We start from the raw sequence: 72,089 nt of genomic DNA, 5'->3' as shown, positions 1-72,089 counted from the left end.
TTTGTCAAGCATGTTACATAAAACCACAACCCCCCTTAAATAGTTTAAAACAAGGAGATTGCAAGTTCAACATTGGTTAATAAGTTGTAGTTCCTCCTACCATTTAATTAGCTATCAGCTGCACCGTAGCCACTCCTGTGTCCAATCAAGGATACTCCGCAGCGGATTTTAACTCTTCTCCTGCCCGCGGATCCGCATCCCATAGGGATGCATTGACCACCCGCGGGTAGATAAATACCTGCGGATGGTCAATAAAAGGGATTTTAAAAAAAATGGAGCATGAAAAAATCTGGACCATGCTCCATTTTCGTGCGGGTCTCCCGCGGGGACGGCTCCCGTGGGCTTCTATTGAAGCCAATGGAAGCCGTCCGGATCTGCGGGAGACAAAAATCGGAATTTACTCACCCGCTCCGGTTCTTCTCTTTGCCCCGGCGCCATCTTCTCTCCGTCGCGGCCGGATCTTTTTTCTTCGGGCCGGCGCATGCGCGGGGCACGTCACCGACGTCACTGACGTGCCCTGCGCATCCGCCGGGCCAAAGAAAGAAGGTCCGGCTGCGACGCAGAGAAGATGACGCCGCGGTGAAGAGAAGATCCGGAGCGGGCAAAAGGTGAGTTCATTCTTATTTATTCTTATTTTCAGCGCTCATGTCCGCGGGGCAGGAGGGACCCGCTACGGATTCTCCATGGAGAATCCGGAGCGGGCCTGATTTTCCCCGTGGACATGAGGCCTAAGAGAAGTCAGGGTGCCCCAAGGTAAACTTTTGCACCCGGGTCCATGAGCCTCTAGCTATGTCCCTGTATCTAAGGTATATGCCACCTTTATCCTTTATTGTAATTCGGCCTATGATCATAATAAAATAACTATTAAAACGTATTTTATACAAAACATAAATTGCTTGTCTATTGCAAGAAGTGTGAAAACTGCGAAACTTCAAAACTTATTTTTAAATATAGATAGTGACATAAGGAAAAAAAACTACAATTAAAGAAAAGCTCCAGAAAGGTATAATATTCTACACCTGGAAACCATAATAGAAAATTTGAAAATCTAAGCAGTTACAACTATTGAATAATTTGCGTACTTTACTTAAAAATAATACATATTGCTTAGTGTAGATTACAGTACTCCCATAATGCACACTGTTGTCCATTACTGTTGAATGCTGCTTTCTCAAAGAAGTGAGACTGCTAAACTGTTTTAAAATCATATGTTAAAAAGGGCACTTGAGAAATGCATTTTTGAAAATTATAATTTGTGTGAGAAAACTCTTAAGCAGATTCAGTATAAACCGATTATTAATACGTATAAAAGCCTCTCTACTTTCCCTCACACTTAATCTTTACAAATATTAATATGTTACAGGTGACATCTAGTGAAGAAATTTTGTCTTTGCAATAAGCATATTTTCAATAACTGTAAGACACATAATTGTAATCTTATTTGTTTTACTGTTTATGATTGCATTATTACCATTATTGCTGAATACTGTAGGCATATTATGCTTGCAATTATCATATGTACTCTGTACTAACACAATCTTAGATATTTTAATGGGTTTTAGAATTTAAATCAATGTTATTACTATATACCACACTATTTTAATACTTTTATTCAGAACATTTAACCTATTAGAGATACATTTGGAGGGAAAATATGTGGAACAAAGCAGTAAATATAACTTAGCTTCCATTATCAATACAGAATATTTATTGAAGTCAGGAATGATAATAGAGAAGTCATATTTACAAATAGTGAAACCTTGGAAATACACTGACTGACAATCCCACCTTTGCATTCCACACAAAAAAGTTTTTTTCTTAGATGAATTTGCAACTACATTATAATCTATATACTATATAGTAGTCCTTTCAAATAGACTATTTCTTAGGCTGGCTGTACACGAACGGATTTGAATTGAGGAATTCGCAGACAATCCGCGGTAATATTCATCCAGTGGAAGGCATGAATGTCCACAGCCTTGCTTAGATGTGCGGACGTGAATTTTGATTTCTGCGAGCGCAAACAAATCGCAACATTCAGTATGGATTCTGCACAGACAGGCTCCATTGATCCTTATGGAAGTGTCTGAATCGCAATGCATCCACAATTACAGATGGGTGCTGATTTATAGGCGGAGAATTCGCAGGTTGTTTGGAGACCAGATAAAAAGATGAATAAAAGAAAGAAGGAATGTGGGGAAAGACAGTGCAGGAAAGAATTTTTCAGAGCTGCATACACCATTATTATCCAGTGCAGTAACAATGGTATTCGATATGGGCAGGTTCAATGGTCTCATGTAGGACTTTTCGATGATCTGAGAAACAATTGGAGCGACTACCTGGAAAGAAGCCTGAAGGACAGGGCCTGGGAAAGGCTGACATCCCAGAGCTTTGAAGAGCAGTGGACCTCTGCCTCTATCAACGCTAAAAAGAATCTCTGTAAGCATTGTTTGCTGTTATTTTTTGCAAATGCCGTGTATGATATTTGTGCATAGAAAATTTAATGCTGGGTGTGTTTGGAATACCGTTAATGTGTTGTGTAGTTTTGGAGCATTGAAATACTTATATCTCTTTTTTTTGCTTTTTTGCTCTGTTGCAGTGAATGACATCAAGCAGAAGTGGCCAAGCGCCAGAGACCAGTTGTTAGGTCAGCAGTTCAGACTTGTCCTTCACATGCTGTTTCTGGCAGACGTGGGCATCATCCTGTTTTTCCTGTAACTAGAACTGCTGCATACTTCTTTCCAGCACTTTAATGGTTATCTGCTCCATTGCCTCCAGCTCAGCTGTGGGACATGGTAAATACCTCTCTATTTAGCTAAGCTGGGAGTCCTCCTTCATTGCCTCAGTTTTGTTGTATGTTTGCTTCTGACAACCACCATAGGTCTCATCTTTGCTTGTTCCATTTGTGCTTATCTTGTGCCTTATCGGAGTTCATGTGTTTATGGCTCTCTAGTCTTTGTATGTTCTCTGTCTTGTATTCGACTCAGTCTTGTCCATGTACTCTTGTCCTTTGCCTTCCTGTACCTACACCACTCCTGGTCCTGTTCTGTGCTATTGGTGTATACCATGATGTGTTCGGTGTTCCTTCAGGGTTAGTCAGGTCCTAGAGGAAGATCATGCTTCTAGACAGGATTGCACCTTATCTTCCTGACTAGCATAGGGTAAGGTTTCACTCTCTGTTAAACACTACCAGTCTACTTCTCATTCCCATGCATATTAGGGGGCTTTGACTGCATTGGGGACTTTCTGGAGGGCAAATTAGTGAACCTGCTTTTTATTCCCTTTGATTTTAATGGGAGGCAAAATGGACTATCCAGATTTATGATAATTTACATGAATGCAACACAATACTTACAAGAATCGATTATTCCACTACACACTCATCACTAATCGCAATCACTACTGTGATCTCCAGCCAAGTACTCAGTATTCAGGAAAAAAAAAATCAACCACAGGCAACAAATAGAAAATTTGACAATTATGGTTTAGATTGATTTTTGTAATACAATTGGAGTAATATTGAATATACTCACATTTGGAGGGGGAAGGGGATCAGGTGGCACTCATGATTCCAGAAAAACTACCAAGTTAAATATCAGAGGTATCTCCAGAGGAATTTTTTTAGCATTGATGTTGTTTCAAGGATACAATACTTACAATTCTCTTCCTTATTTATCTATTTAATATAAATACACCCCTGGAATAAACCTCAGTACATAAATACAGCAACAGAACCAGCTTGATTGCATGTCTAGAATTTTCCTATCATGCACTCAGATACTGTCTCTACACAGTGATAGTGATTACAATATGGTTATCTCCAGTGATCAGAGGTGATGTCTTTGTTCGCAGTCAGCTGTATTCAGTTTTCTTCTCTCTGGATTCAGACCACCACTGAGATTTCTTCCAGCCATGACTCATTTTTTACACATTCTCCTCATCCTGCTTCCACAAACCATGAACTTCTCCTTATAGAAACAGTACCTCCTTATAGGAACAGTACCACTGCCGTGGTCCAATTAGGTAAGAGTGCCCCCATTGTTGTCCCAAAAATTAATAGTGCCCTTGCTGTGGTCCCAATAAGTAACAGGACCGCTATGTGACTCTATTCAATAATAAGACCCCTTTTGTGGTGCCTTTTCCAAGTGTTTGCCATGAACCTTTACCCCAAAAAATACAAATACCTTTCAGAAGCAGTAGCCCTGAATAGTCAACACCATTTTTTTCTGATTGTAAAATCATTGCAATCCACCTTTGAAATGTTCCTACCCACTTTATAAATGAACTGTTCAAAGTCAACAGAGCTGTTGTCTTTATTCCAGCAAAAAAATGACAGCTTCAGTCATTGCAAACATACTGCTAATCTTGTTTCAAAACGCATGTAACATCACAATACTAGCTAGTAGAGATAAGCGAGCACCAAAATGCTCGGGTGCTCGTTGCTCGAATCAAACTTTTCGTAATGCTCGAGAGCTCGTTTCGTGTAACAAACCCCATTGAACTCAAAGGGCAACTCGAGCATTTTTGTATGGGACCGATGCTCCGCATAGGCGATGACTTGTCAAACACCAGAAAACATCAGAATGTCATGAAAACACCGCAAAAACGGATAGGGAATGGCAGGGGCAGCATGCATGGCTGCATCTGAGGCTCTCAGGTCCCACTATTAAGCCAAAATGGGGGCAAGAGTCTGGCGTCACCCCCCTAACAATTTACTTCAGACAAACCCTCATTAGCAAGGCACACGTGCTGGCACATCTTAGCTAAGCACCACACTACCTGCAACCAAGGACAATCACTGCCTGCGGGTGATAACTCTGCCTCTTCTCCTGGGTTACATGCTGGCATTGCTGGTAATGACAGCCTTAACCAGGGAATCAGCACATATTTAGATATTCAGCTAAGACCATTTGTAGAAGCTCTACAGGCATACATCAAAGACACTACAGGTGTTCTCAAGCGCCTGGAAGGGATAGTTGTGTCTCCCAATACTAAACTGGCCAGTTTAGACGTGGAGGCACTATACAGTTCCATACCACATACAGGAGGCTTGAAAGCCGTAGACTTTTACCTAAACCAAAGAGGCACACATCTCAAAGAGCATAACAACATGCTACTGAGTCTCCTAACGTTTGTTCTTACAAGAAATTATTTCCTCTTTGAGGGGAAACACTAACACGAGCTCAGGGGTACAGCAATGGGGTAGGGAGCACATGCTCCCCAGTTATGCCAACTTGTACCTGGGCTGGTGGGAGGAGACAACTGTATTCTGTGAGACTAACGAGACTTGGACCACATCAGTGGAGCTCTGGGTCCGATTCATTGATGACGTGCTGATATTGTGGACAGGAGAAACAGAAGACTTCCACAAATTTTTAGATCATCTGAACGACAACAATTTAGGTCTATATTTTACAGCAGAAATCGATTCCCTAAAGATTACGTTTTTGGATCTCCTTATAACCAAATTGGAAGATGGTTCCCTGCAGACCTCCATTTTTCACAAAGCCACTGCCACCAATACCCTCTTGCAGGGCATTCGAAAGGGTCAGTTTATCCCCACAAGACGAAATTGTTCCTCCGATTGTGACTTTTCAGTCAAATCTCAGGAGATGAGTCAGAGATTTTTGAGTAGAGGATACCCTCGGGAGGTGGTAGATAGAGCTAATGATTTTGCTAAAAAAAATGTAAGAGAGAGGAATTCTTGAAAATAAAACAAAGGTCTAATGGAGATGGGAAGATTCGAAAAGTAGGCACGTAAGACGATCAATCGAAAAACATAAGAAACATCCTGAATAAATACTGGGACATTCTTCTGAGAGACAAGGATCTTGTCGAGCATCTTCCTATGAAACCCCTGATTACATATAGATGTGGACGAAACCTGCGTGATCGACTGGTACATAGCCATTTTACATCACAACTAGTACCTGGCTAGGATCTGAACCACTCAAGGGCACATATCAATGTGCTGGATGTAAAGCTTGCAGGTTTATAAAACGTGGAGTGACCTTTACCAGTTCATCTACCGGAAGGACATATCAAATAAGGCACTTCATAAATTGCAGGTCGACCGGAGTCATTTACAAAGCCACGTGTCCCTGACAGCTTGACTATGTAGGCAAGACTATTCGTCCATTTCGGAGACGAGTGCTGGAACATGTCGGTAACGTTAACCAAGGGGACAACACCAGCCTCGCAGTACACATGCGAGAAAAACACAATAATGACCCAGAGCTAATAAAATTTCAGGGCATCGAAATAATCAGGGATATTGGAAGGAAAGGAAATGTGGACAAAAGACTATTACAAAAAGAAACTCGATGGATCCACAGACTGGATTGTTGCGTTCCCAAAGGCCTTAATGAAAGCTTATCATTCACTGCATTTATATAGATAATGGTCGATGGTTCAAGGGACAATTTTTCCGAATATAGGAATTGTGTATTGCATGAGTACCTATTTTGGTTGGTGTCGTTACAACAATTTAAGGCACCACATATATTTGGTTTACTATGAGCATGTGTAGTGTGCAAACGAATATCCTCATGCCCATATAGTCGGTAAAACTTCCTCTAGTGGGCTAATGGGATATAATACATATATGGACATAAACATATAAAATCATAATTGTTGTGTCTTATATTTTCAATAACAATATGATTGATGCACCAGAAAATATCCGGCACAATTATTATGAGCATGTGTAGTGTGCAAACGAATATCCTTATGCTCATATAGTCGGTAAAACTTCCTCTAGTGGGCTAATAGGATACAATAAATATATGGACATAACATATAAAATCATAATTGTTTTGTCCTATATTTTCAATAACAATATGATTGATGCACCAGAAAATATCCGGCATAATTAACTATGAACAAGTGCTGGGTGTAAACGTTAATCACTTGTTATTATAGTGGTCATAATAGTGGACCCAACATATAAAATTAACAATCATTGTGTCCAACATAGTCAATAACAAATATGATTAATGCACAATAGAATATCTGGATATTTACCATAAATAAGTGCAAACCATAAATGATATCCACTTACTTATAGAGCTGCTATAATGTCCTATAGGGGTTAATGTGGTATAATAAACACATGGTGAAAACCATTATTGGTGCCTTTTTGTTTCATCCAACTTTTTGTTTCATCAGATTTAGCTATAGATGTAACCAACTGTACTTACAGCCGTATGAACTCATGTGGCAATACATTAGTTATATTTACAATCTGGGGATGAAAATATGCTCTGCAACGACCATATCTATAATATAATAATATATGTACCATCTGAAAGAATTGTATTTTTAAATGTAGTATTTGCCTATGCGTTAGTCCAAATATGAATCAACACCATGTCAATTTAATTCATCGTCCCATCAGGGGTAAACTATGTCCTGCTCCCGTCTCATGGCTATCAGCCGCGTCCCCGAGCGCCGCGTCGCCATGGCACCCGGGCACCGCCACGTCATCAGGTCTGCGCCCAGCCGCTGGATGGCAATGGTTGGCGTCCCGGACCTTGGATGGCTTTGCGCATGCGCGGGACCGCCGTTCCATCGCGAGAAGTCGGCCAAATAGCGTATCTGACAGGGAGAGCTTATTGGAGCAGCAGTGACGGGCCCCCTGTGTAGGAAGGCGTGGCTTGAGCTATTTAAGCCTTGAGGTAAGGCTACAGTCCATCTCTGCTCATTCATTCACAGCCGCTCGGTCTGTTCACATCAAAAACTTGTCCCATACCATCCTGATGACGCAGCTACATTACTATTAGCTGCAGAAACGCATTGATGGTGCTATAAACTAATAGGAGGGGCTAAAAGTAGTTATGATAGATGGCAAAATCAAAATCTATCTGACTCTAATAAATTTCCCCTGCTGATGGTGCTAGAAATTAAGAGAAGGGGGTATAAGGAGTTCTGATAGATGGCAAAACCTAAATCTATCCGTCTCCAATAAAGAACCCCCTGCTGGAGATGTTGAACATAAGAATAAGAGAAAAGGGGTTAATAATATTCACATAGGAAATTCTGTTGTGGCTCTATATAACCCCAAAATAGCCACCCGGAAATAAAAACATGGGGGCTACTTATGAATGAATGAAAGCAAGATATATATATATATACACTACCGTTCAAAAGTTTGGGGTCACATTGAAATGTCCTTATTTTTGAAGGAAAAGCACTGTACTTTTCAATGAAGATAACTTTAAACTAGTCCTAACTTTAAACAAATGCACTCTATACATTGCTAATGTGGTAAATGACTATTCTAGCTGCAAATGCCTGTTTTTTTGTGCAAAATCTACAAAGGTGAATAGAGGCCCATTTCCAGCAACTATCACTCCAGTGTTCTAATGGTACAATGTGTTTGCTCATTGGCTCAGAAGGCTAATTGATGATTAGAAAACCCTTGTGCAATCATGTTCACACATCTGAAAACTGTCTAGCTCGTTACAGAAGCTACAAAACTGACCTTCCTGTGAGCAGATTGAGTTTCTGGAGCATCACATTTGTGGGGTCAATTAAACGCTCAAAATGGCCAGAAAAAGAGAACTTTCATCTGAAACTCGACAGTCTATTCTTGTTCTTAGAAATGAAGGCTATTCCATGCGAGAAATTGCTAAGAAATTGAAGATTTCCTACAACGGTGTGTACTACTCCCTTCAGAGGACAGCACAAACAGGCTCTAACCAGAGTAGAAAAAGAAGTGGGAGGCCGCGTTGCACAACTAAGCAAGAAGATAAGCACATTAGAGTCTCTAGTTTGAGAAACAGACGCCTCACAGGTACCCAACTGGCATCTTCATTAAATAGTACCCGCAAAACACCAGTGTCAACATCTACAGTGAAGAGGCGGCTGCGGGATTTTGGGCTTCAGGGCAGAGTGGCAAAGAAAAAGCCATATCTGAGACTGGCCAATAAAAGAAAAAGATTAAGATGGGCAAAAGAACACAGACATTGGACAGAGGAAGACTGGAAAAAAGTGTTGTGGACGGATGAATCCAAGTTTGAGGTGTTTGGATCACAAAGAAGAACGTTTGTGAGACGCAGAACAAATGAAAAGATGCTGGAAGAATGCATGACGCCATCTGTTAAGCATGGTGGAGGTAATGTGATGGTCTGGGGTTGCTTTGGTGCTGGTAAGGTGGGAGATTTGTACAGGGTAAAAGGGATTCTGAATAAGGAAGGCTATCACTCCATTTTGCAACGCCATGCCATACCCAGTGGACAGCGCTTGATTGGAACCAATTTCATCCTACAACAGGACAATGACCCTAAACACACCTCCAAATTGTGCAAGAACTATTTACAGCAGAAGCAGGCAGCTGGTATTCTATCGGTAATGGAGTGGCCAGCGCAGTCACCAGATCTGAACCCCATTGAGCTGTTGTGGGAGCAGCTTGACCGTATGGTACGCCAGAAGTGCCCATCCAACCAATCCAACTTGTGGGAGATGCTTCTAGAAGCGTGGGGTGCAATTTCACAAGCTTACCTCAACAAATTAACAGCTAGAATGTCAAAGGTGTGCAATGCTGTAATTGCTGCAAAAGGAGGATTCTTTGACGAAAGCAAAGTTTGATGTAAAAACAATGTTATTTCAAATACAAATCATTATTTCTAACCTTGTCAATGTCTTGACTCTATTTTCTATTCATTTCACAACGCATGGTGGTGAATAAGTGTGACTTTTCATGGAAAACACAAAATTGTTTGGGTGACCCCAAACTTTTGAACGGTAGTGTATATATATATATATATATTCAGCCTTAAACTATAGCTGGATTTTGATATATATGTTCCTTGAAAAATTTCTATGGATCACTGATTCTGATTGCATGACTTTGGACCTTATGATGAAAGGAGGTGTATGAGACTGGTCAATAGCATTATACAGACTCTGTGATTTAATCTGAGTTCAAATTGCGCAATATATATAATAATAGCAACAAGAGAACTCGTTGCTGTTCAATTTGATATTAGCATTCACGATAGATCAAAACACCGGTGAATACAGTCACACACCTCGTGTTCATCTAGAGGATGATACTATAGTAGCGAAATATACCGTGAGACTATAGCATCAGGATATACTGTTGTAGTACTATGACTAAGATTCCATAATCAGAAATAGTCATAGAATAGACAAACAGTTATCCAAAGGAAAAGTATTCCGTTTGTAATACCATGATTAAGAGTCCCTAATCAGTAACAGTGAGAGGACAGAAAAACAGCTATACTAAAGAAATATCAAAAAGCTGGTGCTATTTTTACACAAAGAGGCACGAAACATACATGAGTGATCATGCATTTTTATTTTAATTTCATTTGAATAAAGGTTACATTTTAACAATTAGTGGTTCCCTTTGGTGATAGAATGCTGGCATTGCTGTCCAACCCCCCTGCATGAGCCTGCGTCCACAGCACACCCAAACTTTTCCCTGCACAGCATTCAGCTGGCCTCATGCCACACACTTGCTTCATAGTCACACCACCCTCATGTTTATTTATAGGTGCGTAATGGATGAGGAGGAACAGGAGGCACACGGAGGGTTGGCAGGGCCAGGCAGCGACCCTTTTGAAAGTATGGGCGATAGCCCACAATGCTGTTGAGAATTGATGATAAATTGACGTACGATCATCATTCCCATCCTGTGCCACCTCCGTCACAAAACTGTCAGGAGCCGCAAACGTGGGCCTAAAGGGTACTCAGGTGCCAGCACTTCTACACATCTCCACAATGCAGCAATACTCTGTGTGGGAAGCACATGAGCGGGCCCAGGGTGAGGCTCGGTCCCAGCCTCCACCTTGTGTGACCCATGGTGCTGCGAGTTACATAGCAATGGGAAATCCATGTGTCCCCACACAATTCAGTCTGTGTAGGTGTCAGATAGCTCAACAACGCAATGGGAAGTCTTTGAGTTCCTTGGGCTCGCCTATGCAGTCGGTGCACAAAGATGGTATTACACAGGAAGAAATTAGAGTGCCCAAACATGGCAGAGTTTCACCCTGCCAAGGACCTCGGCCTACATTTCTGCCCTAGTCAGTCAGTGTATTTGTTCAAGGTAGGTAAAATACCGTGATGGGAAGTCTTTGTGCACCCACAGCATAGACAGATCCCTGTAACATTTCTGTAGCAAGAGAACACGCGGACCCCGGTAACATTTCTGTAGCAAGAGTATAGGCGGACCCCTGTAACATTTCTGTAGCAAAAGTATAGGCAGACCCCTGTAACATTTCTGTAGCAAGAGTACAGGCAAACCCCTCAAACCATTCAGTAGAAAAGGTATAGGCAGACCCCAGTAACATTTCTGTAGCCAAAGTATAGGCGGACCCAAGTAACATTTCTGTAGCAAAAGTATAGGCAGACCCCAGTAACATTTCTGTAGCAAAAGTATAGGCGAACCCCCATAACATTTCTGTAGCAAGAGTATAGGTGGACCCCAGTAACATTTCTGTACCAAAAGAATAGGCAAACCCCTGTAACATTTCTGTAGCAATAGTATAGGCGAACCCCAGTAACATTGGTGTACCAGGAGTATAGGCGAACACCAGTAAAAATTTGATTACCAAGAGTATAGGCGAAGCCTGGAAAAATTAGTTTGCTAACAGTAATGGCCTGAAAAATTAATGTACCAAGAGTACAAGTGTACCCCAGAAAAATTGCTCAACCACGAGGGCAGGTGAAAGCCACAAACATTTTTTGAAGATAGAGCTCGTTATTGGTTTATTTGTAACAGAGCCTGGAGGCAGCCCTCCACAAAAATTGGTTTAAGTTTAACTTTTAAAACTTTAAAAACTGATAAAACTTTAAAAAGTTTTAAACAGAGCATTTTGGGCCTTTTAGAAATTGGCAGCTTAGCGTGATGACATGCTGTTTTAGGAGGAGGAGAAGGAGTAATAATATCCAAGAGGGATACACAAAGCTAATTCTCCACTTTTTTGGGGTGATAGAGGATGCATTTTCCTCCTGCTGCAGCGAAAAGATTCTTTAAGACCTGCTGCTTTCCACCGGTGGAGAAGAGAAGTCTGGGGAAATCCAGCCTTTGTTCATCTTTATGAGGGTAAGCATGTCGGCGCTGTCAGTTGACAGGCGGGTGCGTTTATCTGTGATGATTCCCCCAGCTGCAATAAACACCCTCTCTGACAAGACGCTAGCAGCAGGGCAGGCCAGCACCTCCAGGGCGTACAACGCAAGTTCATGCCACATGTTCAGCTTTAACACCCAATAGTTGTATGGAGCAGAGGCATCACGGAAGATGGTGGTACAATCGGCTACGTACTCTCTCACCATCTTTTTACAGTGCTCCCTCTGACTCAGCCTTGACTGGGGAGAGGTGACACAGCCTTGCTGGGGAGCCATAAAGCTGGCAAATGCCTTGGAGAGTGTTCCCCTGCCTGCGCTGGACATGCTGCCTGATCCCCATGCCTCCCCTGCTAGTTGGCCCTCTGAACTGCGTCTTCTGCCACTAGCACTGTCAGATGGGAACTTTAGCATCACTTTTTCCACCAGGGCCCTATGGTATTGCATCACTCTTGTACCCCTTTCCTCTTCAGGAATGAGAGTGGAAAGGTTCTCCTTAAACCCAGTAATCCATGGTGGACAGAATGTGTCTAACGCGAGGGTCACGGGAAAGGCAGCCTAACATAAAGTCAGCCATGTGTGCCAGGGTCCCAGTACGCAACACATTGCTGTCCTCACTAGAAAGATGACTTTCAGGATCCCCTTCCTCCTCTTCCTCCTCCTCCTCCTCTTCAGCCCATACACTCTGAACAGATGAGAGGCAAGCAGCATGGGTACCCTCTGCAGTGTGGCCAGCTGTCCCTTCCCCCTCCTCCTCCTCCAAAATACACTGAGATATAGACATGAAGGTGGTCTGGCTATCAAGCGAAATACTGCCATCCCCTGTTTCCTGTTCCAACCGCAAAGCGTCGGCCTTTATGCTTAGCAGCGAACTTCTCAGCAGACAAAGCAGCAGGATGGTAACGCTAATGATTGCAGCATCACCGCCCACCATCTGGGTAGACTCCTCAAAGTTTCTGAGGACCTGGAAGATATCTGCCATCCATGCCCACTCCTCAGTAAAGAATTGCGGAGGCTAACTACTACTCCACCACCCATGTTGCAGCTGGTATTCCACTATTACTCTACGCTGCTCGTACAACCTGGCCAACATGTGCAGCGTAGAATTCCAGCGTGTGGGCACGTCGCACAGCAGTCGGTGCTCTGGCAGCTGAAACCAACATTGCAGGGTCCTCAGGGTGGCAGCGTCCGTGGTGGAGTTGCGGAAATGTGCGCAGACGTGGCGCACCTTGCCGAGTAGGTCAGACAAATAGGGGTAGTTTTTCAGAAACCGCTAAACCACCAGATTAAAGACATGGGCCAGGCATTAACGACGTGTGTGAGGCTGCAGAGCTGCAGAGCCGCCACCAGGTTACGGCCGTTGTCACACACGACCATGCTCGGATGGAGGTCTCAGCCTCCACCAAGTTCACCCAATGTGCCGTTAGGGAGATATAGTGGACCTGCCTGCCAGTACTTGTCCACCTGTCCGTGGTTAAGTGGACCTTCCCAGTAACCGCGTTGGTGAGGGCACGATTTATGTTGCGAGAGACGTGCTGGTGTAGGGCAGGGACGGCACACAACGGTAAAAATAGTGGCGACTGTGGACCGAGTAGCGCGGGGCTGCCATCATGTTTTTGAAAGCTTCCGTTTCCACAAGCCTGTACGGCAGCATCTCCAGGCTGATTAATTTGGCAATGTGTACATTTAAAGCTTGTTCATGCGGGTGGGTGGCGGCGTATTTCCGCTTTCGCTCCAATGCTTGTGTTAGCGACAGCTGAACGCTGCGCTGAGAGACATTGCTTGATGGAGTGGAGGACCATGGAGGTGAGGGTGTGGGTGCAGACCAGGAGGCGTTCATGCCTGCGTCCTGGGAGGGGGATTGGATCTGTGAGGCAGGTTGTGGCACAGGGGAAGAGGCAGTGGTGTGACCTGGAGGCAGTGAGTGGCCTTCGTCCCACCTTGTGGGGTGCTTGGCCATCATATGCCTGCTCATGCTGGTGGTGGTGAGGCTGGTAGTGGTGGCTCCCCGGCTGATTTTGGTGTGACAGAGGTTGCACACCACAGTTCGTCGGTCATCCGCGCTCTCACTAAAAAACATCCACACCTTTGAACACCTAGCCCTGTGCACGGTGGCTTGCCGCGAGGGGGTGCTTTGGGAAACAGTTGGGGGATTCTTTGCTCTGGCCCTGCCTCTACCTCTGGCCACTCCACTGCCTCTTCCAACCTGTCCTGCTGCTGCCCTTGCCTTCCCCTCTGAAGCCCTGTGCTCAATAGGCTTAGCAAACCAGGGGAGGTCAGTCACTTCATCATCCAGCAGCTCTTCCTCCGAATCCTCTGTGCACTCCTCCCTCGGACTTACTGCCCTTACTACTACAACTGTGTCTCATCATCCTCATCCACAAAAAGCTCTAGAGACAGTTGCCGGAAGTCCCCAGCCTCATCACTCAGACTCCAGGAACTTTCCAAAGGTTGGACATTGGTCACAACAAACTCCTCAGGTGAGAGAGGAACTGTTTTTTCCCACTCATGGCAGGGACCTGAGAACAGTTCCTGCTTAGAATATGTCATTTTCATGGAGTGAGAAAGGCTGGGAGGAAGGAGGAGCAGCCAGAGGATGTAGAGTTGCAGTCCCTAGGCCGGGAGTAGTGGACTGCGTAGAAAACAGGGTGGTCGATACATTGCTGGACACATTTTCTGCTATCCACGACAGGACCTGCTCATACTGCTCTGTTTGTAATAAGGTCTACCACGCGGACCCGTAAATTGTGAATATGTAAATATGAAGCTGGGGAGCACAGAAACTTGCCTCTCTCCTAATCCCGCAGCAGCTGGCTGTGATTCACCACGCCCAGGAACTCGGCCTGTGCCCACACCCTCACTTGAACGCCTGCGACTGCATCCTCATGGCGTATTAAGAATAGAGCAGGGCCGAAATAAATTACCCCACTGTACAGCACTGACAACTGTGGCTTAATTCACCGCACACAGAGACTTGTAGATAGCAGAGGCTCTATGCTGTGACTTGAAAACAATTAACCCTCTGTCTTGCGCTGATACCTAGGGGTAATTTACCGCTCGCAGAGACTTGTAGATAAGAGAGGCTGTATGGAGTGGGAGAAGACTCTAAAGCCACTGGATAGTGCTGGTAACTGCGGCTATCTCAACCCCACCAAGGAAAGGGTATTGTGAGATGCTCTGCACTGTGGCAGAGCTGAAATACTTTGCAGTATCCCAGGAAATATTACAGTACTGTTTAGCGGTGAGACGTCTTTCTAATGCACTGCAGGCAGAGAACGATATAACTGAAATAGTTTGCAGTGGTCCAGGAAATATTACAGTACTGTTTAGCGGTGAGACCTCTGTCTAATGCATTGCAGACACAGAACAGTATAACTGAACTAGTTTGCAGTAGGCTAGGAAATGTTAGAGTGCAGTTTCACAGTGAAAGCTGGTTGTACGGCACTGCAGGCTGAGAACGCTATTACGGAAATGCGGGGAACAGGCCTAGATGCGTAATACAAAACTTGGTGCACTACTGCTCCCAGCCAGCCACAACTGTAACGCACACGGTTAGATGTAGCCCTAAGAAGGACCGTTGGGGTTCTTGCACAGAGGATCAGGACTCTATAACTTTCCCTATAGAAGTGGCTGTGTCCCTAAACTCTGCATTATGCATAGCACACACAGAATGGTATAAGTAAAGTAGTTTGCAGTAGGCTAGGAAATGTTAGAGTGCAGTTTCACGGTGAGAGCTGGTTGTACGGCACTGCAGGCTGAGAACGCTATTACTGAAAGGCTGGGAACAGGCCTAAATGCGTAATACAAACAATGATGCACTACTGCTCCCAGCCAGGCACAACTGTAAAGCACACAATCAGATGTAGCCCTAAGAAGGACCGTTGGGGTTCTTGTACGGAGGATCAGAACTGTATAACTTTCCCTATAGAAGCAACTCTATCTCTAAACTCTGTGTTATGCACTGCAGACTTAGAACGCTATAGTTGAAATGGCCTGCACAGCCCGAGATGCTTAAAAAAAATGGTGCACTACAGCTCCCAGCCAGCCACAACAGTAATGCACACTATGAAGAGTAGCCCTAATAAGGACTGTTAAGGTTCTTGACGACAGGATTCTACTCTAACACTGTCCCTATATCAGCACTATACCTAACCTCTGCCAGCATGGGTCTGAGGCGAGCCGCGGGCGGGACCACTTTAAGTACTTGGCGGTCACCTGATCGGCCCAGCCACTCACTACTGTGGGGGTATGGGGAGGGCTGGAATGTCACAGCAGGAAGTGTTAATGCCTTCCCCACATGTCTGTTGGCTAGAAAATGGCGCTAAACATGCGGGGAAGGAAATGCAATTGACTCGAGTACCGCGTGGTGTTCGTCTCGAGTAACGAGCATCTCGAGTACCCTAATACTCGAACGAGCATCAAGCTGAGACGAGTGTGCTCGTTTATCTCCACTAGCTAGCCACATGTAAAGTTATAGGGGACTTGTGACTATTATTCTGCATATGTTCCAGATATGCTCTATATTGAATGCACATACATGGGAATTTGTCTGTAGAAGGTAGGGGCAGATGCTTTTTTATCAAGCAAGAGGAGGAGCAGATAATTATGACTGTTAGGAGGCTCATAGCTTGCCCAAAACTATAGTCCCCTGGACTAATCTTTCCTTGTTACCATTTAGCATACACTAGGACAAATTTAGGAACAAATTGTAGAGGTTCAATGGGTTCCCTTGCACACTATTGGGGATCTGAAGCACATGCTCTTTTACACAATTTAGAATGATATTGTTTGGGTGGTTGGGGTCAAATCTTGATGATAGGCACTAGAGATGAGCGAGCACCAAAATGCTCGGGTGCTCGTTACTCAGGACGAAATTATCGCGATGCTTGAGGGTTCGTTTTGAGTAACGAACCCCATTGAAGTCAATGGGCAACCCGAGCATTTTTGTATATCGCCGATGCTCGCTAAGGTTTTAATTTGTGAAAATCTGGGCAATTCAAGAAAGTGATGGAAACGACACAGCAACGGATAGGGCAGGCGAGGGGCTACATGTTGGGCTGCATCTCAAGTTCCCAGGTCCCACTATTAAGCCACAATAGCGGCAAGAGTGCCCCCCCCCCTCCCAACAACTTTTACTTCTGAAAAGCCCTCATTAGCAATGCATACCTTAGCTAAGCACCACACTACCTCCAACAAAGCACAATCACTGCCTGCATGACACTCCACTGCCACTTCTCCCGGGTTACATGCTGCCCAACCCCCCCGCACGACCCAGTGTCCACAGCGCACACAAAAGTGTCCCTGCGCAGCCTTCAGCTGCCCTCATTCCACACGCTGGCCTCATAGCCACACCACCCTCATGCCTATTTATAAGTGCGTCTGCCATGAAGAGGAACCGCAGGCACACACTGCAGAGGGTTGGCACGGCTAGGCAGTGACCCTCTTTAAAAGGGGCGGGGCGATAGCCCACAATGCTGTACAGAAGCAATGAGAAATATAATCCTGTGCCACCACCATCAGGAGCTGCACACGTGGGCATAGCAATGGGGAACCTATGTGCCACACACTATTCATTCTGTCAAGGTGTCTGCATGCCCCAGTCAGACCGCGGTTTTTTATAAATAGTCACAGGCAGGTACAACTCCGCAATGGGAATTCCGTGTGCACCCACAGCATGGGTGGCTCCCTGGAACCCACCGGCTGTACATAAATGTATCCCATTGCAGTGCCCATCACAGCTGAGGTAACGTCCGATTAAATGCAGGTGGGCATCGGCCCACACTGCATGCCCCAGTCACACTGGGGTTCTTTAGAAGTGGACACATGCAGTTACAACTCCCTGTGGACCCACAGCATGGGTGGGTGCCAGGAAGCCACCGGCTGTACATAAATGTATCCCATTGCAGTGCCCATCACAGCTGAGGTAAAGTCCGATTAAATGCAGGTGGGCTTCGGCCCACACTGCATGCCCCAGTCAGACTGGGGTTCTTTAGAAGTAGACACATGCAGTTACAACTCCCTGTGGACCCACAGCATGGGTGGCTCCCTGGAACCCACCGGCGGTACATAAATATATCCCATTGCAGTGCCCAGCATAGCTGATGTAACGTCAGCTTTAATGCAGGTGGGCAAAAAATTAATTGGATTACACTGTAGGCGAGGGCCCCAAAAAATTGGTGTACCAACAGTACTTATTTACGTCAGAAAAATTGCCCATGCCCAACCAAGAGGGCAGGTGAAACCCATTAATCGCTTTGGTTAATGTGGCTTAATTTGTAACTAGGCCTGGAGGCAGCCCAGTTAAAATAAAAATTGGTTCAGGTGAAAGTTTCAACGCTTTAATGATCATTGAAACGTATAAAAATTGTTTACAAAAATTATATGACTGAGCCTTGTGGGCCTAAGAAAAATTGCCCGTTTGGCGTGATTATCTGAGGTTTCAGGAGGAGGAGCAGGAGGAGGAGGATGAATATTATACACAGATTGATGAAGCTAAAAGGTCCACGTTTTTGATGATGATAGAGAACAATGCTTCCATCTGCGGGTGCAGCCTACGTATTGTTTAGGTATCACTGCTGTCCGCTGGTGGAGAAGAGAAGTCTGGTGAAATCCAGGCTTTGTTCATCTTGATGAGTGTAAGCCTGTCGGCACTGTCGGTTGACAGGCGGGTACGCTTATCTGTGATGATTCCCCCAGCCGCACTAAACACCCTCTCTGACAAGACGCTAGCCGCAGGACAAGCAAGCACCTCCAGGGCATACAGCGTGAGTTCAGGCCACGTGTCCAGCTTCGACACCCAGTAGTTGTAGAGGGCAGAGGCGTCACGGAGGACGGTCGTGCGATCGGCTACGTACTCCCTCACCATCCTTTTACAGTTCTCCCGCCGACTCAGCCTTGACTGGGGAGCGGTGACACAGTCTTGCTGGGGAGCCAGAAAGTTGTCAAAGGCCTTAGAGAGTGTTCCCCTGCCTGTGCTGTACATGCTGCCTGATCTCTGCGCCTCCCCTGCTACCTGGCCCTCGGAACTGCGCCTTCGGCCACTAGCGCTGTCGGATGGGAATTTTACCATCAGTTTGTCCGCCAGGGTCCTGTGGTATAGCATCACTCTCGAACCCCTTTCCTCTTCGGGTATGAGAGTGGAAAGGTTCTCCTTATACCATGGGTCGAGCAGTGTGTACACCCAGTAATCCGTAGTGGCCAGAATGCGTGTAACGCGAGGGTCACCAGAAAGGCATCCTAACATAAAGTCAGCCATGCATGCCAGGGTACCTGTATGCAACACATGGCTGTCCTCACTAGGAAGATCACTTTCAGGATCCTCCTCCTCCTCCTCCTCAGGCCATACACGCTGAAAGGATGACAGGCAAGCAGCATGGGTACCCTCAGCAGTGGGCCAAGCTGTCTCTTCCCCCTCCTCCTCATCCTCCTCATGCTCCTCCTCCTCAACGCGCTGAGATATAGACAGGAGGGTGCTCTGACTATCCAGCGACATACTGTCTTCCCCCGGCTCTGTTTCCGAGCGCAAAGCGTCTGCCTTTATGCTTTGCAGGGAACTTCTCAAGAGGCATAGCAGAGGAATGGTGACGCTAATGATTGCAGCATCGCCGCTCACCATCTGGGTAGACTCCTCAAAGTTTCCAAGGACCTGGCAGATGTCTGCCAACCAGGCCCACTCTTTTGTAAAGAATTGAGGAGGCTGACTCCCACTGCACCGCCCATGTTGGAGTTGGTATTCCACTATAGCTCTACGCTGCTCATAGAGCCTGGCCAACATGTGGAGCGTAGAGTTCCACCGTGTGGGCACGTCGCACAGCAGTCGGTGCACTGGCAGATGAAACCGATGTTGCAGGGTGCGCAGGGTGGCAGCGTCCGTGTGGGACTTGCGGAAATATGCACAGAGCCGGCGCACCTTTCCGAGCAGGTCTGACAAGTGTGGGTAGCTTTTCAGAAAGCGCTGAACCACCAAATTAAAGACATGGGCCAGACATGGCACGTGCGTGAGGCTGCCGAGCTGCAGAGCCGCCACCAGGTTACGGCGGTTGTCACACACGACCATGCCCGGTTGGAGGCTCAGCGGCGCAAGCCAGCGGTCTGTCTGCTCTGTCAGACCCTGCAGCAGTTCGTGGGCCATGTGCCTCTTCTCTCCTAAGCTGAGTAGTTTCAGCATGGCCTGCTGACGCTTGCCCACCGCTGTGCTGCCACGCCGCGCGACACCGACTGCTGGCGACGTGCTGCTGCTGACACATCTTGATTGCGAGACAGAGGTTGCGTAAGAGGAGGAGGAGGGTGGTTTAGTGGAGGAAGCATACACCGCCGCAGATACTACCACCGAGCTGGGGCCCGCAATTCTGGGGGTGGGTAGGACGTGAGCGGTCCCAGGCTCTGACTCTGTCCCAGCCTCCACTAAATTCACCCAATGTGCCGTCAGGGAGATATAGTGGCCCTGCCCGCCTGTGCTTGTCTACGTGTCCGTTGTTAAGTGGACCTTGGCAGTAACCGCGTTGGTGAGGGCGCGTACAATGTTGCGGGAGACGTGGTCGTGCAAGGCTGGGACGGCACATCGGGAAAAGTAGTGGCGACTGGGAACTGAGTAGCGCGGGGCCGCCGCCGCGATCATACCTTTGAAAGCCTCCGTTTCCACAACCCTATACGGCAGCATCTCCAGGCTGATAAATTTGGCTATGTGCACGTTTAACGCTTGAGCGTGCGGGTGCGTGGCGGCGTACTTGCGCTTGCGCTAGCGACGGCTGGACGGTGCGCTGAGAGACATCGGTGGATGTGGCCGAGCACAGCGGAGGTGAGGGTGTGGGTGCAAGCCAGGAGACGGTAGTGCCTGTGTCCTGAGAGGGGGGTTGGATCTCAGTGGCAGGTTGGGGCACAGGGGGAGAGGCAGCGGTGAAAACCGGAGGCGGTGAACGGCCTTCGTCCCACCTTGTGGGGTGCTTGGCCATCATATGTCTGTGCATGCTGGTGGTGGTGAGGCTGGTGGTGGTGGCTCCCCGGCTTTTCTTGGCGCGACAAAGGTTGCACACCACTGTTCGACGGTCGTCTGCACTCTCAGTGAAAAACTGCCAGACCTTTGAGCACGTCGGCCTCTGCAGGGTGGCATGGCGCGAGGGGGCGCTTTGGGAAACAGTTGGTGGATTATTCGGTCTGGCCCTGCCTCTACCCCTGGCCACCGCACTGCCTCTTCCAACCTGCCCTGCTGCTGCACTTGCCTCCCCCTCTGAAGACCTGTCCTCAGTAGGCGTAGCAAACCAGGTGGGGTCAGTCACCTCATCGTCCTGCTGCTCTTCCTCCAAATCCTCTGTGCGCTCCTCCCTCGGACTTACTCCAATTACTACTACCTGAGTGATAGACAACTGTGTCTCATCGTCATCGTCCTCCTCACCCACTGAAAGCTCTTGAGACAGTTGCCAGAAGTCCCCAGCCTCATCCCCCGGACCCCGGGAACTTTCCAAAGGTTGGGCATCGGTGACGACAAACTCCTCCGGTGGGAGAGCAACCATTGCTGGCCATTCTGGGCAGGGGCCCGGGAACAGTTCCTGGGAGTCTGCCTGCTCCTCAGAATGTGTCATTGTAATGGAGTGAGGAGGCTGGGAGGAAGGAGGAGCAGCAGCCAGAGGATTCAGAGTTGCAGCAGTGGACGGCGCAGAACTCTGGGTGGTCGATAGATTGCTGGATGCACTTTCTGCCATCCACGACAGGACCTGCTCACACTGCTCATTTTCTAATAAAGGTCTACCGCGTGGACCCATTAATTGTGAGCTGAATGTGGGGACGCCAGAAACATGCCTCTCTCCTAATCCCGCAGCAGTCGGCTGCGATACACCTGGATCAGGAGCTCGGCCTGTGCCCACACCCTGACTTGGGCCTCCACGTCCTCGGCCGCGTCCACGTCCTCTAGGCCTACCCCTACCCCTCAGCATGGTGTATTACCAGTAGTGCAGAAACAGAACGCTGTAATTAAATGTGCCGCTTATTGGCCTGTGGTTGGAGGCTGACTTCGCTTACGGAATGCACAGCAGAGGCAGGAAAGAATTTTGCGCAAGGCTGCTGTAACACTTGGCTGGCTGTGTATGAATTAGGACAACTACCCCCAGCAGAGACCCAGTACACTTGTGGACAGGAACACAGCGGTGATGTAAGAGGCAACACAGAGGCAGGAAAGAATTTTGCGCAAGCCTGCTGTAACACTTAGCTGGCTGCGTATGAATTAGGACAGCTACCCCCAGCAGAGACCCAGTACACTGAGGACGGTCACAGGCAGCCCAAATAGATTTTTTTTCCCAAATGTTTTTGGAAAGGCCCACTGCCTATATACACTAAATATGTCTTCTGTTCCTGCCTCACCACCACTACTGGCCCTGGACAATGTAAAATTATTGCAGGACGCAATGCTCTGCACGGCCGATATACAAAAAAAAAAAAAATGTGCAACACTGCAAAAAGCAGCCTCCACACTACTGCACACGGTTAGATGTGGCCCTAAGGGCGAGCACCCACTGGCGTTTGCGTTTTCCGCGAGCCGCGGGAGGGGCCGATTTATATACTCGGGTGACACCTGATCTCGCCAGCCACTCACTGCAGGGGGGTGGTATAGGGCTTGAACGTCGCAGGGGGAAGTTGTAATGCCTTCCCTGTCTTTCTATTGGCCAGAAAAGCGCGCTAACGTCTCAGAGATGAAAGTGAAAGTAACTCGAACATCGCGTGGCACTCGTCTCGAGTAACGAGCATCTCGAACACGCTAATACTCGAACGAGTATCAAGCTCGGACGAGTACGTTCGCTCATCTCTAATAGGCACCCTTTAATGTGCCTTTTGTTTTCAACACATGTGGTATAAGGAAATATACACTATGTGAAGCAGAGTTCTTTGTTATATTAGAATTCACAGAATTATTTTAGGTGAAATGTAGGAAAAAATCACAATGCAGCACTATGCAGTTTAAAACATTAAAAAAAGAAGTCAGAGACAAGAGAAACTATTTGAAAATATCTTGCAATTTCCACCACAGATAATGAGAAGTTTACATCATGGGTAGTGACATTTGCTTTGGATACCGGACAAGAAATATACTAGAAAATCTGAACAAATCTAACTCAGGCCTTTTGCTATACTTTTTTATTTCTTTGGTTGGAAACATTGAACTTTATGTTCTATCATATATTACAATGTATAGTCTAAAAAATAAAATAACACAATAAAATACTTATTTGGACAAAAGAGTGCTAGGTGATACAGGGAAGGAGGGGGGACTATGGAAGGTCAGCACAGTAAATCCCTTTACATATAAATGTTATTTTATTAACCCCTTAGTGACCACCCCATTGCCTTTTTACGTTCTAGCTAAGTGGGCTTTAATCCCAGAGGACATAAAAATATGCATCCTCTGGGGATTAAAGCCATGTAGGCTAAGGGCAAGACAGCTCCATGCTGTTGGTTCCCAGGGGTAGCCACCAACTTGGAGCTGTTATAGGGAGCCGCAGGGAGCCCTCCCTCCCAGCAATGTGATCGCGCTATCAAACGGAAAGCGCCTATCATATTAAAGTGTAAAATGTTTTTAGAAAGCTAACGATTCAGCTGCCCTCATGGATCGGATCCATGGGGGCAGCTGAGAGTACTCCCCGCTATCCTCTGAGGACCTGACGCCTCTCTTCTGCGCATGCATGCCAGGCGGCAATATGTCAGCCACATGCGCAGAAGGCCAGGAGCTCCTGCAAATTTGAAATTTTCTGCCTCCCGGCTCCTGAATGTGGTTGGGAGGCAAGAGATGTCACCGGTGACCGCGGTGAGCACTCCCCGGATAATGGCGATCACGGAAAAGTGAAAAAAAGTTTTAAGTTTCACCTTTCCTCATGCATTGGATCCATGAGGGGAGGTGAAAATATCTCTGCCCTCTGCGATGTCCAGCAGCGATCTGCACCTGCCGGAGGCTTCTGTACATGTGGCGAAGTGGCACGCATGTGCAGAAGGCCAGAGAGCCTGGCAAATTCCCCTGCACCCAGCTGTCAAAGGTAGCCGAGTGCAGGGAGATGTCACCAGGGATTGCTGTATGCGGTTACCAGTCACATGATCACTGCTATCTATCAGATAACAGTGATGATGTAAAGATAAAAAGTGTAAAAAAAAAATGTTTAAAAAGTTAAAGTTTCATCTCCCCTTACGGATCATATCCATGAGGGGAGATAAAATGACATAACTAAGCTTCCTGGATTTGTCCCCTGATTGGATCTTTATCCGCGGACCTTACCCCGGCTTCAGTGCATGCGCCTGTCAGCATAATGGTGGACATATGCGCAAAAGTCAAGGATTGCCCGGGAAATTTAAAATCCCCCTGCTCCTGGCTACCAAATGTAGCCAAGAGCCTGGAGATGTCACGGGGGACCGCTGTATGCGGTTACTGGTCACGTGATCACAGTTTTTTTAAGTTGAAGTTTGATCTCCCCTCACCTCACTGTTGGAATTACGTAATCCACTCACACAAAACAGAACACAGCATGTTCTATTTTGCCGCAGGTATCCGTGACATAGAGCCATGTGTCCTGTAAGTAGATTAGGGCCACAATGGGTATGTTTCTGAGCATGGGACAAACAGGGGTATCCATTTTGTGGTGAAAGTCTTCATTCATATGTTTGCTGTCCAAAAAACAAACAGTTTTTAAAATGACACAATTAAAAAAAAATTAAAATCGTATTTTTTTTCTGCTTTGCTTAGATTCATTCAAAAACTGTGAAGTCAAAATACTGATACACCCCTAGATGAATTCTACCAGGGGTTTAGTTTTCAAAATGTGGTCATTTCTAGGGGCTCTCTATTGTTTTGGTAGCTCAAGGGCTCTACAAAAGGTCAATGGGGCCTAAATCACCTTCAAGCAAAATTTCTGTTCTGAAAGCCACTGGCTGCTCCTTTCATTTTGGGCCCCGTTGTGCATACAGACATAAGACTAGGGCTACAATGGGTATGTTTCTGAATACAGGACAAACAGGGATATCTATTTTGGGGTGTAAATTCTAATTTTCATGTTCACAATAGAAAAAAACCTGCCTTTAAAATGACATATTTTCAAAAATATGAAATTATATTTTTTATCCTCTAAATTGCATTACCTTCTGAAAACAAACTGTGGGGTAAAAATACTCACGACCCCCCTCAGTAAATACATTAAGAGTAGAGATAAGCGAGCACCAAAATGCTCGGGTGCTCGTTACTCGAGACGAACTTTTCGCGATGCTCGAGGGTTCGTTTCGAATAACGAAGCCCATTGAAGTCAATGGGCGACCCGAGCATTTTTGTATATCGCCGATGCTCGCTAAGGTTTTCATTTGTGAAAATCTGGGCAATTCAAGAAAGTGATCGGAACGACACAGCAACGGATAGGGCAGGCGAGGGGCAACATGTTGGGCTGCATCTCAAGTTCACAGGTCCCACTATTAAGCCACAATAGCGGCAAGAGTGGGCCCCCCCCAAAAAAACTTTTACTTCTGAAAAGCCCTCATTAGCAATGGATACCTTAGCTAAGCACCACACTACCTCCAACAAAGCACAATCACTGCCTGCATGACACTCCGCTGCTACTTCTCCTGGGTTACATGCTGACCAACCAACCCGCCCCCCCCACGACCCACTGTCCACAGCGCACACCAAACTGTCCCTGCCCAGCCTTCAGCTGCCCTCATGCCACGCCACCCTCATGTCTATTTATAAGTGCGTCTGCCATGAGGAGGAACCGCAGGCACACACTGCAGAGGGTTGGCACGGCTAGGCAGCGACCCTCTTTAAAAGGGGCGGGGCGATAGCCCACAATGCTGTACAGAAGCAATGAGAAATCCAATCCTGTGCCACCTCCATCTGGAGCTGCACACGTGGGCATAGCAATGGGGAACCTATGTGCCACACACTATTCATTCTGTCAAGGTGTCTGCATGCCCCAGTCAGACCGCGGTTTTTTATAAATAGTCATAGGCAGGTACAACTGGGAATCCCCAACTCCGCAATGGGAATTCCGTGTGCACCCACAGCATGGGTGGCTCCCTGGAACCCACCCGCTGTACATAAATATATCCCATTGCAGTGCCCTGGACAGCAGAGCTAACGTCAGATGAAATGCAGGTGGGCTTCGGCCCACACTGCATGCCCCAGTCAGACTGGGGTTCTTTAGAAGTGGACACATGTAGTTACAACTCCCTGTGGAACCACTGCATGGGTGGCTCCCTGGAACCCCCCGGCGGTACATAAAAATATCCCATTGCATTGCCCATCACAGCTGAGGTAATAATGTCATGTTTAATGCAGGTGGGCTTCGGCCCACACTGCATGCCCCAGTCAGACTGGGGTTCTTTAGAAGTGGACACATGTAGTTACAACTCCCTGTGGACCCACAGCATGGGTGGCTCCCTGGAACCCCCCGGCGGTACATAAAAAAAAAACCCTTGCATTGCCCATCACAGCTGAGGTAATAATGTCATGTTTAATGCAGGTGGGCTTCGGCCCACACTGCATGCCCCAGTCAGACTGGGGTTCTTTAGAAGTGGACACAAATGCATTTACAACTGCCTGTGGACCCACAGCATGGGTGGGTGCCAGGAAGCCACCGGCGGTACATAAATACATCCCATTGCAGTGCCCAACACAGCTGATGTAACGTCAGCTGTAATGCAGGTGGGCTAAAAATTAATTTGATTACACTGTAGGCGAGGGCCCCCAAAAATTGGTGTATCAACAGTACTAATGTACCTCTGAAAAATTGCCCATGCCCAACCAAGAGGGCAGGTGAAACCCATTAATCGCTTTGGTTAATGTGGCTTAATTGGTAACTAGGCCAGGAGGCAGCCCAGTTAAAATAAAAATTGGTTGAGGTGAAGGTTTCAACGCTTTAATGAGCATTGAAACGTATAAAAATTGTTTAGAAAAATTATATGACTGAGCCTTGTGGGCCTAAGAAAAATTGCCCGTTCAGCGTGATTATGTGAGGTTTCAGGAGGAGGAGCAGGAGGAGGAGGAATATTATACACAGATTGATGAAGCAAAAAGGTCCCCGTTTTTGATGGGGATACAGAACGATGCTTCCATCCGCGGGTGCAGCCTACGTATTGCTTAGGTATCGCTGCTGTCCGCTGGTGGAGAAGAGAAGTCTGGGGAAATCCAGGCTTTGTTCATCTTGATCAGTGTTAGCCTGTCGGCACTGTCGGTTGACAGGCGGGTACGCTTATCTGTGATGATTCCCCCAGCCGCACTAAACACACTCTCTGACAAGACGCTAGCCGCAGGACAAGCAAGCACCTCCAGGGCATACAGCGCGAGTTCAGGCCACGTGTCAGGCTTCGACACCCAGTAGTTGTAGGGGGCAGAGGCGTCATGGAGGACAGTCGTGCGATCGGCTACGTACTCCCTCACCATCCTTTTACAGTGCTCCCATCGACTCAGCCGTGACTGGGGAGTGGTGACACAGTCTTGCTGGGGAGCCATAAAGCAGTCAAGGGCCTTAAAGAGTGTTGCCCTGCCTGTGCTGTACATGCTGCCTGATCTCCGCGCCTCCCCTGCTACCTGGCCCTCGGAACTGCGCCTTCGGCCACTAGCGCTGTCGTATGGGAATTTTACCATCAGTTTGTCCGCCAGGGTCCTGTGGTATAGCAACACTCTCGAACCCCTTTCCTCTTCGGGTATGAGAGTGGAAAGGTTCTCCTTATACCGTGGGTCGAGCAGTGTGTACACCCAGTAATCCGTAGTGGCCAGAATGCGTGTAACGCGAGGATCACGAGGAAAGGCATCCTAACATGAAGTCAGCCATGTGTGCCAGGGTACCTGTACGCAACACATGACTGTCCTCACTAGGAAGATCACTTTCAGGATCCTCCTCCTCCTCCTCCTCCTCCTCAGGCCATACACGCTGAAAGGATGACAGGCCAGCAGCATGTGTACCCTCACCAGTGGGCCAAGCTGTCTCTTCCCCCTCCTCCTCATCTTCCTCCTCCTCCTCCTCCTCACCGCGCTGAGATATAGACAGGAGGGTGCTCTGACTATCTAGCGACATACTGTCTTCCCCCGGCTCTGTTTCCGAGCGCAAAGCGTCTGCCTTTATGCTTTGCAGGGAACTTCTCAAGAGGCATAGCAGAGGAATGGTGATGCTAATGATTGCAGCATCGCCGCTCACCACCTGGGTAGACTCCTCAAACTTTCCAAGGACCTGGCAGATGTCTGCCAACCAGGCCCACTCTTCTGAAAATAATTGAGGAGGCTGACTCCCACTGCGCCGCCCATGTTGGAGTTGGTATTCCACTATAGCTCTACGCTGCTCATAGAGCCTGGCCAACATGTGGAGCGAAGAGTTCCACCGTGTGGGCACGTCGCACAGCAGTCGGTGCACTGGCAGATGAAACCGATGTTGCAGGGTGCACAGGGTGGCAGCGTCCGTGTGGGACTTGCGGAAATGTGCGCAGAGCCGGCGCACCTTTCCAAGCAGGTCTGACAAGCGTTGGTAGCTTTTCAGAAAGCGCTGAACCACCAAATTAAAGACGTGGGCCAGGCATGGCACGTGCGTGAGGCTGCCGAGCTGCAGAGCCGCCACCAGGTTACGGCCGTTGTCACACACGACCATGCCCGGTGGGAGGCTCAGTGGCGCAAGCCAGCGGTCGGTCTGCTCTGTCAGACCCTGCAGCAGTTCGTGGGCCGTGTGCCTCTTATCTCCTAAGCTGAGTAGTTTCAGCACGGCCTGCTGACACTTGCCCACCGCTGTGCTGCCACGCCGCGCGACACCGACTGCTGGTGACGTGCTGCTGCTGCTGACACATCTTGATTGCGAGACAGAGGTTGCGTTGGAGGAGGAGGAGGAGGAGGGTGGTTTAGTGGAGGAAGCATACACCGCTGCAGATACCACCACCGAGCTGTGGCCCGCAATTCTGGGGGTGGGTAGGACGTGAGCGGTCCCAGGCTCTGACTCTGTCCCAGCCTCCACTAAATTCACCCAATGTGCCGTCAGGGAGATATAGTGGCCCTGCCCGCCTGTGCTTGTCCACGTGTCCGTTGTTAAGTGGACCTTGGCAGTAACCACATTGGTGAGGGCGCGTACAATGTTGCGGGAGACGTGGTCGTGCAGGGCTGGGACGGCACATCGGGAAAAATAGTGGCGACTGGGAACTGAGTAGCGCGGGGCCGCCGCCGCCATCATACTTTTGAAGGACTCCGTTTCCACAACCCTATACGGCAGCATCTCCAGGCTGATAAATTTGGCTACGTGAACGTTTAATGCTTGAGTGTGCGGGTGCGTGGCGGCGTACTTGCGCTTGCGCTCAAACACTTGCGCTAGCGACGGCTGGACGGTGCGCTGAGAGACATTGGTGGATGGGGCCGAGGACAGTGGAGGTGAGGGTGTGGGTTCAGGCCAGGAGACGGTAGTGCCTGTGTCCTCAGAGCGGGGTTGGATCTCAGTGGCAGGTTGGGGCACAGGGGGAGAGGCAGCGGTGCAAACCGGAGGCGGTGAACGGCCTTCGTCACACCTTGTAGGGTGCTTGGCCATCATATGTCTACACATGCTGGTGGTGGTGAGGCTGTTGGTGGTGGCTCCCCGGCTGATCTTGGCGCGACAAAGGTTGCACACCACTGTTCGTCGGTCGTCTGCACTCTCAGTGAAAAACTGCCAGACCTTTGAGCACCTCGGCCTCTGCAGGGTGGCATGGCGCGAGGGGGCGCTTTGGGAAACAGTTGGTGGATTATTCAGTCTGGCCCTGCCTCTACCCCTGGACACCGCACTGCCTCTTGCAACCTGCCCTGCTGCTGCCCTTACCTCCCCCTCTGAAGACCTGTCCTCAGTAGGCGTAGCAAACCAGGTGGGGTCAGTCACCTCATTGTCCTGCTGCTCTTCCTCAGAATCCTCGGTGCGCTCCTCCCTCGGACTTAATGCCCTTACTACTACCTCACTGATAGACAACTGTGTCTCATCGTCATCGGCCTCCTCACCCATTGAAAGGTCTTGAGACAGTTGCCGGAAGTCCCCAGCCTCATCCCCCGGACCCCCGGAACTTTCCAATGGTTGGGCATCAGTCACGATAAACTCCTCTGGTGGGAGAGGAACCACTGCTGCCCAATCTGAGCAGGGGCCCGAGAACAGTTCCTGGGAGTCTGCCCGCTCCTCAGAATGTCTCATTTTCATGGAGTGAGGAGGCTGGGAGGAAGGAGGAGCAGCAGCCAGAGGATTCTGAGTTGCAGCAGTGGACGGCGCAGAACTGTGGGTGGACGATAGGTTGCTGGAAGCACTTTCTGCCATCCACGACAGGACCTGCTCACACTGCTCATTTTCTAATAAAGGTCTACCGCGTGGACCCATTAAATGTGCTATGAATGTGGGGACGCCAGAAACGTGCCTCTCTCCTAATCCCGCAGCAGTCGGCTGCGATACACCTGGATCAGGAGCTCGGCCTGTGCCCACACCCGGACTAGGGCCTCCGCGTCCTCGGCCGCGCCCACGTCCTCTAGGCCTACCCCTACCCTTCAGCATGCTGTATTACCAGTAATGCAGAAACAGAACGCTGTAATTAAATGTGCCGCTTATTGGCCTGTGGTTGGAGGCTGAGTTCGCTTACGGAACGCCAGGAAATAATTTGGCGCAAGCCTGCTGTAACACTTAGCTGGCTGCGTATGATTTTGTAGAACTACTACACCCAGCACACACAGACCCAGAACACTGAGCACAGTGACAGGCAGGCCAAATAGATTTTTTGCCCAATATTTTTTAGAAAAGGCCCACTGCGTATATTCAATCAATAATATATGTCTTCTGTCCCTGCCTCCACAATTCTGTCCCTGGAGTGTGTCACAGAACTGCAGAGTGTTGCACTGTTATTAACTGCAACAGACCGGTGATTTCAGAGCCAGGAAATAATTTGGCGCAAGCCTGCTGTAACACTTAGCTGGCTGCGTATGATTTTGTAGAACTACTACACCCAGCACACACGGACCCAGAACACTGAGCACAGTGACAGGCAGGCCAAATAGATTTTTTGCCCAATATTTTTTAGAAAAGGCCCACTGCGTATATTCAATCAATAATATATGTCTTCTGTCCCTGCCTCCACAATTCTGTCCCTGGAGTGTGTCACAGAACTGCAGAGCGTTGCACTGTTATTAACTGCAACAGAGCGGTGATTTCAGAGCCAGAAATAATTTGTCGCAAGCCTGCTGTAACACTTAGCTGGCTGCGTATGATTTTGTAGAACTACTACACCCAGCACACACGGACCCAGAACACTGAGCACAGTGACAGGCAGGCCAAATAGATTTTTTGCCGAATATTTTTTAGAAAAGGCCCACTGCGTATATTCAATCAATAATATATGTCTTCTGTCCCTGCCTCCACACTTCTGTCCCTGGAGTATTACTGCAGGGCGCAATGCTCTGCACGGCCGGTATACCAAAAAAAAAAAATGGGCAACACTGCAAAAAGCAGCCTCCACACTACTGCACACGGTTAGATGTGGCCTTAAGGAGGACCGTTGGGGTTCTTGAAGCCTACAATAACTCCTAACGCTCTCCCTGCCTAAGCACTTCTGTCCCTGGAGTATTACTGCAGGGCGCAATGCTCTGCACGGCCGATATACCAAAAAAAAAAAATGTGCAACACTGCAAAAAGCAGCCTCCACACTACTGCACACGGTTAGATGTGGCCCTAAGAAGGACCGTTGGGGTTCTTGAAGCCTACAATAACTCCTAACACTCTCCCTACAGCAGCTCCAACACGATAGCACTTTCCCTCAGCTATGTCACAACGCATCTGTGGCGAGCCGCGGGAGGGGCCGATTTTTATACTCGGGTGACACCTGATCTCGCCAGCCACTCACTGCAGGGGGGTGGTATAGGGCTTGAACGTCGCAGGGGGAAGTTGTAATGCCTTCCCTGTCTTTCAATTGGCCAGAAAAGCGCGCTAACATCTCAGAGATGAAAGTGAAAGTAACCCGAACATCGCGTGGTGCTCGTTACGAGTAACGAGCATCTCGAACACGCTAATACTCGAACGAGTATCAAGCTCGGACGAGTACATTCGCTCATCTCTAATTAAGAGGTGTTGTTTTTAAAATGGGGTCATTTGTGGGTGTATCTGTCATTCTGACACCTATTAGCCTTTGCAATCTTGGCTTAGTGTAGGAAAACAAAGTGTTCCTCAAAATGTTGATAAGTAATGTTAAATTTGTACATCTCCTAAATCGTTAAAGAAAACAAAAGTTTTTCAAATGTACATCCAGAATAAAGTAAACAGAATGAAATATATATCTTAATTTGTACAGTATGTTTGCACTTATTTGAGATATTGCAATTGAAAATGTGAAAACATGACAATTTTTTTTAATTTTCCCAATTTTGGTGCTCTTAAAAAATATACACAAATTCTTTAGGACTATTTTTACCACCTAAATGAAGTACAGCATGTGGCGAAAACAGTGTCAGAATCACTTGGATATGCAAAACCTTTATGGAGTTATTCTATGTTAAAGTGACACATGTCAGATTTCCAAATTTTGGCTTGGTCATTAAGCCACAAAAATGCTTGGTCACTATTATTTTCCCTGAAAAAAAAAGAAAAGTGGTGTTGAAAATAAAAAAAAATCACACGCACCTTCCTTCAGCTGCCAGAGCTCAGCCATGTCCTTTCTGCACTGTCCCCGGCTCCGTAATGCAGTTCTTTCAGCAGGCGGGGATTTAAAATCCCCGCCTGCTGAAAGAGCTGCTTCTGATTGGCTGAGGCACTCACCCAGTCACAGGTAGAAGTCGCCTGTCATTCATTCAGCGAGAGCTGCCTGTGATTGACTGAAGTGCTCAGCCAATCAGAAGCAGCTCTTTGTTAGTGGCTGAATGATTGACAGACGAGAGCTGCCTGTGATTTGCTGAGCGCCTCACATATGCACACACCATTGGGAATGCATTGGTACTAATAGAAGCGTATTTTTGTGCGTGCATATGCACGCACAAAAACACGCTTGTGTGAAGCCACCCTGACAACTAGAAATTAATTATATTGTGATCACTATTTCCTAAGTGTCCCTCAACCTACACCAATGATTCTGTCCAGACTGTTGGTTAATAAGTCCAGAATGCCCCTCCCTCTTGTTGGCTCCGACACAAGTTGGGTAAGGTAATTATTTTTAATTATTCACAAGAACTTATCACTCTTGTGAGATTTGCAGGTTTCATCTTCCCAACTTCTATCTAGATAATTAAAGTCCCCCATAATAATTACTTCATTGCGGTTTTATACCTCTTCTATTTGTCTTAGTAATAAGTTTTGTTTCTTCTGTTTTTTGTGGTGGTCTATAGAAAACCTCAGGATTTTATTAGTTTTCCGTCCTTATATTTCTTCCCATAGAGATTCCTTTACTACATTTATATCTTCTTGTATTCTCAGCACTAAGCAGGATTTAACATTCAGACATACCCCTCCCCCTTTCTGCTTCCCCCGGTCTCTTCTGAAGAGGTCGTAACCCTGTTATTTCACTGCCAATTGCATTTATCATAAAGCCATGTTTCCGTTATTCCAACTACTGCGCATGCATGAACTCAGCTGTAGGTGGAAAAGGTTTTATTATCTAGTGGAACGCACAATGTGCTCCACTCTCTGTGGTTGCGCAGTCTCTTAGTTAAAGGCATTACCATTCAACTCCTATGGAGAGTACATATCACACACTCACTTAGATGAACTTATTTAGTGTGTGTTATTTCTAAAAAGAGGGATAGTTAAAATAAGGAAATAAGAACTTATTTCCATTCCTGACCATCACAAATAATTTTTAAATAAATAAATATACACCTATATACAGTTATTCTATAAGGCATACAATGAACGAATAATAAATATCTAATTAATAAATCAATGAATAAAATTTTATATATATATATATATATATATATATATATATATAGCGCTTAATCGTTTTCTTGAGACCCAAATGAATATTTCTCTAAGCAGACCCTAATTCTGAGAAAACACTAGTAATAAATCCAATTTTATAAAAGGGGAAAGAGAAAAAAAAGTGTAATATATACAATTTGTAACCTACTCTGCTGAACCAATACATCATAATGCATATGTTACCATGCGGCAGTTGCTCGCCCTCCCGGGGCGGCGGTGTGCGGGGTCCCGCAGTCCGAGCGCATCTCCCAGCTTGTTGTCTAGCTACCTGGCTGGAGTGGTGCTGGTGGCGTGCAGCGCCGGGCACGCGCGCACCTGTGAGTGCAGCTGCCGCGCACGAGCTCCCTTTTATTATGTTCTGTTGGGAGTCGGCTGTCTCGCTCTCTCCGCCCCTGGGCAGAGGCTTTTGTTTAAAGGTCAGGCAGAGACTAGCTAGTCTGCCTCTGTTGGTCTCCTGCTTTTGTCAGCTTGTCTGCTATACCTTGCTATCATCTGCCAGGTTTTTCTATCTGCCTCAGTTCTGCTTGGTATTGTTCGTGTTTGTTATTTACATCTGCCTTTTCTGTCGGTATTCTACCCTTTTCATTCAGATACGCCAGCGTCCCTTTTTCGGTCCTTTGTTAGAGTAGGGACCGCCGCCCACTTGCCCGCCTGGGGATAGCCAGGAGTGGAGGCAAGCAGGCAGGGACAGGGGTTGTGGGTGAGATCTAGGGCACCCGGGCTGGCGTATCACGGGTAGTATACTGTAACAGCATATTTATTTAAAATTTATCTAAAACTTCATTTAGGCCATTGTGTTGAGTCTAAAAATCAAATACATCTCCTTAATTAACCATTTGAAAGACTTTGATTCTATTAACTCAAGGGGGGTGACACAGAGTTGTGATGGATGTTTATTAGAGATGAGCGAGCATACTCGTCCGAGCTTGATGCTCGTTCGAGTATTAGGGTGCTCGAGATGCTCGTTACTCGAGACGAGCACCACGCGGTACTCGTCTCGATTAAACGAGCACTGACCATTGAATTCAATGGAGCCGGCAATACAGCCGACTCCATTGAAAGCAATGGGCTGCCGGCGATCGCGGGATGAATTGTCGGGAAGGGGTTAAATATATAAGCCCTTCCCTGCAATTCATCCAGAAATGTGTAAAAATAAAAAATATATATATACTTACCTGGTCCCGGCAGACGGAGTTCAGCGCGGCAGGCTGCAGTTCTCCTGAACTGCTCTAAACAGCTGTGAGTAGTATTCAGCAGCCGGGGATTTAAAATCCCCGCCTGCTGAATGAGATGCCTCTGATTGGTCACAGCCTGACCAATCAGAGGCATCCCTCACTCACACCCATTCATTAAAATCCCCGCCTGCTGAATGAGATGCCTCTGATTGGTCACAGCCTGACCAATCAGAGGCATCCCTCACTCACACCCATTCATGAATTCATGAATGGGTGTGAGTGAGGGATGCCTCTGATTGGTCAGGCTGTGACCAATCAGAGGCATCTCATTCAGCAGGCGGGGATTTTAAATCCCCGGCTGCTGAATACTACTCACAGCTGTTCAGAGCAGTTCAGGAGAACTGCAGCCTGCCGCGCTGAACTCTGTCTGCCGGGACCAGGTAAGTATATATATATTTTTTATTTTTACACATTTCTGGATGAATTGCAGGGAAGGGCTTATATATTTAACCCCTTCCCGACAATTCATCCCGCGATCGCCGGCAGCCCATTGCTTTCAATGGAGTCGGCTGTATTGCCGGCTCCATTGAATTCAATGGGCTAACATCGTTCTTCTCTGCCACAGCTGTTACAGCTGTGGCAGAGGAGAACGATCTTTACGCTGACAGTGTGGGGGGGGGGGGTCTCACTCTTGCCGCTATTGTGGCTTAATAGTGGGAGCTGGGAACTTGAGATGCAGCCCAAAATGTAGCTCCTCGCCTGCCCTATTCGTTTCTGTGTCGTTTCCATCACTTTCTTGTGTTTTGCAGATTTTCACAAATGAAAACCTTAGCGAGCATCGGCGATATACACTACCGTTCAAAAGTTTGGGGTCACCCAAACAATTTTGTGTTTTCCATGAAAAGTCACACTTATTCACCACCATGCGTTGTGAAATGAATAGAAAATAGAGTCAAGACATTGACAAGGTTAGAAATAATGATTTGTATTTGAAATAACATTGTTTTTACATCAAACTTTGCTTTCGTCAAAGAATCCTCCTTTTGCAGCAATTACAGCATTGCACACCTTTGACATTCTAGCTGTTAATTTGTTGAGGTAAGCTTGAGAAATTGCACCTCACGCTTCTAGAAGCATCTCCCACAAGTTGGATTGGTTGGATGGGCACTTCTGGCGTACCATACGGTCAAGCTGCTCCCACAACAGCTCAATGGGGTTCAGATCTGGTGACTGCGCTGGCCACTCCATTACCGATAGAATACCAGCTGCCTGCTTCTGCTGTAAATAGTTCTTGCACAATTTGGAGGTGTGTTTAGGGTCATTGTCCTGTTGTAGGATGAAATTGGTTCCAATCAAGCGCTGTCCACTGGGTATGGCATGGCGTTGCAAAATGGAGTGATAGCCTTCCTTATTCAGAATCCCTTTTACCCTGTACAAATCTCCCACCTTACCAGCACCAAAGCAACCCCAGACCATCACATTACCTCCACCATGCTTAACAGATGGCGTCAGGCATTCTTCCAGCATCTTTTCATTTGTTCTGCGTCTCACAAACGTTCTTCTTTGTGATCCAAACACCTCAAACTTGGATTCATCCGTCCACAACACTTTTTTCCAGTCTTCCTCTGTCCAATGTCTGTGTTCTTTTGCCCATCTTAATCTTTTTCTTTTATTGGCCAGTCTCAGATATGGCTTTTTCTTTGCCACTCTGCCCTGAAGCCCAAAATCCCGCAGCCGCCTCTTCACTGTAGATGTTGACACTGGTGTTTTGCGGGTACTATTTAATGAAGATGCCAGTTGGGTACCTGTGAGGCGTCTGTTTCTCAAACTAGAGACTCTAATGTGCTTATCTTCTTGCTTAGTTGTGCAACGCGGCCTCCCACTTCTTTTTCTACTCTGGTTAGAGCCTGTTTGTGCTGTCCTCTGAAGGGAGTAGTATACACCGTTGTAGGAAATCTTCAATTTCTTAGCAATTTCTCGCATGGAATAGCCTTCATTTCTAAGAACAAGAATAGACTGTTGAGTTTCAGATGAAAGTTCTCTTTTTCTGGCCATTTTGAGCGTTTAATTGACCCCACAAATGTGATGCTCCAGAAACTCAATCTGCTCACAGGAAGGTCAGTTTTGTAGCTTCTGTAACGAGCTAGACTGTTTTCAGATGTGTGAACATGATTGCACAAGGGTTTTCTAATCATCAATTAGCCTTCTGAGCCAATGAGCAAACACATTGTACCATTAGAACACTGGAGTGATAGTTGCTGGAAATGGGCCTCTATACACCTTTGTAGATATTGCACAAAAAACCAGACATTTGCAGCTAGAATAGTCATTTACCACATTAGCAATGTATAGAGTGCATTCGTTTAAAGTTAGGACTAGTTTAAAGTTATCTTCATTGAAAAGTACAGTGCTTTTCCTTCAAAAATAAGGACATTTCAATGTGACCCCAAACTTTTGAACGGTAGTGTACAAAAATGCTTGAGTTACCCATTGACTTCAATGGGGTTCGTTACTCGAAACGAACTCTCGAGCATCACTGAAAGTTCGACTCGAGTAACGAGCACCCGAGCATTTTGGTGCTCGCTCATCTCTAATGTTTATCCTTGGAGTGTAAATAATGGCGGTACACACTATGTTTAACAAAGCCATTTTTTATATTGGACCTATGTTTATTAAGTTGCACCCTTAGCATATCAATAATACGACCTACATATTTTAGGCCCCATTGGACATTCTAGCAGGTACACAACATAAACCGAACTACAAGTTATGTGTTGGCTCAGGTTTATAATTTTCTGGTCCGAATCTACTCTTAGCTCTGTTCTCCCATGCCTAATTTGTGCACAGCACTTACATCTTTTTGAATTACACCTATATGTACTCATTGGCATCCTAACTGATGGTATTGTATACTTTAATGGCTTTTTTCAAAGGCATGATGGTGCCATAATATTCTTCAGAGTTTTTGTTTGATGAAAAATCAGGTTTGGTATCTTTGAAATATTTGTCTGTAGGAAGGGATCATTGGTCAATATGCCCCAATGTTTATCCAGGATTTTTCCTATCTCCTTATGATGTATACTGCAATTTGTGATTTAAAAAAGTCCTGTAGTAGATACATTAGTACGCATGGTTTTGTCTTTTTTCAAATTTTTATTTTTAGTATCATATTCAAGCACTCTCTGATATGCCAAATGTATTAGTGTTGGTGGATAACTATTTTTCTTAAATCTATTTTTCAGGATATTGGCCTGTTCCTTAAAAACATCAACTGATGAACAGTTTTGTATAATTCTTACAAACTGACCATACGGTATATTTAGCTTCCACTTCTTCTCATGACAACTGTGGAAGTCTAAATAGCAAAGTCAGCCTAGTTCTCCGGGAACCCAAACTCTCCTTCCTACACCAACTCTCAAGCAACTTGTTTACCTCCCTAATCTTCTGCTGCTTTTCTGATGTGGCACAAGATACAGGTAATATATCAGAACCTACTGCTTTGGTGGTCCTTGCTTTAAGCTTACATCCTAGTTACCTTTAAGGACCTATTACCTCACTCTAACTTTGTCATTGGTGCCAATGTGTACCTTAACTGCTGGATCCTCACCAGCCCCTCCTAGTAATCTTTCAACCCATTCCTTGATGTGTCACACTCGAGCACAAGGAAGACAGCTCATAGTTCGATGATCCCAGTCTTTGTGGCAGATTGCCCTTTCTGTCCCCCTAATAACTGAATCTCCCACTGCCAGGACCTGTCTAGGCAGTCCTGTGCTTCTATTCCCCTTCTTACTGGAGCAAGCATCCTTCGGGCGGTTGGAGACCATGTCATGCAGCAGCAATGCTAACCCTGTAATGGCATCCCTCTCATCTGCCAACTTTACAAACTGGTTGGGGCATGCCAGTTCAGGACTGAGCTCCCTGGATCTCTTCCCTAGACCCATCCTTCTAACTTTCACCCAGCTAGCAGCCCGTTCTTCCTGCTTTCCTAAACTAACATCCCCCCAACATCTACCCCAGCGAGTGCCTGCTCATTGAGCAGTAAACGGCTTTCCATATTGGCCATCGATCTCAGTGTTGCAAGCTGCTCATTTAGATCCAGGATCTGAGATTCCAAATGTACATCATGCTCACTGTCACGACTGGAGTGTAGGCTGGGAAGTCCTTAGTCCTACCTGCAACCCCTGTCCCTACCTACTTGGCCCCCTAGGCTAGGCCCTAGGGTGACAACTGAGTGACAGTCCCTAGGCTCGCTAGGGATGTGGGTCAGGAGTCAGACTCACAGACAAATACAGGCAAACACACAAACACAAAGGCAGGTCAGGCAATCTGGGTCAGCAACAGGAGAGAACGAGGTACAAGGGGTCAGGCGAAGGCAAAGTCAGGTCCAAAGCAAGCAAGTCAAAACTGGGAATCAAATACAGGTAATGCGGGTGTAGCTGGAGACCAAACATACACTGGCAAGGTAGGAAGAAAACTAAGCAGTTTAAATGATGTCAGAACTCCCGCCCCAGCAGCTGATTGGGCGGGAAGCCAGACAGCAGCAGGACCCAATCACAGGACGCCGGGAGTGAACAGCCCCTGGCGCCTGCTAAAGACAGGCTGTGATGGCAATCCCAGTATATAAATCTTTGTGTATTGGGATTTGGGGCCTTACGGGGAATTGTTAATTCAAATGCGTTAACTCTGGTTTGATTCAGCTATAGAAGTGTACGTACACAATACACAGTTACACAATAGTATGAGGCAATGCTTATATGAAATATCTGTTTTTCATAACTCTGCTGACAAAGATGAAAGTTAGCAATTTAGCCGTAACCAACATGTATAAATATATTTGACTGTCCAGCTGCATGCACTAATACGGAACTAGGAATCAGACAATCAACCGCATCCGAGACGGACTACCGTTTTTTGATTACCGCAAAAATACCCCAGCGATTTTACTGGAAACAGATGCAAATAACATGGGCGGTCTATGCAATTACTAATTCATGAAATAGTTTCCAATCATATCGGTTTGACACACGTGGGGCGAGACAGCCCATTCCACTCTCCAGAGTGCCACCACGTGACAGGCAATACCAGATGACCGGATGAAGGAAAACGCTTATCCAATAATCAATCAACACATTGTGTCTATGTAATTCTTGCCTGCCCCAAAAGGGCTGTGTTTGATGTGCCTTATAAAGCTTTGTTACACTCCAAGAATAAACAGGAAGTTACTTTTTCTTGAACTTGGGTCAGACTGAGTTTCTTCTGGGAGACAGTGCACTGTCCGATACCTTATCAATCAATCTGGAAGGGTGTGATCATTCCTAATTGAGTAAGCCGTGGTTCCAAAAACAGGAAGGTTCTACGACATCTGGTGGAGAATGCGGGCAACGTGATCGATTAGGATCCAAAGAAGCCCGGACACAAGGCACCGGACAGACAACCTTGGATCTAGTGGGCCCACCAAAAAAACACGGTAAGATAAATCAATTATCTATACCTGTGTGGCTAGGTTCAGGTTTGCCTGTGTTGTGCCTAGGCCGGACACTTTGGAGCCATACAACAGGTACTTCTTTAAGTCTCGATCACGTGGAAAGAACCTGTTATAAGATATAGAGGAATGATTACATGCCTGTCGTTTTGAGAGTACTGGTCGGTTGGCAAGGTCAGTGAATTGCTTTAAGGGAGAGGAAGTCCCCGCAGGGGCCCCTGCTCGGTCAGGTTTGGTGTCTAAAACCTTAGAGTCAGGGGGGCCTGACGTGGTAGTTTGACTAGGAGGTCCTTGCTCGGGTCAGGTTTGGTGTCTAAAACCTTAGAGTCAGGAAACGGTCAAACGTCTGGACAGGCACCGCTGTTCCGGTAAAGTCTGGTAATAGACCTAGGAGGGGGGCCTGCCAGACAGTATCCCGAGGGGTAGTTTAGACCAAACCAGCCGTACTGGTGCTCCGTCTATTTGTCTGTTTGTCTATGGTATGAGAATACCACACATGTCTTGCCCGAATTGCAAAAAAGGATTGTTATTGACAATAAGTACACTTGGATGGGAGATCTGTAATCAGAGCGATCCGTACCCCCCCCCACCGTTGTGGTTACGGGCCACTGCTCGAGGGTGATGGACCACAAATATTTGTTTATCGTTTAAACGTGCATGAGTGGATCCCTCTGGCTGAAGGTAGATTGTTGAACTGTGTAGCAGTAGAACTCTGTGAGGTTCTAGGACGGGACATACTGTGTCCGGTATCTAGCGTTACTCCTAGAATTTTAGACCTGACTGCCGTATTTGAGATTGGAATGCAACACCTGTTGTATCAAGGACAGTTTTTGCATCCCCCTCTGAGATGTGGAAATCCAAATAATCACTGCTACCACTGACTCTCTGATGTGTACAATAACTGTAATGGACAGTACTAACAATTACTATTGCTAAATTAGGTAACAGTAGAGTATAAGCAATTACAATCTGAATGGTTCTGCTCATCCATTGCATAGATCCACATTTCATTGCATAAGATAAGCCTTGCATAGAATTAAGAGTGTTTATATATCGTGTAGAGTTAATCCTGCTTGCATCTCATATAGAAATAGTCTGTCTGTATATTGCATAGATTTAAAGTTAGATCTGTGATATAGGGTTAAACTGTAGTCTGTTATCAGAAGAAGGGAAAGGGAGGGGGCACCCGGATAAACGGGGGATCAGCGCTGCAGAGAAAAAGAGGAAGTCATTCTGACACTCAGCTCCTGAATTACACATCGCACTTAGGGAAAGGAATAAAAAACAACAAAAAAGGCCCCTAGAAGCTAGAAACTAGAAATAGTCTTGACCATCACTGTTCCGGATCAGTGACCTAAGGACAAGATATTTATAGTACCGCACCGCTTGTCTCTTGTCTAGACTACGACGCGATCCCAGCCGGCACAGTTAGCGCTAACTACGCACGCTGCTGGCATACACCTGCTCCGTAGTCATATCAGTCAATTAACCTCCCGTTCGCCTAGGGAAAGTGTAGGCGGCCATAGGAACGAGCGGGGGGACGCTTTACGAAGTGCCAACCCGTACAGGTGAGGGTTGTGGGTTTCTCGGAAAAAAAACACACGAGACGCCCATGTCCCCCTCCTGAGATAGGTAGGGATTCCACCTCCTCGTTGTAGGGTATTGGGGGCGACAGAGGTTAATGGACATGGGAAGCAGGTTGGGTGTAGTGTCGCTGAAATAGAAAATATCCTCCTGCTAGAGAGAGAGAGAGGGGGGGGGAAGCCCTGCAGAGGGGGAGAAAAGAGGAAGTGCTAGTTTAGAATCTATTAGTACTACAGGTCCCAGCCAGACGCCTAAAAATACGGACTTAGGAATGGGGAATGAATCAAGCAATAATAACGGGAGGCTGGCACGGGATTTAGTAGCCGAAAGAGAAGGCAAGCAATGCTCAAATAAGTGGCCGCAGATACGGAAGATTGCATGCTGGGATGCAGATGCAAATGGGCGACTTCAGCCGGAGGCCTGGCGAGTTTTGTTAAAAGATAGGCGTGGCTTGTTGCAGGATAAAAATTTGCTCACAGCTGCAGAAGGATGGTATCGGGTCTCGAAGACGTTAAATAGAGACGGGTGGGGCGAGGCGGTGCAGGGAGAGGGAGGGAAATACAAACGTTATGTGTATCATGCAAATGCTGTGAACCCACTTCTTACACATCCGTCAGCACCTCCCATGCATTCAGGTAACTTACCATATTGGATGTGCCTAGTCTGTGGAGTGCAAAACCCCAGGCAGAGAGAGACCTGTCTGGGATGTGGCTCCCCGCGCCCAGACGGAAGTGTAAATGAGCCCACACTTCCTGTATTCAACGCTGAGCAGGCGGTTCCTGTATCCGGAGCTGCCGTGCGTTTCAACACTGCAGTTTCCTGTGATGATGTCGCAGGAAACACTAGGCATTCCAATATGCGTTCCACAGCCACTTCCTCAATGACCACTTCCTCTGGCAGCCATCTTAAGACACCTCAGAGGCCTAGGGCACTGCCACCCACTCCATACGGGGGCCATCTTGGTACACCCCAGAGGCCTAGTACCCAGCTGTCCACCCATGAAGGCAGCCATATTGCTACACTTCAGAGATGCAAAACACCTGCCATGTCTCCACTATATCCAGTGATAGATCCTCAAGCATTACAAGCACAAAGACAAGCTGTCCCTCTGTTCCCAGACCAGCCAATTACAGAGGAGCAGCTGAACGCAGGACCTGTTACAAGGGAAGGTGGAGCTCAGGGAGGCTCTGATCCACCCCCACTCCTTCCCCTGCAACCCAGGGAGGAAGATGGAGATCAATGGACAGAGAGTGAGGAGGATGAAGTAATAGGAGTCACCAGGTCTGGAGAGAAGTTCCGAGGCCGACCCCCCCCTGTGAAGATGGTGCGCCGCCGGGACGGCATATTGGCAAACAAGGAATATGGTGCAAGGCCAAAACATCGCTCAGCGACGGCGACTTCAGGGGGAGCAGAAGAACAATTCTCGCTAACGAAGCCCAGCTTACGGAAAAACCCAGCAGCTCGCACGAGTATACAAGAACAACTTAACTTTGCACCCCCCAATACATCTACTCCTAAAGTCCATTTCATGTCTCCACAAGGAGATGACCCTTATGGATCGCAAGACTCCCTCACACAAGATGAACATCAATCACTGGCACCACAGATCACGCCTCAGCTGGCACCACACAGGATGCCCTTCGTACCGGCAGACGCCCCGCTCCTATACGTCAGCTTCACTCCAAGCCAGGCCACTACCCTCCAGGCGGGATTACCAGATCCAGAAAAGCAACCCATGCCTTTCTTCAGGAAGTTGGTCCAGTACCAACGTAATTATTCAGCCACCTGGAAGGATCTACAGGCCTTGACGGAGGTGAAGGCCGGAGATACGTATTGGCCGGTCATCCAGAAATCCCTTGATCCAACAAGTGAGAATGCTACTCCAGAGACAACATATGTTTCCGGAAGGGAATTCTGCAAGCAAGTGAAGGCCTGGGCGCAAGACAGGTTGGCGGATCAAGCTATCACACTGCAGGACGTGACCCAAGATAAAGGGGAATCTGTGGACAAGTTTTATGGTCGCCTCATTCAACTCTTTGACGATCTCGGATTCTCATCACAAATCAGAACACACCAATTGATGCTTTCCGCTGCTTTTGTTTCTGGTTTACGGGACCCAGTAAGGAAAGGACTGATGGCGGCAAAGCCAGAATACAAGATCCTGGCTATCGATGTCCTACTACCAGTCGCAAAGGGAGTAGCAGGAAATGGACCTACCCCTGTGATGGTGGCGATGGGAGCTCCACACAATCGTAGTCAGGATGAGCCAAGAAGATGTTTTAGATGTAACAAAACAGGGCATTACAAGAGAGACTGCCGTGCACCACCAGGACAACACGGACCAACAAATCAGGCCAGAAGACAACACGGACCAACATCTTCTGATGACTTACCACCCCCACCACCACCGGTATCCTACCATGGCCCGTCCCAATAGGACGCAGGCAAGCCAGTCTCCAGTATGGCCTCTTTACAGAACCCTGCAATAGATAATACCGGACCCCAAGCCCAAGTGACTCTCTCTATTGCAGGGAATCCAATTACCTTCCTACTGGACACTGGTGCAGCCAGGAGCATCATTCGTGCTGACGATTTCCCCTTCAAGCACCTGCTGGATGATAAGACCATATTGACCGTAGGAGTAGGGGGAAGGCCGCCTGAAAACCCACTAAGCAAGCCACTTCCTGTCGGCATACAGAACATCCTGGCTAGATTTGTGGTCCACAAGACCTCACCACTCAACCTACTGGGAGCCGACCTTCTATCAAGACTTCAAGCTACAATTGCCTACACCGAAGACGGTGGCATAACGGTTACCTCCCCGCTATCTGAAGATGACCATATGACACTTGCCTCAGAACCATTCCTCATGACCTGTCAGGAAGTTCGAAAGACAATACCAGATGAAGTGAAAGCAAGAATCCCTGATACACTGTGGTCAAAAGGACCTGAGGACATTGGTCGTCTGAGAGTTCCACCAGTGATGGTGAGGATGAAGCCTGGAATGCCATTCCCAAGAAGACCACAATATCCACTGAAGCACTCAGTGTCGCTAGCCATCGACGAACAGATTAAGTTGCTGATCCAGAACGGAGCCCTTGTGCGATGTGAGTCGCCATGCAACACCCCGTTGTTCCCGGTGAAGAAGAAGACACCGAAGGGCGAACCAACCAAATACCGTATGGTTCAAGATCTACGGGCAGTGAACCAAGCTACCGTATTGGAAACTCCTCTGGTGCCGAATCCACACACGCTACTGTCTGGAATTCCGCCAACAGCGAAGTACTTCACAGTGATAGATATGGCAAACGCTTTTTTTGGAGTCCCATTAGACGCATCATGCCAATATTTATTTGCGTTCACGCACAACGGAGGCCAACTTACATGGACTGTAATGCCTCAGGGTGCACAGAATTCACCCAGCCAATTTGCCAAAGCAATGTCTCTGATTCTAAACCCATGGATGGAGGGACACCCCACAGTGGTCTTACTCCAATATGTGGACGACCTGTTACTTTGCGCAGACGATCTGGACACGGCCTCCTCCTCCTCTGAAAATCTTCTGTGCTATCTGGCATATCAGGGATGTAAGGTGTCAGAATCCAAGTTACAATGGTGCTGCACAACCGTCATCTTCCTTGGCCACTGCATTTCCCAAGGAGTACGACACTTGACAGAAGACCGGATCACCGCCATTCAACAAGTGCCGCTTCCCAGATCTGAAAAGGCCCTTCAAGCTTTCCTGGGACTGATCTCGTACTGCAGAGCCTGGATTCCAGAGGCCTCTTTGCTGATGCAACCCCTGTACGAAGATGTCAGAAGGATCGGTGAAGAAGGAGGAAAGGCCAAGGCCCCGTGTGCACTCTCTGAAGACTCGACAAGAAATTTCAGCACACTTAAGGACCTGATCTCTAAAGCACCTGCATTGGGACTACCAGACTACGACAAACCATTTGCTCTGTTTGTGTCCGAGAATCAAGGACACGCATCAGGTGTCCTTACTCAGAAACATGCTGGAAAATCGCGACCCATCGGCTACTTCTCAGCCAGACTCGACCCAGTGGCAAGAGCAGGACCTTCCTGCCTACGGGCAGTCTTTGCAGCCCATGTCCTGCTGGACAAGACCTCAGATCTCGTGCTGGGTTACCCTCTGACTGTCCTGGCTCCGCATGACATTGCCGCCGTACTCAACCAGACACAGCCGAAGCATCTATCAGCAGCAAGGCATCTACGCTTGCAATGCTCACTGTTGATTCCGGAGAATGTCACCCTACAGCGTTGTAATGTCCTCAACCCGTCCACCCTCCTTCCAATTCTTCAGGGGGAAGGCGAAGAGGAGAATGGAAACGATGGAGAGGAAAAACCGAATGGTTCCGTCTCCTACTACGACATTCCACGCCCTTCACATGACTGCGTCAAGATGATGCAACAGGAAATCTCTCATCTACCATCAGTCTATGACAAACCACTGGAACCCGTAGACTACACACTCTTCGTGGACGGCTCCAGATTCGCCGATGAGATGGGTCGGTACCATACCGGTTACGCAGTTACCACCTCCACGAAAATAATCCAAGCTCAACAACTCCCTCCTACTGTATCAGCACAGGAAGCCGAACTACAGGCCCTCACACGGGCGTGTGAGGTGGCCCAGGATCATACAGCCAACATCTACACAGATTCACGGTACGCTCATGGAGTGGCACACGACTTCGGGATGATCTGGAAAGTTAGAGGATTCCTCACAGCTGCAGGCACCCCAGTCAAGCATCATCAAGCCATCAGGCACCTGCTGGATGCCCTCCAACTGCCACGGAAGGTGGCCGTACTGAAAGTGAAAGCTCACAGCAAGAAGAACACTGAAGAGGCCGTTGGTAATCATACAGCGGATCAAGCAGCAAAAAGAGCTGCAAGGGGGGAGTTTGGAAGAATTGGAATTCAGGTGGAAGCCCTACCGGTTGGGGTGGAATCAATGGAGGGACCAGACCCGTCCATGATGGTCAGTGTGGATGAGAAGATACGACCGGACTACCTTACAGAAGCACAAAAGAGAGCAACCAAGGAAGAAAAAGAAGAATGGACGAAAAAGGGAGCGAAAAAGGACGAACAGGGATTGTTTGCGCTGGCAGGCCGCCCATGCTTGCCTAGAAGCTTCTACCCAGCAGTGGTACAGTGGGCACATGGCCCAACCCATTTGTCCAAGATGCTCATGAACGCATTGATCCAGAAATATTACCTGGCGCCTGGCATCACAACGTTGGTGGACAAGTACTGCAGAGCTTGCACCATTTGCGCCCAATGTAATCCAGGAAAAATGGAGGAGACACCAAGAAAACACCTGGCCAAGCCACTGTATCCATTCCAACGGATCCAGATTGACCACATCCAGATGCCGAAATCAGGACGCTTTGAATACGCCCTAATAGTGGTGGATGTTTTCTCTGGGTGGGCAGAGGGATACCCAAGTACAAATATGACTGCCAAAAGTACGGCTAAGAAACTCATGACTGAGTTAATTTGCCGTTTCGGAATACCTGAAGTCATCGAAAGTGATCAAGGTCCAGCGTTTACCGCCAACGTCACCAAGGAGATATGGCAGGCGTTGGGCAGCAGTCTTTTGTTTCACACACCCTACCACCACCAGAGTAGTGGTAAGGTAGAGAGACTGAACGGTACCTTGAAAACAAAAATACTTAAAATGTCACGAGAAACTGGCATGCCCTGGCCAGAAATCCTCCCCATAGCACTGTATAGCGTGAGGTACACACCAAGGGGAAAACATAAGTTGTCACCTTATGAAATTCTTTTCGGGACCGTCCCCAGACTAGGGTGTTATTTCCCCCAGCAGTTACAATTGCACTCTGATGTTCTGACTAAGTATGTTATATCACTCGCCAAAGAAATAACTAAAGTCCATGCACGAGTCTTCTCTTCCATTCCAGACCCAGACCAGGACACAGGCACCCATTCCATACAGCCCGGAGATTGGGTGTATGTAAAGAAGTTTCTGAGGAAAAACTCTCTTGAGCCAAGATTCGACGGTCCATTCCAGGTGTTGTTGACCACTGCCACCTCGGTGAAACTAGAGGGGAAGCCTACCTGGATCCACGCAAGCCACTGCAAGAAAGCTCCATCTCAGAAGGACGACTCATCATGAAATATTTAGGTCAAGTTATCATAATACTTCTCCTATGTGGGGGTCTGGTAATGTGGGACGGAAAGGGTACCTCAGTGAAGAACCAGAAGCAGCAGGCTAAACTAGTGAGGGAAAGCCATATCAATATGTGGGAGTATTTAGCCAGAGATGTTATCAATATAACTAATATGTGCATGCCTAAATTAAGGAGCGGGGAAGATATTCTACAAGCTTGCCTACTGGCCGTTCCCACTCCAGTAAATGTATTGAGATCAATTTATGCAATGGTACATGATGATGATGATGTGGGGGGAGGCGATGTGATACAAGATAACACCTTCATTAACATATATGAGTATTGTCCCTACTGTGAGGCTATAGAACACGCTGACTGGTCCAATATGACTGAGTTCCAGGTCAGAAATGTCTCACAGGCTGAGGTATGTTATAACTTTACATGTAATCCACGGTACATTGGGAAATGTGAGAGGGGCCAAGTGGTCACTAGTGATTCCCAAATACTTTGCTCCCGTACTGAAGAGCAATGTCAAAAGATAGTGACTACCATGTCTTGTGGAAAAGTAGTTCGGAGTCCCAGCCACACCAGACATGTCAAACTACCAGTAGGATGGGTCCTGTCCTGTGGCAATTTAACATACACATATATCCCCGCCAACATTACAGGAGGACCGTGTGCATTGTCCCGTCTAAGTATCCTTATGTATCAGAAGCCAGACCCCCCGGCACCCACATCCTCACTTAGGGATCGGAGGGACATCCACGGCCTGGCCGATAACTGTGTAGGACCACCCACTCTACTGAGTTTCTCAGAGCACACAGCACTAGCTCTCAGCATTCTAGGCACCCCCGCATTAGCCCAGCATAACACAAGAGTGATTAACGGTTTAGCTTGTGACATGGTAAAGGGCCTAAATGCCACATCCCAGGCACTGGACCTACTACTCTTAGATGTACAAAACATACGAAGAGCCGCCCTACAGAACAGAGCCACCATTGATTACATCCTTATGACCATGAACCATGGGTGCGAAGAGTTTGAAGGGATGTGTTGTTTTAACCTCTCTGACAACTCTGCGTCAATCCATCAACAGATCAACCGCCTGAGAGATCTAGCCACCAGTATCAAACAAGGGGCGGACCAGGGGTGGTTTGACTGGTTGACAGGGTCCTGGTTTGGATTTACTCTGATGAAGAAAATACTAACTGTTTTTGTTGCCATTGTAATGGTTCTAATTTCTGTTTGTTGTTGCATACAGTGTATCCCGGCCCTGGTGTCTACCTGGTCCACCTGTTTCTCTATGATGTCCGGCAGTAGGCCCACTGTCAATGCCAATGTCGTCATCACAGATCCAGAATACGATGATGTTGACCCATCCTACACCCCCATGAGAGCAATGGCTCCAGTCTACAACACCTTACAAGTCTAGAGTCAGCAGTGGGGGTGGGATGGAGCAGGGCGAGTTTGGTGAAACAGATAGTTTCAAGGGGGGTCTGTGATGGCAATCCCAGTATATAAATCTTTGTGTATTGGGATTTGGGGCCTTACGGGGAATTGTTAATTCAAATGCGTTAACTCTGGTTTGATTCAGCTATAGAAGTGTACGTACACAATACACAGTTACACAATAGTATGAGGCAATGCTTATATGAAATATCTGTTTTTCATAACTCTGCTGACAAAGATGAAAGTTAGCAATTTAGCCGTAACCAACATGTATAAATATATTTGACTGTCCAGCTGCATGCACTAATACGGAACTAGGAATCAGACAATCAACCGCATCCGAGACGGACTACCGTTTTTTGATTACCGCAAAAATACCCCAGCGATTTTACTGGAAACAGATGCAAATAACATGGGCGGTCTATGCAATTACTAATTCATGAAATAGTTTCCAATCATATCGGTTTGACACACGTGGGGCGAGACAGCCCATTCCACTCTCCAGAGTGCCACCACGTGACAGGCAATACCAGATGACCGGATGAAGGAAAACGCTTATCCAATAATCAATCAACACATTGTGTCTATGTAATTCTTGCCTGCCCCAAAAGGGCTGTGTTTGATGTGCCTTATAAAGCTTTGTTACACTCCAAGAATAAACAGGAAGTTACTTTTTCTTGAACTTGGGTCAGACTGAGTTTCTTCTGGGAGACAGTGCACTGTCCGATACCTTATCAATCAATCTGGAAGGGTGTGATCATTCCTAATTGAGTAAGCCGTGGTTCCAAAAACAGGAAGGTTCTACGACAAGGCAGCGACAGAAGGACTGTGCTCGGGTGTTATGGCAACGGGGACGCTGTGCGGGTCGGTACCCCGCTGCATCCCCAGCAACCCGGATAACTAGGCACATGCTCCCTGCGCACCAGAGCGCGTGCTCGAAGCCAGCATATCAGATCACGGTGGCCAGGGGAGGTCACCAAGACTGGAGATCCTCTGCGCCGCACCCCCGCAGCCCGGGTTGTAGGACCGGTAGTGCAGGCACGGAGACCCCCAGAGCCGCCGAACCTGACACTCAAATCTTATACAGCGGTATGCACCCTTGAACGGCTGTTCAAAGACTTCATACAAGGCACAAGATGTACACTGGACAACACTGTCAGTCATGGAGCACATTCTAAATGGGGACTGTACAGATAGATGAGATGAAAGTAGTATATGCAAAAATTCAAAAAAATCTACAGTAATTAAATGCAAGTGACTTTTCCACTAACTCCAAAATCTCTAATCCCATTTATACTTATGACACAGTACACTTACACAGTACAGTTATGCCAGCCACACACACTTCCTCAGCTTGCAATACTCACTTAGTGATGGATTGAAATAGCACTTAGCTTTAGCTCTTCTGTTGCTCCTCTGGGAGATCCGTAAGCCCAAGGTGGACCTCCATCAGCTTCCCATATCTAAAAAATGCATAGATCTACATGGATGTACCAAGAAGCAGGAATAGATGATACAAGGATTTATTTGAGGGTTGAACTATAATCACTCTAATGTACTTTTAGGTCAATTAATATATGGTATTAAAAAATACTAGTATTAGAATAAAAAAAACATGAAATACGTGAAACAATGCAATGTGTTTCAGCGGTAGACCATTCTCCCTTTCTCAAGCAGTAATGATCATTGTGCCACATATATAAGAGTAAGAAGTTGTCTCACCTACTGTCAAAATTATGGGAAAGCGGCATGCCAATGTGAGTGGAAGTCACACATGTACGGAAGTGTTGCATCATTGGAAGTGACGCATACTCCAGGTGGTACACCCAAAAGACTGGAAGTGGCATGCGTTCCAGTGGGAGGAAGTCCCGCTGGTGCATTCCAAAGGCCAGAAGTGGCCACTGGACCTTACCAAAGGTCTATAATAAATAAGTTACAAAGATTGTCTATAAATTGGTATACAATTACAGCGGTATGCAGTGACATAGATATAGAAAGAATATTAACCTATTAAGGACATGGCCTATTTGGGGCATTAGGAATCAAGGATTTTTGGCGGATTTGCATCTCCATTTTTCAAAAGCTATAACTTTTTTATTTTTCCATATGACGGCGTACTTTTTGCGTGGCGACCTGTAGTTTTTATTGGTGCCATTTTTGGGTATATAAGACTATATTGTAAAACTTTTATTAATTTTTCTATTATAGCAGGGAGAGAAAACACATCAATTCAGCCATAGTTTTTTTTTTCCAGTGTTAATCATGATACAATACATTTTTGTCTGCGGGTCGCTACAATTACACAGATACCAAAATATTTTCTGTGGGGATTTTTTCACTTTTCTGCAATAAAATCCTTTTTTTAAAAAAATTATTATTATTCTTTTGTAAATTGCTGCATTCAAAGTCCTATAGCTTTTTTATTTTTCCATGGACGGAGCTCTGTGAGGGCTTACTTTTTGCAAGACAATCTGTAGCTTTTATTGGTACAATTTTTGGGGTATGTACAGCTTTTTTAATCAATTTCTATGCATTTTTTGGAGGAAAAATAAGCATTTTGTTTCAGTTTTTAAGGGGTTTTTGTACGCTTTTTGTCGTGCAGAATAAAAAGCATGTTCAATTTATTGCACGCATCATTACAGATACAATGATAACAAATATGTGGGATTTTAATGAAAAAAAAAATTATGCTAAAATGTGAAAAAGCACAAAAAAAGAGGATTTTTAATATTTTTTTAACATTATTTTAATCTTATTGTAACACTTTTTATGTCCCGGTAGGGGACTTGTACAATAGTACTTATAACTGCTATGATAAGGCATTAAAGGACTTATCGTTTGTATTAGCGATCATAGGCACTGGTGTCCTGTTGCCATGGCAACCCGTCGGCTCTCCATGATAACACTGCGAGAGTTCGATGACATCGCAGAGGGAGCGCGCTCCATCTGTGAAGCCTTTACATGCCGTGATCTACATAGATCATGGCAGGGAAGGGGCTAACAGCGGGGGTCGCTGTCCTTATGCATCCCCGCTATTGCAGCAGGAGGCGGGCTATTAGTGACAGCCGACTCCCGCTGCCGGATAGCGCAGGATCTCTTATGATCTTGTGCTATCCACAAGGCGTAACTGTACATCCTGTTGTATTAAGTACCCCTCTGCTAGGACGTACAGTTAAGCCCTGTGGCGGAAAGGGGTTAAAAGGAAAATTAAGGCAATAATCTAAAGAGAACTCATCCTCATTAATGACTCACTATTATTAGGGCATAAATTGTGATTTAAGGAACTTTAAAAGGGGGGCTATGTTAAGTAACATATACATGTGTGTTTTAAAAAGGGAAAAAATTAAATCAATATTCTAAAAAGCACACTTACTCTCATTGGTTTCCCATTATTTCTGAGGAACCAGTTATGATAAAGAACTTTAATAAGGCAGTTCTGTAAAATGACAGTGAGGGAATATGTGTATGTACTAGAACGGGAAAGGAAAAGGTGGAGAGGGGGAGAAGGAAAAATGGGTTGGGGTAAACCTTGAAATACAGTTAAAATAAGTTTATTAATATTAAAAACAAAATGTAAATATAAAAGAATAAGTGAATCTAACAGAAATTAAAAACTTATGTAAAAAAGTACTTAAATTGTTAGATGGAAATAAAAAAATTAAAAACTATAAAAAGGAGAAAATATATGCATGAGTAAAAACTTATCTAAATAGTATATAGAATAAAATATATAAATCTATATTACAATATATAGAAAATATTTTTAAAATATAGATACAAAATAAAAAATCAAATATGATAAAATATGACAAAATTAAAATGAAATTAAAACAAAGGAGGCCCACAGTCAAAATATTAATACATATTGTAGTTCTAACATCTGTTTTTGACTCAATTATTGGTATTTCTCCACCGAGATTTGTTCTATTAGGCTAATTTGCATATAGGTGAGAATTTTGTTATGGCATATTGAGAAATGTCTAGAGACAATATTCGATCTGTGTTTGTTTATCCTTTCGTATAAGAAATTTGTAGTCTGGCTTACATATCCCAAATTACATATCTCATTTTTTTATTGGTAAGCACTAGAGATGAGCGAGCACCAAAATGCTCGGGTGCTCGTTGTTCGAGTCGAACTTTTCGCGATGCTCAAGAGCTCGTTTTGAGTAACGAACCCCATTGAAGTCAATGGGCGACTTGAGCATTTTTGTATATGACCGATGCTCCGGATAGGTCTTCACTTGTGAAAAAACAGAAAACATCCGAAATCCATGGAAACACCACAGAAACAGATAGGGCAGGGGCAGCATGCAGGGCTGCATCTCAGGCTCCCAGGTCTCACTATCAAGCCACAATAGGGGCAAGAGTCTGCACCCCCCCCTAACAATTTTTACTTTGGACAAACCCTCATTAGCAAGGCTCACCTTAGCAAAGCACCACACTACCTGCAACCAAGCACAATCACTGCCTTGGGGTCACACCGCTGCCTCTTCTCCTGGGTTACATGCTGCCCAACCCCCCGCACGACCCTGCGTCCTCAGCGCACACAAAAGTTTCCCTGCCCAGGATTCAGCTGCCCTCATGCCACACGCTCACTTCATAGCTGCACCACCCTCAGTGTGTGCCTCCGGTTCTGCGATGAGGAGGAACCGAAGTCACACACTGCAGAGGGTTGGCAGGGCCAGGCAGCGACCCTCCTCAAAAGGGGTGGGCGATAGCCCACAATGCTGTTCAGAATTGATGAGAAATTGACGTTCGATCTTCACGTCAGCGGGCTCAGGGTCAAGCTCATTCCCAGCTTCCATCTTGTGTGATTCAAGGTGCCGCGAGTTACATAGCAATGGGGAATCCATGTGCCCACACAAGATTCATTCTGTGTTGGTGTCGGATAGCTCAATCGACACCGCAAGGGGAAAGCCATCTGCACTCTGCCCCCTACCCAAGTCAGTCAGTGTCTTTCTGCCAAACAGGTAAATCCCCGTAATGGGAAGTCTGTGTGCACCCACAGCATAGGTGGGTCCTAGGCGACCCAAGACATGAACCATGAAGAAATCAGAGTGCCCAAACATGGCAGACTTTCACTGCGCCGAGGACATAGGCCTCTGCACAAACCCTCAGCAATCGCGGGCATGAAGCGGACTTCGATGCTAGTTCAGCTGCGAAGGTCTCAGTAAATCAGTTACGTTTTCTTTCACCGCTCCAATGACTGGATTAGCCAGCAAAAAGTTCCACAGGCCCAGCCTGGTGCAGTTGCAGTTCCCCCGGGACATAGGCCTCAGCCCACACCCTCAGCAATTGCGGGCATGAAGCGGACTTCGATGCTACTTCAGCTGCAAAGGTCTCAGTAAATCAGTTAAGTTTTCTTTCACCGCTCCAATGACTGGATTAGCCAGCAAAAAGTTCCACAGGCCCAACCTGGTGCAGTTGCAGTTCCCCTGGGACATAGGTCTCAGCCCACACCTTCAGCAATCGCGGGCATGAAGCGGACTTCTATGCTAGTTCAGCTGCGAAGGTCTCATTAATGCAGTAACGCTCCTCTTCTTTGTCCCAAACCAGTGTATCAGATAACTGTGGTAACACGAGAGCAAATACATGATGCCCAGTGCTGATCTCCTGACCCCAAGCAGGAGGAGGAGGTGGCCTTACAAGGACAAGAAACCATGACCAGGACCCACTGTAGCCCGTGTGGGAAGTATGTGAGAGGGCCCTTGGTCCGGCTTGGTCCCAGCAAACACACTGTGGTACCCAAGGTGCCGCAAGTTACATAGCAATGGGCAATCCGGGTCCCTTCACACTATTCATTCTGTGTTGGTGTCGGATAGCTCAATCGACACCGCAAGGGGAAAGCCATCTGCATTCTGCCCTCTACCCAAGTCAGTCAGTGACTTTGTGCCAGACAGGTAAAACACCGCTATGGGAAGTCTGTGTGCACCCACAGCATAGGTGGGTCCTAGGCAACCCAAGACATGAACCATGAAGAAATCAGACTGCCCAAACATGGCAAACTTTCACTGCGCTGAGGACATAGGCCTCTGCACAAACCCTCAGCAATCGCGGGCATGAAGCGGACTTCGATGCTAGTTCAGCTGTGAACGTCTCATTAAGGCTGTAACACTCCTCTTCTTTGGCCCAAACGAGTTTCTCAGATAACTGTGGTAACACGAGAGAAAATACATATTGGCCTCGGCTCACAATTGATGCCCTAGTCAGTGAGTGTTTTTGGGCCAGATAGGTAAAACACTGCGATGGGAAGTCTGTGTGCACCCATAGTATAAACAGACCCCTGTAACATTCCAGTAGAAAAGGTATAAGCAAACCCCAGAAACATTTCGGTTGCAGTAAGATAGGCAGACCCCAGTACCATTTCTGTAGTAGAAGTATAGGCAGACCCCTTGTAACATTTTGGTAGCAGGAGTATAGGCAATCCCCTGTAACATTTCAGTAGCAGAAGTATAGGCAGACCCCAGTACCATTTCTGTAGTAGAAGTATAGGCAGACCCCAGTAACATTTCTGTAGTAGAAGTATAGGCAGACCCCTGTAACATTTACGTGGCAGAAGTATAGGCAGACCTCTGTAACATTTATGGAGCAGCAGTATAAGCAGACCCCTGTAACATTTATGTGGCAGAACTATAGGCAGACCCCTGTAACATTTACGTGGCAGCAGTATAGGCAGACCCATGTAACATTTATGGAGCAGCAGTATAGGCAGACCCCTGTAACATTTACGTGGCAGAAGTATAGGTAGACCCCTGTAACATTTACGTGGCAGCAGTATAGGCAGACCCCTGTAACATTTCTGTAGAAGCACTATAGGCAGACCCCTGTAACATTTACGTGGCAGAAGTATAGGCAGACCCCTGTAACATTTATAGAGCAGCAGTATAGGCAAACCCCTGTAACATTTACGTGGCAGAAGTATTGGCAGACCCCTGTAACATTTATGGAGCAGCAGTATAGGCAGACCCCTGTAACATTTATGTGGCAGAAGTATAGGCAAACCCCTGTAACATTTATGTGGCAGCAGTATAAGCAGACCCCTGTAACATTTACATGGCAGAAGTATAGGCCGACCCCTGTAACATTTACGTGGCAGCAGTATTGGCAGACCCCTGTAACATTTATGGAGCAGCAGTATAAGCAGACCCCTGTAACATTTATGTGGCAGAAGTATAGGCAGACCCCTGTAACATTTTTGTAGCAGCAGTATAGGTAGACCCCTGTAACACTTACATGGCAGCAGTATAGGCAGACCCCAGCACCATTTCTGTAGTAGAAGTATAGACAGACCCCTGTAACATTTCTGTAACAGCAGTATAGGTAGACCCCTGTAACATTTACATGGCAGAAGTATAGGCAGACCCCTGTAACATTTCTGTAGCAGCAGTATAGGCAGACCCCTGTGACATATACGTGGCAGCAGTACAGGCAGACCCCTGTAACATTTCTGTAGCAGCAGTATAGGCAGACCCCTGTAACATTTACAAGGCAGAAGTATAGGCAGACCCCTGTAACATATATGGAGCAGCAGTATAGGCAGAACCCTTTAACATTTACGTGGCAGAAGTATAGGCAGACCCCTGTAACATTTACGTGGCAGAAGTATAGGCAGACCCATGTGACATTTTTGTAGCAGCAGTATAGGCAGGCAGACCCCAGTAAAATTTCTGTAGTAATAGTATAGGCCAACCTCTGAAACATTGGGGTACCATGAGTGTTGGCGAAGGCCGGAAAAATTAGTTGGATAAGAGTGTAGGCGTGGGCCCCAAAAATTAGTGTACCAAGAGTACAAGTGTACCTCTGAAAAATGTATCAACCGAGAGGGCAGGTGAAACCCATAAATATTTTTTTAAAGATACAGCTCGCTGTTGTTTAATTTGTAACAGGGCCTGGTGGCAGCCCTGTGAAAAAAATTGGTTCATGTTAAAGTATCAATACTTTTGAAACTTTGAAAAATTGGAAAAACATTGCTAGATGAGCCTTTTGGGCCGCAGAAAAATTGACAGTTCAGCGCGATGACATGTTGTTTCTGGAGGAGGAGTAGCAGGAGGAGGACTAATATCAGAGACAGATTGACAAAGCTGAATGCCCCGTTTTTCCGGTGATAGAGAAGAGTGCTTTTTTCTGCAGCGAAAAGAATCTTTAGGTTCCGCTGCTCTCCGCTGGTGGAGAAGAGAAGTTTGGGGAAATTCAGGCTTTGTTCATCTTTATGAGTGTAAGCATGTCGTCACTGGCAGTTGACAGGTGGGTACGCTTATCCGTGATGATTCCCCCAGCTGCACTAAACACCCTCTCTGACAAGACGCTAGCGGCAGGGCAAGCCAGCACCTCCAGGGCATACAGCGCAATTTCGTGCCACGTGTCCAGCTTTGACACCCAATAGTTGTATGGAGCAGAGGCATCACGGAGGACGGTGGTGCGATCGGCTATGTACTCCCTCACCATTTTTTACAGTGCTCCCTCCGACTCAACCTTGACTGCGGAGTGGTGGGACGCAGTCTTGCTGGGGAGTGGTGACACAGTCCTGCTGGGGAGCCATAAAGCTTGCAAAGGCCTTGGAGAGTGTTCCCCTGCCTGCTCTGAACATGCTGCCTGATCTCCGTGCCTCCCCTGCTACTTGGCCCTCAGAACTGCGCTTTCTGCCGCTAGCGCTGTTAGATGGGAAGTTTAGCATCACTTTGTCCACCAGGGCCCTGTGGTATTGCATCACTCTTGTACCCCGTTCCTCTTCTGGAATGAGAGTGGAAAGGTTCTCCTTGTACCGTGGGTCGAGAAGGGTGTACTCCCAGTAATCCGTGTTGACCAGAATGCGTCTAACACAAGGGTCACGAGAAAGGCAGCCTAACATGAAGTCTGCCATGTGTCCAGGGTGCCAGTACACAAGACATCGCTGTCCTCACCAGCAAGATGACTTTCAGGATCCTCCTCCTCCACAGCCCATACACACTGAACAAATGAGAGGCAAGCAGCATGGGTACCCTCTGCAGTGTGGCCAGCTGTCTCTTCCCCCTCCTCCTGCTCCTCCTCCTGCTCCTCCCCCTCCTCCTCCTCCTCCTCCAAAATGCCCTGAGATATAGACATGAGGGTGGTCTGTCTATCAAGGGACATACTGTCATCCCCCGTATCCTGTTCCAACCGCAAAGCGTCAGCCTTTATGCCTTGCAGCAAACTTCTCAGCAGGCATAGCAGCGGGATGGTAACGCTAATGATTGCAGCGTCGCCGCTCAGCATCTGGGTAGACTCCTCAAAGTTTCCGAGGACCTGGCAGATGTCTGCCATCCAGGCCCACTCCTCGATAAAGAATTGGGGAGGCTGACTACCACTACGTCGCCCATGTTGGAGTTGGTATTCCACTATTGCTCTACGCTGCTCATAGAGACTGGCCAACATGTGCAGCGTAGAATTCCACTGTGTGGGCACGTCGCACAGCAGTCGGTGCTCTGGCAGATTAAACCGATGTTACAGGGTCCTCAGGGTGGCAGCGTCCATGGTGGACTTGCGGAAATGTGCGCAGACGCGGTGCACCTTGCCGAGCAGGTCAGATAAGTGTGGGTAGTTTTTCAGAAACCGCTGAACCACGAGATTGAAGATGTGGTCCCGGCATGGCACGTGTGTGAGGCTGCCGAGCTGCAGAGCCGCCACCAGGTTACGGCCGTTGTCACACACGACCATGCCCGGTTGGAGGCTCAGCGGCGAAAGCCAGAGGTCTGTCTGTTCTGTCAGACCCTGCAACAGTTCGGGGTCCGTGTGCCTCTTGTCACCTAGGCTGAGTAGTTTCAGCACGGCCTGATGATTCTTGACCACCGCTGTGCTGCCGCGCGACACCACACCGACTGCTGGCAACGTGCTGCTCACATTTCTTAATTGAGAGGTAGAGGTTGCGTAGGAGGAGGAGGGTTTAGAGGAGGTGGCATAGACCGCTGCAGATACCAGAACCGAGGAAGGACCCGCTATTCTGGGTGTGAGTAGGATGTGTGCGGTCCCAGGCTCTGACTCGTTCCCAGCCTCCACCAAATTCACCCAATGTGCTGTCAGGGATATATAGTTGCCCTGCCCTCCAGTACTTGTCCACGTGTCCGTGGTTAAGTGGACCTTCCCAGTAACCGCGCTGGTGAGGGCACAATTGATGTTGCGAGAGACGTGCTGGTGTAGGGCAGGGACCGGGAAAAATAGTGGCGACTGGGGATCGAGTAGCGTGGGACCACCGCCACCATCATACTTTTGAAAGCCTCCATTTCCACAAGCCTGTACGGCAGCATCTCCAGGCTGATTAATTTGGCTATGTGCACGTTTAAAGCTTGAGTGTGCGGGTGCGTGGCGGCGTATTTGCGCTTTCGCTCCAACGCTTGCTCTAGCGACAGCTGGACGCTGCGCTGAGAGACATTGCTGGATGGGTTCGAGGACAGCGTTGGTGAAGGTGTGGGTGCAGGCCGGGAGGTGCTCGTGCCTGTCCTGAGAGGGGGGTTGGATCTGAGTGGCAGGTTGGGGCACAGAGGAAGAGGCAGTGGTGCGACCCGGAGGCGGTGAACGGCCTTCGTCCCACCTTGTGGGGTGCTTGGCTATCATATGTCTGCACATGCTGGTGGTGGTGAGACTGGTAGTGGTGGCTCCCCGGCTGATCTTGGCGCGACACAGGTTGCACACCACTGTTCGTTGGTCGTCCGCGCTCTCACTGAAAAACATCCACACTTTTGAACACCTAGGCCTCTGCACGGTGGCTTGGTGCGAGGGGCTGCTTTGGGAAACAGTTGGGGGATTCTTCGCTCTGGCCCTGCCTCTACCCCTGGCCACCCCACTGCCTCTTCCAACCTGTCCTGTGCACATGCCTCCCCTTCTGAAGACCTGTCCTCAGTTGGCTTAGCAATCCAGGTGGGGTCAGTCACCTCATCGTCCAGCGGCTCTTCCTCCGAATCCTCTGTGCGCTCCTCCCTCGTACTTACTGCCCTTACTACTACCTCACTGATAAACAACTGTGTCTCATCATCATCGTCCTCCTTACCCACTGAAAGCTCTTGAGACAGTTGCCGGAAGTCCCCAACCTCATCACCCGGACGCCGGGAACTTTCCAAAGGTTGGACATTGGTCACGACTAGAGATGAGCGAACGCGTTCGTCCGAGCTTGATATTCGTGCGAATATTAGGGTGTTCGGGATGTTCGTTATTCGTAACGAACACCATGCGGTGTTCTGGTTACTTTCACTTCCTTCCCTGAGACGTTAGCGCGCTTTTCTGGCCAATTGAAAGACAGGGAAGGCATTACAACTTCCCCCTGCAACGTTTAAGCCCTATACCACCCCCCTGCTGTGAGTGGCTGGCGAGATCAGGTGTTCGCCTAATATAAAAGTCGGCCCCTCCCGCGGCTCGCCTCAGATGCGGTGTGAGTTAGATGAGGGACAGTGCTGTTTATACCGGAGCTGCTGTAGGGAAAGAATTGGTAGTTAGTGTAGGCTTCAAGACCCCCCAAAGGTCCTTATTAGGGCCACTGATAGCTGTGTGTTGGCTGCTGTTAGCAGTGGGATTTTTTTTTTTCTCAAAATCGCCTCTGCAGACCGTTGCACCTGGCATTAGGGACAGAAGTGCTGCATAGGCAGGGAGAGTGTTAGGAGTGAGTGTAGCCTTCAAGAACCTCAACGGTCCTTTCTAGGGCCATATTTATCAGTGTGCAGTACTGTCCAGGCTGCTGTTAGCTGTGCTGCATTTTTTGTGGGCTTCTCAAAATCGCCTCTGCAGAGCATTCCACCCTCCATTGATACTGCAGGGAAAGAATTGTATAGGCAGGGCCACAACACAGTTATTATTCATAGAATATACGCAGTGCTGCCTTTTGGTGGGAAAAAACTGAAAACAAATCTATTTGTCCAGCCTCTGTCCGTCCTTACGGGCTGTGGACACGTGTGAGCTGCGTGAAAAACATTGCTAAATCATACGCACCCAGCTACGCTTTACTGCTGGCTTCGCCATTTGCTTTCCTTAATTGGGAAAAAAAATACCTGCTCTGCCAGAGTTATAATAACTCTGCTACCCTCACGTTCTGTGACACATAAGCAGGGACACAGCACAGTTATTAAACTTCTCATGTTCATAGAATATACGCAGTGCTGCCTTTTGGTGGGAAAAAACTGAAAACAAATCTATTTGTCCAGCCTCTGTCCGTCCTTACGGGCGGTGGAGACGTGTGAGCTGCGTGAAGAACAGTGCTAAATCATACGCACCCAGCTACGCTTTACTGCTGGCTTCGCCATTTGCTTTCCTTAATTGGGAAAAAAAATACCTGGTCTGCCAGAGTTATAATAACTCTGCTACCCTCACGTTCTGTGACACATAAGCAGGGACACAGCACAGTTATTAAACTTCTCATGTTCATAGAATATACGCAGTGCTGCCTTTTGGTGGGAAAAAACTGAAAACAAATCTATTTGTCCAGCCTCTGTCCGTCCTTACGGGCGGTGGAGACGTGTGAGCTGCGTGAAGAACAGTGCTAAATCATACGCACCCAGCTACGCTTTACTGCTGGCTTCGCCATTTGCTTTCCTTAATTGGGAAAAAAAATACCTGCTCTGCCAGAGTTATAATAACTCTGCTACCCTCACGTTCTGTGACACATAAGCAGGGACACAGCACAGTTATTAAACTTCTCATGTTCATAGAATATACGCAGTGCTGCCTTTTGGTGGGAAAAAACTGAAAACAAATCTATTTGTCCAGCCTCTGTCCGTCCTTACGGGCGGTGGAGACGTGTGAGCTGCGTGTAGAACAGTGCTAAATCATACGCACCCAGCTACGCTTTACTGCTGGCTTCGCCATTTGCTTTCCTTAATTGGGAAAAAAAATACCTGCTCTGCCAGAGTTATAATAACTCTGCTACCCTCACGTTCTGTGACACATAAGCAGGGACACAGCACAGTTATTAAACTTAGATAATTCATTCACTAGAGGCAGTGGGGCCTTTCGTTTTCCAAAAAGGGCAAAAATTATATTTGGCCTGCAGTCTTGCGCCAATTTATTTCCTGCCTGTGAAATCAAATCACTGGTAATACAGCATGCTGAGGGGTAGGGGTAGGCCTAGAGGACGTGGACGCGGCCGAGGACGCGGAGGGCCAAGTCAGGGTGTGGGCACAGGCCAAGCTCCTGATCCAGGTGTGTCGCAGCCGACTGCTGCGCGATTAAGAGAGAGGCACGTTTCTGGCGTCCCCACATTCATCGCCCAATTAATGGGTCCACGCGGGAGACGGTTATTAGAAAATGAGCAGTGTGAGCAGGTCCTGTCCTGGATGGCAGAAAGTGCTTCGAGCAACCTATCGTCTACCCGCAGGTCTGCGCCGTCCACTGCTGCCAATCCGAATCCTCTGTCTGCTGCTCCTCCTTCCTCCCAGCCTCCTCACTCCACTACAATAACACCTGCTCAGGAGCGGGAGCACTCCCAGGAACTGTTCTCGGGCCCCTGCTTAGATTGGGCAGCAGCGGTTCCTCTCCCACCAGAGGAGTTTATCGTCACTGATGCCCAACCATTCGAAAGTTCCCGGGGTCCGGGGGAAGAGGCTGGGGACTTCCGCCAACTGTCTCAACAACTTTCTGTGGGTGAGGAGGACGATGACGATCAGACACAGTTGTCTTGCAGTGAGGTAGTAGTAAGGGCAGTAAGTCCCAGGGAGCAGCGCACAGAGGATTCGGAGGAAGAGCAGCAGGACGATGAGGTGACTGACCCCACCTGGTGTGCAACGCTTACTCAGGAGGACAGGTCTTCAGAGGGGGAGTCAAGGGCATCAGCAGGGCAGGTTGCAAGAGGCAGTGCAGTGGCCAGGGGTAGAGGCAGGGCCAGACCGAATAATCCACCAAGTGTTTCCCAAAGCGCCCCCTCGCGCCATGCCACCCTGCGGAGGCCGAGGTGCTCTAAGGTCTGGCAGTTTTTCACAGAGACGCCTGACGACCGACGAACAGTGGTGTGCAACCTTTGTCGCGCAAAGCTCAGCCGGGGAGCCAACACCAACAGCCTCACCACCACCACCATGCGCAGACATATGATGGCCAAGCACCCCGCAAGGTGGGACAAAGGCCGTTCACCGCCTCCGGTTTGCACCCCTGCCTCTCCCCCTGTGCCCCAACCTGCCACTGAGATGCAACCCCCCTCTCAGGACACAGGCACTACCGCCTCATGGCCTGCACCCACACCCTCATCTCCGCTGTCCTCGGCCCCATCCAGCAGTGTAGTTCAGCGCACCGTTCAGCCGTCGCTTGCGCAAGTGTTCGAGCGCAAGCGCAAGTACGCCGCCACGCACCCGCACGCTCAAACGTTAACCGTCCGCATCGCAAAATTCATCAGCCTTGAGATGCTGCCGTATAGGGTTGTGGAAACGGAGTCCTTCAAAAGTATCATGGAGGCGGCGGCCCCGCGCTACTCAGTTCCCAGTCGCCACTACTTTTCCCGATGTGCCGTCCCAGCCCTGCACGACCACGTCTCCCGCAACATTGTGCGCGTCCTCACCAACGCGGTTACTGCCACGGTCCACTTAACTACGGACACGTGGACAAGCACAGGCGGGCAGGGCCACTACATCTCCCTGACGGCACATTGGGTGAATTTAGTGGAGGCTGGGACAGAGTCAGAGCCTGGGACCGCTCACGTCCTACCCACCCCCAGAATTGCGGGCCCCAGCTCGGTGCTGGTATCTGCGGAGGTGTATGCTTCCTCCACTAAAGCACCCTCCTCCTCCTCCTCCTCCTCTGTCTCACAATCAAGATGTGTTAGCAGCAGCATGTCGCCAGCAGTCGGTGTCGCGCGGTGTGGCAGCACAGCGGTGGGCAAGCGTCAGCAGGCCGTGCTGAAACTACTCAGCTTAGGCGATAAGAGGCACACGGCCCACGAACTGCTGCAGGGTCTGACACAGCAGACCGACCGCTGGCTTGCGCCGCTGAGCCTCCAACCGGGCATGGTCGTGTGTGACAACGGCCGTAACCTGGTGGCGGCTCTGCAGCTCGGCAGCCTCACGCACGTGCCATGCCTGGCCCACGTCTTTAATTTGGTGGTTCAGCGCTTTCTGAAAAGTTACCCACGCTTGTCAGACCTGCTCGTAAAGGCGCGCCGGCTCTGCGCACATTTCCGCAAGTCCCACACGGACGCTGCCACCCTGCGCACCCTGCAACATCACTTTAAGCTGCCAGTGCACCGACTGCTGTGCGACGTGCCCACACGGTGGAACTCTACGCTCCACATGTTGGCCAGGCTCTATGAACAACGGAGAGCTATAGTCGAATACCAACTCCAACATGGGCGGCGCAGTGGGAGTCAGCCTCCTCAATTCCTTTCAGAAGAGTGGGCCTGGTTGGCAGACATCTGCCATGTCCTTGGTAATTTTGAGGAGTCTACCCAGGTGGTGAGCGGCGATGCTACAATCATTAGCGTCACCATTCCTCTGCTATGCATCTTGAGAAATTCCCTGCAAACCATAAAGGCAGCTGCTTTGCGCTCGGAAACGGGGGCGGGGGAAGACAGTATGCCGCTGGATAGTCAGGGCACCCTCCTGTCTATTTCTCAGCGCGTACAGGAGGAGGAGGAGGAGCATGAGGAGGATGAGGAGGAGGGGGAAGAGACAGCTTGGGCCGCTGCTGACGGTACACCGGCTGATTGCCTGTCATCCTTTCAGCGTGTATGGCCTGAGGAGGAGGAGGAGGAGGAGGAGGATCCTGAAAGTGATCTTCCTAGTGAGGACAGCCATGTGTTGCGTACTGGTACCCTGGCACACATGGCTGACTTCATGTTAGGATGCCTTTCTCGTGACCCTCGCGTTGCACGCATTCTGGCCACGACGGATTACTGGGTGTACACACTGCTCGATCCACGGTATAAGGAGAACCTGCCCACTCTGATTCCCGAAGAGGAAAGGGGTTCGAGAGTGTTGCTATACCACAGGACCCTTGCGGACAAGCTGATGGTAAAATTCCCAGCCGACAGCGCTAGTGGCAGAAGGCGCAGTACCGAGGGCAAGGTAGCAGGGGATGTGCGTAGATCGAGCAGCATGTACATCCCAGGCAGTGCAACAGTCTTTAAGGGCCTGGCCAGCTTTATGGCTCCCCACCAAGACTGTGTCACCGCTCCCCAGTCACGGCTGAGTCGGCGGGAGCACTGTAAAAGGATGGTGAGGGAGTACGTAGCGGATCGCACGACCATCCTTGGTGACGCCTCTGCCCCCTACAACTACTGGGTGTCGAAGCTGGACATGTGGCCTGAACTAGCGCTGTATGCCCTGGAGGTGCTTGCTTGTCCTGCGGCTAGCGTCCTGTCGGAGAGGGTGTTTAGTGCGGCTGGGGGAATCATCACAGATAAGCGTAGCCGCTTGTCAACCGACAGTGCCGACAGGCTAACACTCATCAAGATGAACAAAGGCTGGATTTCCCCAGACTTCTGTTCTCCACCAGCGGACAGCAGCGATACGTAAGCAATACGTAGGCTGCACCCGCGGATGGAAGCTACGTTCTCTCTCACCATCCAAAACGGGGACATTTCTGCTTCATCAATCTGTGTCTAATATTCCTCCTCCTCCTCCTCCTGCTCCTCCTCCTGAAACCTCACGTAATCACGCTGAACGGGCAATTTTTCTTAGGGCCACAAGGCTCACTCAAATAATTTTTCAGAACAATTTTTATAAGTTTCAATGCGCTTAAAAGCATTGGAACTTTAACTTGAACCAATTTTTCGTTACACTGGGCTGCCTCCAGGCCTAGTTACCACTTAAGCCACATTAACCAAAGCGATTAATGGGTTTCACCTGCCCTCTTGGCTGGCCATGGCCAATTTTTGGGATGTACATTAGTACTGTTGATACAGCAATTTTTGTGGGCCCTCGCCTACAGTGTAATCAAATTAATTTTTAGCCCACCTGCATTACAGCTGACGTTACCTCAGCTGTGTTGGGCAATGCAATGGGATATTTTTATGTACCGCCGGTGGGTTCCAGGGAGCCACCCATGCTGTAGGTGCACACTGAGTTTTTAATACATCTGTACACTTCTAAAGAACCCGTCTGACTGGGGCATGCAGTGTGGGCCGAAGCCCACCTGTATTACGCACGACATTACTACCTCAGCTGTGTTGGGCAATGCAATGGGATATTTTTATGTACCGCCGGTGGGTTCCAGGGAGCCACCCATGCTGTAGGTGCACACTGAGTTTTTAATACATCTGTACACTTCTAAAGAACCCGTCTGACTGGGGCATGCAGTGTGGGCCGAAGCCCACCTGTATTACGCACGACATTACTACCTCAGCTGTGTTGGGCAATGCAATGGGATATTTCTATGTAACGCCGGTGGCTTCCTGGCACCCACCCAGGCAGTGGGTCCACAGGGAGTTTAACCTACATGTGTCCACTTGTAAAGAACCCCAGTCAGACTGGGGCATGCAGTGTGGGCCGAAGCCCACCTGTATTACGCACGACATTACTACCTCAGCTGTGTTGGGCAATGCAATGGGATATTTTTATGTACCGCCGGTGGGTTCCAGGGAGCCACCCATGCTGTAGGTGCACACTGAGTTTTTAATACATCTGTACACTTCTAAAGAACCCGTCTGACTGGGGCATGCAGTGTGGGCCGAAGCCCACCTGTATTACGCACGACATTACTACCTCAGCTGTGTTGGGCAATGCAATGGGATATTTCTATGTAACGCCGGTGGCTTCCTGGCACCCACCCAGGCAGTGGGTCCACAGGGAGTTTAACCTACATGTGTCCACTTGTAAAGAACCCCAGTCTGACTGGGGCATGCAGTGTGGGCCGAAACCCACCTGCATTAACCCTTTCCAGTCCACTGTGTGACCTTTGAAGACATTAGGGTTTAAGGCTGTACAGCTCCGTTGTTGGTAGACGTCCGTCGGGGTTCTCTTACTGTATATTGCCAGCCTCTCTGCTGTCGGAGCCTATCCTACGTGTCAGCTCATGCAGTACTGGCTTTAGCCAGCATATAGCGCCGTTGTATAACAGCAGAAAAAGAGTAAGCCCCCTAGGAAAACCATATACAAATTGGATTGGAAAGGGTTAAGCACAACATTACTACCTCAGCTGTGTTGGGCAATGCAATGGGATATTTCTATGTACCGCCGGTGGCTTCCTGGCACCCACCCATGCTGTAGGTGCACACGGACTTTTTACTACATCTGTACACTTATAAAGAACCCCAGTCAGACTGGGGCATGCAGTGTGGGCCGAAGCCCACCTGCATTAAGCACGACATTACTACCTCAGCTGTGTTGGGCAATGCAATGGGATATTTCTGTGTACCGCCGGTGGGTTCCAGGGAGCCACCCATGCTGTGGGTCGACAGGGACTTCACAATAGGGAGTTGTACCTGCCTGTGTCTATGAATTAAAAAGCCCGGTCTGACTGGGGCATGCAGACACCTTGACAGAATGAATAGTGTGTGGCACATAGGTTCCCCATTGCTATGCCCACGTGTGCAGCTCCTGATGGCGGTGGCACAGGATTCTATTTCTCATTGCTTCTGTACAGCATTGTGGGCTATCGCTCCGCCACTTTTAAAGAGGGTCGCTGCCTAGCCGTGCCAACCTCTGCAGTGTGTGCCTGCGGTTCCTCCTCATGGCAGACGCAATTCTAAATAGACATGAGCGTGGTGTGGCATGAGGGCAGCTGAAGGCTGCCCAGGGACACTTTGGTGTGCGCTGTGGGGGGGGAGGGGGGGCGGTTGGGCAGCATGTAACCCAGGAGAAGTGTCAGTGGAGTGTCATGCAGGCAGTGATTGTGCTTTGTTGGAGGTAGTGTGGTGCTTAGCAAAGGTATGCCATGCTAATGAGCGCTTTTCAGAAGTAAAAGTTGTTGGGAGGGGGGGGGGGCCCACTCTTGCCGCTATTGTGGCTTAATAGTGGGACCTGTGAACTTAGGATGCAGCCCAACATGTAGCCCCTCGCCTGCCCTATCCGTCACTGTGTCATTCCCATCACTTTCCTGAATTGCCCAGATTTTCACACATGAAAACCTTAGCGAGCATCGGCGAAATACAAAAATGTTCTGGTCGCCCATTGACTTCAATGGGGTTCGTTGTTCGAAACGAACCCTCGAGCATCACGGGAAGTTCGTTACGAATAACGAACACCCGAACATTTTGGTGTTCGCTCATCTCTAGTCACGACAAACTCCTCAGGTGAGAGAGGAACCATTTTTTCCCAATCAAGGCAGGGACCCGAGAACAGTTCCTGGGAGTCTGCCTGCTCATCAGAAAGTGTCATCTTCATGGAGTGAGGAGGCTGGGAGGAAGGAGGAGCAGCAGCCAGAGGATTCAGAGTTGCAGCAGTGGACTGCGTAGAAGGCTAGGTGGTCGATAGGTTGCTGGATGCATTTTCTGCCATCCACGACAGGACCTGCTCACACTGCTCTGTTTCTAATAAAGGTCTCCCACGTGGACCCATAAATTGTGATATAAAAGCTGGGGACCCCAGAAACTTGCCTCTCTCCAAATCCCACAGCAGCCGGCTGTGATTCACCTGGACCAGGAACTCGGCCTGTGCCCACACCCTCACTTGGACCTCCGCGTCCTTGCCCATGTCCACTTCCACGTCCTCGACCCCTACCCCTCAGCATGGTGGATTACAAATAGACAGACACAGAGCAGTGTAAATAATTATGGAATTATTGGCTTACACTTTCACGCTGACAGCGGTATTGTAACACTAACTCCTGGCAGAAACAAAGAATACGGAAGGCTGCAAACAGGCCTAGCTGTGCAATAGTGATGCAGTACAACTCCCACCAGACACCCTGTAAATTTCAGACAGTCAGAGGTAGCGCAATGATGGAGTATGTTTTTTTTCTTTTTGAAAAAGAATACAGGCTATATAGTGTGTATATGACTTTCCCCCTATCAGTGGCTGTGGCCGTACGCTGTGCGTTAAGTTCACTGCACACACAGACCGGTGTAAAAAATTATGCAATTATTGGTGTACAGTTTGAGGCTGAGAGCGGTATTGCAACGCAAACTGCAGCCAGAAAAAAATTATACGGAAGGCTGCAATCAGGCCTAGCTGCGCAATAGTGATGCACTACAACTCCCACCAGACACCCTGTAAATTTCAGACGGTCAAAGGTAGCCCAACGATGGAGCTTTTTCTTTTATTATTTTGAAAAAGAATACAGGCTATATAGTGTGTATATGACTTTCCCTCTATCAGTGGCTGTGGCCGTACACTGTGCGTTAAGTTCACTGCAGACACAGACTGGTGTAAATAATTATGGAATTATTGGCGTACAGTTTGAGGCTGAGAGCGGTATTTTAACGCAAACTGCAGCCAGAAAAAAATTATACGGAAGGCTACAAACAGGCCTAGCTGTGCAATAGTGATGCACTACAACTCCCACCAGACACCCTTTAAATTCCAGACGGTCAGAGGTAGCCCAACGATGGATTTTCTTTCTTCTTTTTGAAAAAGAATACAGGCTATATAGCGTGTATATGACTTTCCCTCTATCAGTGGCTGTGGCCGTACATTGTGCTTTAAGTTCACTGCAGACACAGGCCGGTGTAAAAAATTATGGAATTATTGGCGTACAGTTTAAGGCTGAGAGCGGTATTGCAAAGCAAACTGCAGCCAGAAAAAAATTATATGGAAGGCCGCAAACAGGCCTAGCTGTGCAATAGTGATGCGCTACAACTTCCACCAGACAACCCGTAAAATGCAGACGGTCAGAGGTAGCCCTAAGAAGGCCCGTAGGGGTTCTTGTAGACAGGATCCTACACTACCACTGTCCCTATCTCAGCACCACTTTCCCTATACTCTGTATTACAGACTACAGACTTAGAACGCTATAGCTGTAATAGCCTGCACAGCCTGAGCCAGCCACACACTTATGCACACGGTCAGATGTGGCCCTAAGAAGGACCGTTTGGGTTCTTAAGGACAGGATCCTACACTAACACTATCCCTGAATAAGCAGCAGCACTTTCCCTATGCTCTCCCAGTGTGTGTCTGAGGCGAGCCATGGGCGGGACTGCTTTAAGTACTCAGCGGTCACTTGATCTCGCCAGCCACTGACTGCAGTGGGTTGGGATAGGGCTGGCACGTCACAGGAGGAAGTGGTAATGCCTTCCCTGCATGTCTATTGGCTAAATAATGGCGCTAAACATGCAGGGAAGGAAATGGAATTGACTTGAGTACCGCGTGGTGCTCGTCTTGAGTAACGAGCATCTGGAACACCTTAATGCTCGAACGAGCATCAAGCTCGGACGAGTGTGCTCGCTCATCTCTAGTAAGCACTCTTATTCAATTTAATTATTTTATGTTTATTTCTTTCTAATACTAGTATTTTTTAATACATATAATAATTGACCTAAAAGTACATTATTGTCATTATACTTCACACCCAAATAAATACTTCTATTAAGCTCTCCACTTGCATTGCTTATTCCTGCCTTTTGGAACAACAATGAGGATCTACACACTTCTGAAAACAGTGAACTGAAGGAGACCCATTTAGGGTCTATATATCTGCTGTAGGGCTCAGTCACACGAGCAAAGGTCCGCGCGTATTTCCTTGCGGAAAAACACCGGCACCACGTGCGAACGAAAATCCGCATGACCAGGTCCATTGCCAGCCATATGTTCTTTCTCTGGCAAGTGCAGATTTTCATCCGCACCTGCTATGCAGGCGTTTTTTCAGCGCGGAAATACACGCGGACCTCCGCTCGTGTGACTGAGCTCTTAGTGGAGTAAGTCTACTGATTTTTATTCAATTTTTCATTAGGTCTTTGCACAGAGATTATTCTTGAGCACTTTCTGTCATATGGCTCCATTGCCAGCCATATGTTCTTTCTCTGGCAAGTGTGCAGAGAATCGCCGCCCGTGTGACTGAACCCTACATAGTATGGCATACTTTGAAAAAAGTGTATAAAACTATTCTATATATCTATACATCTATTATCGATCAGCTACTAAGCACTAAAAAAACTGAACAAAATTGTGTTTTTTTTGTATTGTTTTTCCAATATATTTAAGCCCTTCCCGACAATTCATCCCGCGATCACCGGCAGCCCATTGCTTTCAATGGAGCCGGCTGTATTGCCGGCTCCATTGAATTCAATGGGCTAACATCGTTCTGCCGGGACAAGGAGAGTATATATTTTTTTTATTTGTACACATTTCTGGATGAATTGCAGGGAAGGGCTTATATATTTAAGCCCTTCCCGACAATTCATCCCGCGATCACCGGCAGCCCATTGCTTTCAATGGAGCCGGCTGTATTGCCGGCTCCATTGAATTCA

This window comes from Eleutherodactylus coqui, chromosome 1 (assembly GCF_035609145.1).
Source record: "Eleutherodactylus coqui strain aEleCoq1 chromosome 1, aEleCoq1.hap1, whole genome shotgun sequence".
Taxonomy (NCBI): domain Eukaryota; kingdom Metazoa; phylum Chordata; class Amphibia; order Anura; family Eleutherodactylidae; genus Eleutherodactylus; species Eleutherodactylus coqui.
This window is presented reverse-complemented; position numbering follows the sequence as displayed.